A 55,011-nucleotide genomic window follows, 5' to 3' on the forward strand; every position below is an offset into this window, starting at 1 on the left:
TTTATATCTATCTATCTATCTATCTATCTATCTATCTATCTCTATCATCCATCTACCTATCACCTATATGCCATCTGTCTTTCATTTATTATGTCTTTTGTTTGACTCCATCTCTGGAATATAACTTGCATGGGTGCAAGGGTGTTTGCTTTCTTCCCAGACAGAGCTCGTGACCTGAGCAGTAGTAGGCACCCAATATATGTCTGCTGGTTGACCTCCAACTCTGAGTTATCAAGGAAAAGTCAAACTGTAGTTCATATATTTTGAAAATAGGGCCCTTGTTGCACGCTTTCACCCTCGTCACCTGCTACCTTGTAAGGTGTCAGTGGATGCATCACTTCCGGTCCTGGTTACAGGACCTGACCCGCTCGCTGGTCCTCACATCACGCAGCAAGCCGGGGTGGGCGCACAGAAACCACAGTCTTCTACTCAGCCTCCTCTCTCCTGGACTTCCCCTGAGGACCTCCCATGGAAGAGCTTCTGCAGAGAAACAGCTTTTTTTTTTTTTTTTTTTTTTAGAAACAGCTTTTCTTCTTTCTTTCTTTCTTTCTTTCTTTCTTTCTTTCTTTCTTTCTTTCTTTTTCTTTCTTTCTTTCTCTCTTTCTTTCTATTTCCTTTCTTTCTATTTCCTTTCTTTCTTTTCTTTCTTTCTGCCAGGTGCCCAATTTTCTTCTGGATTTCCCTATTTCTTCCTATTCTTTAGAAGTCCTTTAGAAGATATGTAAGTAGGCTCCCTACAGTATTACTGACATCAGGAGCAAAGACAATATAGTAAGTATGGCAATTTACTCGTCCACACTCATCCACTTAAAAAAAAAAAAAAACTATAATGGCAAAAGTTTCAGATTAGCAACCCCAAATGCCTGGCGTAACTAAAGTCCTTTTTAGGACTATCGTTGCTATAGCAACTTGAAGCCGATCTTGGTGGTCACTGTACCCAATTCTATTGAAGCTAAAAATTATCTTAGCCTTGTGCATAGGCTTGGCCAGCACAGTAAAGACTGGGTTCAGAAAATTAAAACTTTTTTAACCAGTGAAATTACTTGTACTGGAGCAAAAGAAACCTCTCAAATCTAAGTGTTTCTCTTCTTAAAAAAAAAAAAGAGGCATAATTTGTAGGACATTAAAATAACAAAAGGGCTTTGAGAAAGGATTATGGGTTTCTGATGTTTCACCGCTAGAATAGATTTACCTTCCATCCGCCTGATGCTGTAATCTTGTGTTCTGAGGTAATGTTTTAGCTCTTTCTCTTCCCATAAATAAAGATCTCAACGATAGCACTTCATTCCTTCTCCGGGGCATTCCTTTAGAGTTTTTGCTCTCAGTCTTGTAAACCATTTCACCATGATGGCGTACAAATTGGATGCAGGACTTCTGTAGGGGGCAGGGAACTCATTACCAGAGGTTTTTATGGCTACAAGCTTCAAATGGAAAAATGTTGCAAGTCTGGAGAGTTTCAGTGGAGATTCTCCACATCAGATGCTTTCCCTAGTTGAGAGGAAATACAAGTCCAAGTTCTCTTCTTGACCCAAAAGGCGCCTGGCCCTGGGACCTCCTTGCACACCCACTGGGGTAATTCTGCGTTCAGCAAGCAAGTGCCTGTTCACAGCCCTGGCCCGCCTGCTAATCATGCGCGCCTCCTTCCCCCCTGGCAACCTCGGCCTGCCCGCTGGCCTACAACTCTCCAGGGCAAAATCTCTTTAAAAATTCACAGATATATCCCTCTCCATGCAAATCAACTGCAGAAACTACCCGGGCTTTGAATATCTTTTGAAACCGAAACAACTGTATGTAAATAAAGGGCTGTTATTTACCAACAAGAGGACAAAAGCCCCGGGCACCCCCTCAGCTCCAGGCCCCTGCAGGACTTCTCTCCCCGGCAACTTCATACTTATTAGCTTGATTGCCAACTTTGGTTTATTATTCACAAACTCACCCTGAGCCCGGCCTTTGAATGCGAAGAAAAAATGGTGTTTATGTTCCAGATTTTTTGCTTTATTCTCATGACTGAAGTAAATGATGAAGTATTTTCTGCCTCAACAGAGCCAGCAGGGAAGAAACACATGTTGTAATTATCTTAAATAAGCAGGCAATGGACACTGCTTCTGGAGCTACGTGGTAGGGGCCCCCGGAAAAAGTGGGGGACGCTGGGATGTCCACCATCTACACTCAGCCTTCCCCAAGTCCGCTTGCAAAATTATACCCAATTTAGGGACAGAAATGCGCTCTCCAGCCAGCAAAACGCATACTATTAATTGGATATTACTTTTTTTTTTTTTTTGTAAGATGAAAATCGATGAACATGTTTAAATGTTTTAAAAGAAAATCATTGTTTTTGAGCAACACAATGACAGGAGTAAACCTAAACTTTACTTAAAAGAAATTCCATTTAAAAGCCATCACGTAAACTCCTACGTATCTGAAACAAACACCTTGGGATCAAGGTTTTGATCAGGACAAACCCATCAGGCAATTACCAAAGCACAAATAGTATTCCATGGAGCATCTCTGCGATGATCTTAAATTCCGGTGTGTCTGATTTGGCATCTGGTTCCCAAATACAGTCAACTTCTTCCTTTGTACAAGGAACAAATCAAGTATGTCTCTGTTTTACTCTCAAAAGCATTTGTTATTGGGGTTTAGGCTTTAAAGAAACATTCTTATTAACCAATCTTCCCTATGGTCCTCCTGGAGGTTGGGAGGCTGGTAACTGTAGGCCTGAGTGGTGCTCCCAGTGGGCACTGTGAGCCCTCCCCTCCCCGGGGCTCCCTCTGGAGAGGGGTGGCAGATTTATTTCTCTTCAGTTCTCCTCTACCGAGTGTGCTCCTTCCGTGTTCCTTCTCCCACTAATTAATGTGAGAATAGAGAATCAAAGAGGGTATCCCTCCAAAGAGTTGTTTTTGAAGAGTGACAAATTAATCCCCTCGGATATGCCTGGAGGCAGGCAAGATATCTTCTGTTTTGTTTTGCAAAATTCTGCAATTAGATGTGCAAAAGTTCCATTTTTAGTAAAGATTTTTGTTGACAAATTTCATCCACTTTAGAACACACACACACACACAAGCACACACGTACCTGTTTCCAGAGAACAATGCCTCAGGGAATATATATATTTTTTGGACAATTGAAAAACTGTGCAAAGTTCCATTTTTTTGCCAGCTCTCCCCCTAACCGCCCCTCTCACCCCCCAGCAGCACCTACCAGAGTGCTCTGGGCCCCAAGACAGAGAGTGGGCTCGAAATTCCTCAGGGTGGTCACCACTTGAAGCTCAGAACTTGGACATCCCTTCCCTCATTGGAGCCCTAAAAGAACTGTGGGAGGTATTACTCTTACCCTCATTTTACAAATGAAGAAACAGAGCAGTAAATGATTTACTCGGGTCACCCAGACATTAAGTCAGTACTGGGGCTGAGTTTCAAACCCAGATGGTTTTACTACAAATCTTCTTCCCTCCAGCTTCTCCTGACTTCCTGAAGTCTTCATGGAAAGGAGAATGGGATCTAATGTGTGTAGGACTCCCAGCTTTACTGCAACCCTAATGAAATGAAGTCTGTGTCTCTCTTGCAACTCACAGATCAATCTATGAGGTGGAAGATAATTACAGGTCATGATTTAAAGTTTAGTATTTCATTTTCGCTGAATGCCCACAGAATTAGGACATTAGTTTCTCATAAACTAATCCCCTTAAATCAACTATGCTCTTAGTCACAAAGAAACCTTGGAGGTAAGCTATAATCACATTGGCTAACCACTATCCACTGAGGTCTTTTGTTTTTTTTCCCCCCACTTAAAGCAGATGATTTACTTATTGAAATGTCACTGAAACTAGAACACCTTTCTCCCTTCTTTTTGACTATACTTTGAGCCAATCACCCTCCCTCTGCTCCTAGTACAGAAATTGGTGCTCATGGTATATAATTTGCTTTGTCTTGGTTTTTTTGGGGGGGAGGGGGATGGTCAGTTCTTTAAATCACTTGACCAGACTGAATAAAATAACACCAGGATTCTTTTTTTCTTTTTCAATCTACAAGATGGAAGGAAAACTGATATTTTCCTGCCTCACACCCCACACTGGGTGCTACTTTCTGGCACCCAATCTTCCCTGCCATGCTGGGTGGGAGGAGTTATGATTCTGATTCTTTTTCATGGATAAACCAACTGGGTCTCCCAGAGATTGAGAACCTCATCAGCAAGTGATGGAGGACTGCTGTGCCCTTGCATCCCTCCTCGCCCCAACAGCAAATTGAGAAATTCACCTGCGAGGCGCCTGAACAGAATATCCTTCTGGAAGCTTGGCTCTTCCAGTTGTGGAAGATTGGCACTATGTATAGTCACCAGTCCCTTTGTCAAGAGCGTTCTGAAGGTGGGACATCAAGAATGGAAATGCTCTACCCCTGGTCTCACTGCATTTACTTAGCAGTGGGGCCTGGATTCAAATTGAGGTTCTGTTCTTGCTAATCGTATACACTTGATACTGTATTTCTGTCAATTTCATTTAAACCAGCTTAAGTTGGGTAGCTCAAAGAATAGTGAGCTGATGGCTGAAGATGAGCTCTCTGTCCTCTGCATCTAGTACTGGACTCTGAAAAGGGAGATATCTGCAGATCTTCACCTGCTGCTAAATGCTCCATGTTAATTTTTTCTTGTTCTGTGAGTCTGATGAACGTTGGCTGAGTCCCCACTTGTCTGCAGGGCTCCCCTGACTGTTGGGCATTACGGATTTCTTCAAGTACATTGTTAGGCCCAGTTCTCTAGTCTTTAGGTTTTTAGTGTTTGTGTTTGGACAGCCTGTGAGAGGAAGCTGATGAGATGTTTAGCCAAAGACAGGACACTTTTCCAGGACTAAGATGCTAGAAACTCTGCCTAGCCTGGACCTCCAGGGACCACTGGCAATAGGACCAGAGCACTTCAGTTGCCCAATGGCTACTCTCTGCCATGCCTAGTTCAGGGAGAGGACAAATATGGGTTGATGGGATGGGGCCTGACAGTGCCAGGGACCATCCCTGGGGGTGTTTGTGCCCCATTTGGGCTCTCAGCTGGTTGTTGGTGTCAGCAGGATGGAGTTTGCAAGACCGAGAGGTGATCCAAGCTTCTGTTTGAAGCCTCCCTTTGTGGGCTTTCTCAGAGCTCACGGGGGTCCCCACAACTGGCTGGCTGCCTGGGCATACACACATTCTTTGTGGTCTGGCCCTCTTGGGCTGTGCAAATACCAAATATGATGGTTGAAAGGAGCTCTGGAACCCAGGTTTGATTCCTAGCCACTCTGTTGCTGTGTGACCTTGGACAAGTTACTTAACCTTTCTGCATCTTAGCTTTCTCATCTGTAAAATGGAGTTAATACTGCCAATCAGAAAAGGAATATGTGAGATCAAGTATCTAAAGTACTCAGTGCTTGGCACGTAGTAAGTGCTCAATAAGTGGTAGATTATTATTTTTATTAGCTGTGCATTTTGATTATACAGCTTAGAGAATATTAGGCTTAATATTATATATAAAGAGTACAGACACACACTAGAATAGGGATGAAACTTGAAAACATTATGTTAAGTGAAAGACATCAGACACAAAAGGTCACACATTGTATGATTCCATGAATATAAGATGTACAGAATAGGTGAAACTATAGAGACAGAAAGGAGATTAGAGGTTTCCAGAGGCTAGAGAAGTGAGTGGGAAGTGACTACTTAGTGGGTAGGGGCTTTCCTTTTGGATGGATGAAAATGTTCTGGAATTAGACAGTGGCAATAGTTGCGCTACATTGTGAATGTATTGAGTGCCACTCAATTCTATACTTTAAAATGGCCAACATGGTAATTGTTACGTATATTTTCCCACAGTTGAAAAAATTGTGTAGGGGCACCTGGGTGGCTCAGTCGGTTAAGTGTCTGCCTTTGGCTCAGGTCATGATCCTGGAGCCCTGGGATGAGCTCCACGCTGTGTCTCTGCCTCTCTCTCTCTCTCTCTCTCTCTCTCTCGGTCTCTATGAATAAATAAATAAAATATTTTAAAAAATGTATACAGGACCCACTTCACACATCTCTGGATTCAATTCACTATTCTTTGAGATCACATATCCACCTTGACAGTCATAGAGGGAGGGTCAATCTGTGTAATCACTCTCATATAGGAATCAAAGACCTTCAATTTTTTTTAAAAGATATTTTATTTTATTTTATTTATTTATTTAAGATTTTATTTATTCATGAGAGACACACACAGAGAGAGGCAGAGACACAGGCAGAGGGAGAAGCAGGCTCCATGCAGGAAGCCTGACATGGGACTTGATCCCAGGTCTCCAGGATCATGCCCTGGGCTGAAGGCGGCGCTAAACCGCTGAGCCACCTGGGTTGCCCTATTTTATTTATTTTTGAGAGAGAGAGAAAGAGAGTGCATGCCAGCGAGTGGGAGTGGGGGAGGGACAGAGGGAGAGTGGGGGAGGGAGACAGGGAAGGAGAGGGACAAGCAATTCCGCACTGAGCATGGAGCCTGACATGGGGGAGGTGTGGAGAGGACTCCTTCTCTCTACCCTGAGACTGTGACCTGAGCCGAAATCAAGGGTTGGACGCTCAACCAACTGAGCCACCCAGGCACCCCAAAAGCCTTCAAATTTTAAGTAATGCTTTATAATTTACTCATATGAAACTCTATTTCTCACCATACTGTGAGGTTGACAGCAAGAAATATTGTTCCCATTTTATGGATAACAAACTGGAGGATCAATGAGAGTAGGATTTGTTGTAGTTGTTACACGCATAACAGTGACATTTTCTGAGTTCTCAGAGCGAACAGGTGTCAGAGGCTGGACTCCAATCCTTTTCTTCTAGTTCTTGGATCTGGGCTTTTTAACCTCTCCACTTTGCATTATACATAGTTGTTGACAGTACATTTTATATTACACATTTATTTTTATGTTATTCATTTATAAATGGTACTGGGTTAATGTTTATTCTTGGCTGACTCACAGAGAAGGGCAGATTGCGTCTTTGTGGTGAGTTTGCATTTGGACTGGTGGCTTGCTTTTATTTAACTGAAAATTACTGCCTTCACTAGGGGCCATTAGCACATCAAAATGGTGTTTGTTGAGCCAGGAAAAGTGATACATTATGCTTGCATTATTCTTTGGTCCCCAAAGACTAATTGTTGGTTTGTGTTTTTAAACACCTTTCAAGTGCTAAGAGCCCCTAATGAGTTAAATTAACAAACCATTAGGGTTAAGAATAGTGGTGTGATGTGGGCACAGTGTTCCAATTATGGCGCTGGACACCAGGATGAGACGTGTATGCAAACACTCAATCTCCTCTATTTCTGATACTATTTGACACTTGACAAAGTGTTTCCTTTTTGTTGTCAACCCATATGTCAATCCTTGACGCAAGGAACTAAAATTGCCATTTTATATATGAGGACTTTGAGGATTTAGAGAAGTGTAGTAGTGGTACGCCAACTCAAAACTCATGAGGAGCATTTGGATGTAGATTTGGGCACCCAGGACTTCGGCATTATACTCAAGAGTTACACAGTTAGTTGGGTTTGGGGCATACACAACACTTGCTGCATTATTACGAACTGCCCAGAGCCCACCTCAATATTGGCTTGAAGGTGACATCCCATGATTCCATCTACGGATCTGACTTACTTGCAGAGGCTAATTTCTTCATGCAACTCAGTGACCCAAGGGAGACTGGGTTAAGCACTGTAGGAAGCTGTTAAAAGAGATGTTTGGGGTGCCCCTAAAACCTGATGAAGTATTCAGCTAATTTCTCTGAGTGGATGGAAACCCAACCCTATTCCACAGAGATAAAGCAGTGACCACATTAGGGGCACCTGGAGACATTCTCTGAGTGGATATATTCCCAGGGGGCCTAGAATACCACTGTTTCGGGTTGATATTGTTAATCTCAGTTATCACCATCACATTAGCTTGCTCGGTATTGGGTGCTTAGCACATCATGCATTTATGATACTGAATCATCTCAACTGTTTTGTGGGTCAGTACTATTATTTTCCTATCTTGCAAAAGAAGGTATTGAAGTTCAGAGCAGTCGAGTGGCTTTCCTGAAGGCAGAGTGGCCACTGTTCATACTGTCCCTTGCCATACAAGATAGCCCAGCTCACCTCCCCTTTTGGGCTGTTCTAGCACCCTTGCTTGTCCTCATGATTCTGTCCAACTGAGCTCCAGACGTAGTAGACTTACCGTACCCTATCAAGCCAGGGCCAAAGCTAAGCTGAGATGGTCAGTGAGAATGAGTCAGAAGGAGGTTCAGGTCATTGACATGACCTAAATCAACCCAAGGCAGCCCTTGTATTTCAGGGCATTGGGGGAGAGGGGCCAGGATTCACTCAGAGTCAAAAGCCTCCATATTAGGGTATGTGTGTTTCCATTGTACTTAGCAAAATAAACCATCTGGCCCTGGTGGCAGTTTTCTAACCAAAGTCTAGCTCCCCAGATTCAACCTTAACATCACTATTAGTGGGGGCTGGTTGGTGCTAGGGGAATTTGGCTTCTTCTCAATATGTAATAATTGCCATTATCTTTCAATTACTTAACAAATAGCGAAGCATGGGGCTATGCTATTTCAAAAGAGTCTCCTGAGAGTACGGCTGGATATCTCCAAATGTTACCCAGAATTAGCTGAGAGAGGGCAGCCCTTTTAGTACTCACCCAGGGGGAAATGCATGCATTGTGTACTAATCACTCAAGGGGAGCCATGGCTGTTTGCCCTTTCACCTTAAGCTCTGACTTCCTACTAAGATCCAGTCAGCCCAGAAGAGATTTCAGTCAGGTCCCTTCTGCTGCTCTCAACCTAGCAGATCTACCAGAGTTTTGCAAAGATGGGGAAAAAAAAGTGAGAAGAAAAAAAAAATCCATAAATGAAAGAGCAGAGCACCTGGCTGGCTCAGTCAGTAGAGCCTGTGACTCTTGATCTCAGTATTGTGAGTTTGAACCCCACATTGGGTGTAGAGATTCCTTAAAAATAAAATCTTAAAAAAATGAAGTAGTGAGGGGAAAGAATTTAAATTGTTTGGTGTTGTGCAGACCCAAACAAATAATCAAAACTGGATTGTAGGTCTCCCCCTCCTCCCTTTGGAATCATGGTGGCTACCTTCTATTTTGGGTTTGCCAATTAGCAAGTGTTGTTAAACCTTTACTAAGAAGATGCTTTGAGCAAATTAAACATTGCCTATTTTGTTGAGAAATACACTCTTTTACAGGGTAATTTTTATTATCTTAAACAAGCACTGTGTCTTATGAGGAAGTTGAACCCCAAAAAAGACCTTTTTGTGTTATATACAAAATTTGATTTAGATTTAATGGAGGACTGCAACTTTGAAAGGAGCTTTGGTTTTTCTGGTGGCATAAGAACTAAAATTAAATTTGGGTTTAACTAAAAATCCTCAATGCATAATAAGGATTAAATGTTAGGGATCTGTCTGCCCATGCAACTTTTGATTTCATTTTGATTGGCATCTCAACCACTCAGGGCAGAAGGCACCCTTTTAATTTTCAGGAGCATGGAGACCTCAGGTACTCGGCTTGCTAGCTTTGCGTGGGTCTTTATGCCGATAAGTGAATAGCTGGGCACTTCTTGCAGAATTAAGGACTAAAAAGTAAAGGGGAGAGGAGATTACCCTTCCAGAACCCTGATTCTCACTAAACCAAAGGCAAGCCCTTTGTAACTATTGATCAGGAAATAAATCCTCTTTATTATTCCACAGGGAAACCTCTTCTCCCTCTGCTTTTCTACAACTCTGCCCGCAGATACAAGGTTTATACTAACCTTGCATTTCTTCTCACAGATCTGTCGATTTGGAACTCTCTGACCTTAATTACTGAATTCCACCCCCCCCTCCTCCTCAAAACAGGAAGTGAAAATACCTCAGCTGGCAGGTTAAGCATTTCTGTCAAAGACCAAAAAAAGTTATAAACCATTTGTCCTTTTCAATTCACCCAGTAAGAAAAAGAGGGAGATATGGCAAGACTGGTCAGCCCATTGCAGCCCACATGCCTCACATTCAGTATCTTTGAACAATGTTTTTAATTCTATTCAAGAGGTAATGATGTAAGTGCTTCAGATTTTTTTTAGTTAAAAATTAGAGATCATGACTCTAGTTGGGTTCTAAACACTTTTGGAGGAACTATAATTTTTCTTATTAATGCCTCACGCAGCAACACTCAACTTTGCTCAACTCACAAGTCTTTGCTCGTGGTTGCTGGTGATCAGCCACTGCAGAGGTGGTGGAGGGAGGGAGTGATGATTAGCGCATATGTTTATGTTATTTTAGTAGAAAATCCATGTGCCATTGGTAATGAATTGAAGGTTAAGTGACAATTTTTCTTTACAACCACTCTTGTCGAATAGTCTGTGAACTGAAAACTGGATTAACCTTTAATTACCCTCAACGATCTCTCAACCCCGAGACAACATTACCACTCCTACCAGTAGTATTTGCATATACAATTTAATGAGAGAAACATCTGTTTGCATATTCGCTATCATTAATACTATGCAGATGAATAGATATTCACAATGTGATAGGCATTCGTGCTGACGTCTCATTTTCTTTCTTCATTTCTAGTCTTTCTTCCTCCACCCACAGCTTCAGCTAGACTTGGATTAATTAGAATTAAGGGCTGTCTAGAGCCAACAGCCTTGTACAGGATGCACAAATGCAATGTGATCTGAATGCCTGCAAAGCCACATTTTATTCAACTGGGGAAAACACTGCTGGGTCCCACGAAATGCACACTTTATAGGCCTGTGTGTATTTATGTGTGGGTCTATGTACTTGTAACAAAACTATGTTTTTCTGTCTTTAAATAATTAAAAAAGAACCCTTTGTATGTCTATTTTCGGAAATGCTTGCTTTCCTACACAGCTTTCCTCTCTGATGGCTGTATCAAATGCTTCCTATATGGAGTTTGACAATTTTACTGCTGACAAAGCCCTTGGAGGCCAAGCCAATCAAACCTTTATTTTCCAGCCAGGCTAAGTGATTTGCCTGTAGTCGCCTTAGTGGTTAGTGATGGAGCTGAGTCTGGGGGGCCTGAGCCTCCAAACTTCAAGCCTAGTGGTTTTTTGACAGAATTGTGCTGCCTCTCTCTCTTTTTTTTTTTTTTTTTTGCCTCTCTATATGAATGAAGTTTCAAGACACAACAGCCAGAAAACCCAGTTTATATAGTTTCATAGAAATCCTATGTGGTTACCTCTTGAAGCCATTTTAAAGATATCCATATATGTATTACATATATAAAATGCATGCTATAAATACAACCTTTCTCAACAAGCATTGTATTTTGTACACATATATGTTGATTGTTGCATATGCAAGGCTTCGATTTTTGCACTGGTCCAAAGATAACGAAAGATTGCTTAAAGATTTTCAGGGCTTTAATTTCATGGTACATTTTTCAATATGTCTTTCAATCTGGAAAAAAAAGTGCTGCTTCTTTATGCTTTTTAAAGTAAAAACCTCCCAGTTCTAACTCCATTTCACCCCTTCTGATCATAAGCCTTGAGCCAGGCACTGTCACCCTTATAACTTCCAGCTTCTCAGCATATGCCATGGAAATTATTTTACAGAGCTACTCCCCATGACTGTATTGTCTCATCAGAATGAAGAAAATTCTTGGCTTTCATTAGTGAATCTATCCTCATTAATTCAAACTAAATGATGGTGGTGGTGAAGGGGCAGCCAGATTAACTAGCGAATACTTTGAACCATAGAAATTTTTTATGGGAATGTACTATTCTTACTTCCATGGATGTTCGGTAATTAAAGCTGGGCTGTGTCTCCAAAGGTCCTTAGGGCACACGATTAAATCATTTGGTTTGTGATTTCATATCCATTATTTGGAGGCAAAGGTGTGTTATGAAACTATTGGAAGCAATTTGTTCTCTAAGCATTTCAACATTCTCCTTAAACCTTACCTCCTTATTTATATGCTCTTCAGTTACACTATCTATAAAATAGAACACATTTCTTGGAAAAAAAAAAGGTAGAGCTTGTTCAGATAGCATCTGAGTTATTATCATTTCCAAATAAATAAGATTATTTGTAAACACATTCTCCAAATAGATATGGACATAGTGTGATCATTGGATTTAAAAAGTCACTTTTGAATACCTGATGTGAAGAGAGCACTGGGAATGAGCATTGGGAATGAGATTTCCATCTGAAGTCCAGTCCTTCTGTACAATCATTTTAGATGCTCCTGTCTCCTACTGCTGTCTGGCTAGTAATATTTACACACTAGGTGATGTGCATCCCTTCCAATTATCACTATAAATACTGTATGTGAATGCCTGACACAGCATAGGTGTTCAATACCAATAAACATTTGTTGGGTGGATGGATGGATTGATGGATGGATGGATGGATGGATGGATGGATGGATGTGACAGCATGAAACATCCTGACTCTGTTAGGTATTTCTAGAATCTAAAGGAGTAAGCTATTTTCAGTGACCTGAGTATGAATCCTAGTCATGGGGCAAAGTTTTGCAAACAGAGTTTTCACGATTCATGGCTTCTGGCAGTAGCTGCTCTATCATGTATCTTGAGGGCATCCAATATGGGTTCCTAATCACTCTAGAACTGCTTGGGTAGTAAAGTGTGCATACATGTGCAGAGTGAAGAGATTTGTCAAGAATCTATGCAAAACTGCACTTAACAGATGATTCAAATCCACAAATTAGTTTCCAGCAACATGGTGGCCTATATATTTTTAAATTTATGCTGAAATTTATTTTTGTTATGATTTTATGTTAGATTTGACCTATGGGGGCTCTCATGTGTTTCTGGCTGTGTTCTAGACTCCAGGATCTACATGCTCTTGGGTGTGCTGATTTATGGGTCATAAATGTATTGACTCCAAGACCGGAGGGTGAAGATGCTAGGAGGGGCAGGGCTAGGTTTCCCCTGTGGGATGCTAAGGGCCCATTTGTCCATCCACTGGTTGTACAGGCTCCAGCTATAATTGCACTTCACCTCCTTGTGACCTAGTTAGGTCAGAACTCTTGGCAAGTGATCAGGCCTCCAGTTGCATTAGGAAGTGGATGCACATATGCCTTACTGAGTTGGACAAGAGGATCCCTGGGCGGGGGGCAGACCTTGGGTTTCCATGGGCCCATCAACTTTGGGGCATTTTATACCATCAACGATCCCTCAGGATGAGGGAAGAAAATACTAGATTAACATGTTTTGATCAAAGAGATAAAATAAGCATTACTAGTACTTATTATAATGGATTGAAATCAGTACATGTGCATAATCATAAATATACATATCTTGGGGATGATCAAATTCTTTTTTAGGGATGAAGATACATGACCAAAAAAGTCTGGAGACCTCTGGTCTATGAGAAGATGCATCACATTTGCCAGGACAACCAAGTGGGGCCCTTGCCTACTACTTTCCATCCATTTTCCCATCTACCTTTTGGGTCTCAGTGTGCTGTGTCCTTGTGTCCCTCAAGGCCTGCTCTCAATTTTGGATTCTCTTTCCTTCTGCTTAGTGAGTCTTTATTTTACTTTGTAAGCTGTTTCCTGTGTTTGTGGGACATTGGGCCCTACCATCGTCTCCTCAAATCTCTATTAACAGCTTCTCAAGTTCATCACCCTTCTTGTCCTCCCAGTAGCCCGAGGGCAGAGATTGCTTCTCAGACTTTTGTGTGTGAATACTTGCAGAATGAAGGAAGAATGAAGCAAAAGTCAACCTCCAGGACAACGCTGCACCTTGTGACTCCTCTGGGTCACCAGGAGGGGTCGCTGTTGGCGCTTCCTGTGATGGGGAGAGCCGCGCATCCAGATCTTTTCTCCCACATGGTCTCTCCGAATTAGGCAGAGTGTAACCTCAGAGCCTCCTTCCACCGACCCCTTTTCTCACCCACTCACATGGGAAGGGGAGAGAGACTGAGCCAGAAGGCGAGCCAGAGCCTCTGACTGTGGTAGGATGTGTTCGTGCCTGGGATATCCTGGAAGATGAAGACTGGGAGCCCTGGGCTCATTCACGAGTCCATCCTTGTAGAGTGGATTCACAATGCTCCCGGAGGAATTGTTTGATGCTGACTTGCTTCTTCTTCCAGACCAGAGAGGCTGTTCTGGAACAAGCAGTGGAATATAAAAGGGACTATTGAAAACGTCAATGACTGAGAAACAGCAACCAACACCCATGAGCAGATTTTGTGAGGCATAAAATCACATCACTGCTTCTGAATGCGGCCGGGGCCAAGGGATTCATTTGGCTTCCCTTGGAAAACGGTATAGAAAAATGCACCGAAGGAGGCAAGAGCATTGTATTAACCATAATGTCAGAGAATGCGTTGCCATTTGCCTTGACAACTTCAGTTTGTAAAAGACAAGTAATTACGAAGGAGTTGGTGAAAATAAAAAAAAAAGAAAAAAGGTGGGGGTATAGAATGTCTCAGTCTCATCCTTTAAAATGGCTATTATTTTTTTTTTTACTTTAATTCAAGGATATTTTTATACCTTAGTAATAAATTAACATTTCAAAAGTACTTTTACCTGCTGAGATGGTTCATTCCGCTAATGTGGGTAGCTCTGTGGACTCGAATAATTAGTGTAAATTGCCTTTGAATAACACAGAGCTGGGAACAACTCTAACTTGCTAGGGCTTAATGCCCCTTGCCTACAGGATGAAGAGTCCTTAATGGGGCCTGGAAAAACAACTAATACCTACAAATCAAAGGAGAAAAGCCGTTTTTGATGCATTTGTCTGAGAGTGTGAGTTTTAAACTAAATTGTTAACACTTCCTCCCTGCTGAGGGTCATGGATTAGCTAGGCTGGGAGATTCTTTGAGAATCTTTCACACTGACCAGGGGAGGTAGGGGGTTCCAAATACAAGTGTTTTCTTAACCCTAATCCCTACCTCCCTGACCAGGACAGCTCTGCATTTCCCTCTAATTAGGTGAAGAATTAGGAGGTGGATAAATGTGTTCAGGGATGAGGATAAAGTGATTAGTTCACTCCAGACCATGATCGCGATTTCTAGGCGCTACTTAGTTCCTTTCAAGATAATAACTTTTCTCTTTTTCACAAAAACGTATTCAAGCAAACCTCCAACATGTATTTATAAGCAATGATAATTACCTCTGGGCAAGCTTGGGGCAGCATATTGACAAACTATTTTTACTCTCTGCATTTGCTTAATTTTCATAACATTATTATCCTGTCGGGGACCGTCCAGAGCAGCTCCGAACCGGACCCAAGGAGTTTTATTATTTGTGCAGTCTGAACAAGATCTAATAACTTAACCCCTCCAAAATGTATTCACATTTAAATGATCCTTTCCGTGAAAGGGGGAAAGGGACACGTTGCTTAGGAGCTGTCTTCAGTAAGACTATTTTGACACTTTTTCTGCATATGATTAGATACTACCCTGTATGCTGCTGCTGCTTCTTCTTCTTCTTCTTCTTCTTCTTCTTCTTCTTCTTCTTCTTCTTCTTCTTTGGAAGATCTTGCAGATATTCCTCACTGAAGTGTAATTTTAAACTTCAGACTGAATAAAGCACTTACTGCATAGCTCTGAACTTTGGTGGTATTAGCAAGCTTCATTGCTGACGAATATCCTAGGGCTACCTAGACCTCAAAATCAGTTAAAACAACACGGTAAAGCCAGATGGGGCCCCGCAAAGGAACGTGTCATCGTTTACACTCGGGCAATCGGTTCCAGAACTGTATACCCCACGTTGTCCTCTGCCTTTGCCAGGTGAGCTCACTTGGAGGCTGAACATCTTGCCCTCCGGTCTTACCCAGAAGGGGTCAGACCCACTGAGGATGGAACCTCAGGATAAAGAGAAGTGATGGCAACACCTAAGAAAATGTAATGTTCTTCTCCGTCCTTTCCAGGGGCGTTGGAGGGCCTGAGGCATTATTCCCCTGGGTCCTGTTGGAAGGGCTGGTGCCAGGCATCGATCCAATGGTGACCTTCCGAGACAACTTCTCCGTCTTTCATCCCTCTTGGACGTTCATCGCTGAGGACTACCAACGTACCAAGCAAACCAGAAGGGAAAGGTGCAACTGCAGATGCCGGCCTCCTGTCTCCAGGTTTGATTTCTACGTGAGTCTCCGCTGGGTGGGAGTAGACACGGCCACGGCCTCTGGAAGGCCCATCACATTATTATTATTTTAAGCCACGCTTCTTTGAAACTCCAGTAAGCTTTGCTTTCTCAGCCCTACAAATATCGTGGCCGGTTTAAGGTATGATGTCTGCATCATGCCCAATTACGCCATACAAGACAGATCACACTACATTAGCCAGGATTATGTTGCCTCTTGATCTTATCAGCTTTGTTTCCTAAACTACAAAAAGATCAGACACAGTGCTGGTTAGCAGTTTGGCTTAGACAATCTCCGCAGCCATCCATCACTGTCACTGGTTAGCAGGAGGCATTAGGCACAAAGCTCGGGGACAGGATGCAGCTGACGTGCTCTTCCCAAGCCAACTCTCTAATTTCACATTTAAACCAGCTCTTCGCACGCTTGCCCTTTCTTCCTACCGAAGCTTTCTTGTTCCTTCATAAGAGGAAATCTATACCCTTGGCCTTCCGAAATCTAATGCAGAACGTTGCGCAGCTCCATTGTGCGTTTGCTTGTTTTTAAATTCTTAACAACCGTAGACGAGACACAGAGCAAATGCATAAGGTTAAAATAGTCCTGAGCTAAAAAGAGGGTAGTAAGTCAGGAGCCTGAGAGAGAAGAGGCTAATTCATAGATTCAATCTGACCAACCCCATCTTCTGGATAAACCCTGGGCTCGCAATGAGAACTCTCTGCAGAAACTCTCTGCAGCCAGGCTCCCAACTGGGGTTTAGCATCTTTTTTTTTTTTTTTTCAAAAAGCATCTTCTTTTTCTTCGAACTTGGGATTATTCCCAACTTGTCCCTTTCTGCTTTAAAGTCTGGCTCGCTTATTTATTTATTTATTTATTTATTTATTTATTTATTTATTTATTTATTTTATATTTATTTATTTATTCATTCATTCATTCATTCATTTATATTTATTTATTTATTTTTAAAGTCTGACTCTCTTAAATACCCGCCCCCTCAAAGTTAGCTAGGACGTCTGGATTCGGATCCACTCTGAATCAGAGCAGAGAACTCCCATCCACTCCCCCCAGTTAAGCATGCATCATGGACAGCCTCATCCGGAGATATGAAACAGCATGAGATTTGAAAACAGAATCCATTACCCTATTCGCAGTCAAAACCTGATAGGATCAAGTACTCACAGGTCTCGCAGTAGAAATATCTACGTGTCAAGTAGTAAACTTGATAATAGTTAAGAAATACATTTAATGCAGCAGGAGAGAATGCCAAACCTGAAGATTAACATTTCTGTTCCATAATTACGGGTTCAAGGAGTTCAGCCTCTTATCACTTTAGAGGGAGTATAGAAAGTAGGAGTGATCCTCTTTAATTTGTAATTATTTAACTGAAATGTGAGGTCCGGCGGCCCTATTCTTACCCTTCTGGGCCGGCAGACATTGGTATGCAGAATCCATGCGAAAGGCACAGTACACTATCAGAGGGAGACATGTTTGATTATTCTTTAAAACCAACTAAGAGAAGTTAATCTCATTGAACTTCTTTTTATTCAACAAAAGAGTTGGATGTTTCCAAGTCTAATGTGACTATAATGTTCATTAAATGGACGTCTTTACACCTTTAAATGGATTAACGGTACATCTTCACAGTCTAATTATTATACATGTCATTCAAAAAAATCACAGATCTAATTCAGGAGATGATAAAGGCCTTTCTTTTACAACTATGGAAAAGACAGTGCAGTAAATGGATGTGATTTTTATCTGTGCCACTTTTTTTTTTTAAAGGGCACATGTTGCTCCTGGGAGGTGGGAGGGAAGCACGGCCCTGAATGTGCTGGTTTTTCTGCCCTGGTAATTTTCTTGTAGAGATTTAGGGGCTGCCCGGGCCGCCGCCTGCCCCTTCCGGACTTGCTGTGCCAGGTACCTTAGCGACTCCTCCCAGCCGGGCCTGCTCAGCTAATGACTTCCGTCTGTCCGAGACAGTTCTTACTCAGATAAGCCATGAATTATGGGCGGCCCCCTTTTAGTCTTAGGCCTTTGGGGCTTCTTGCAGCTCCTTTACCCAGACCTTTCTTGAAAGCAAGGGAAATGCTCTCACCATGCTCCTAGAAACAGCAGCCCAGTCAACAGGCACACTTTTGCTATTATATCTTTGGGCCTGTGCTTGTCTCCTTTTTTATGGGGGGTGGGAGTGGGGAAGACGTTAAACCTGCTGTACTCTGGCAGTTAGTTGGTGTCCTAAGGAGGTCACAGGCCTTGCTTGGCTCAGGTGAGTACAGAATGTTCCAGAAGTTATCAGAAATGGGCAAGGACTTTTCTTTCCTTGGGGGGCGGGGGGGGGGGGCGGGGATCTACCGGGGAGGGTCCTGGAAATCCACAGGCTTTTTTTGGCTTAAAGCTGAAGAATGACAGATTTGTCTTCCTTTATCCATTTCCTCAATATTTATTGGGAGATGATTATCCATCAGCCATGGAGCGTGGCGTCTCACATGCAACAACAGACTTGAGCAGATCCAAGTCTTATTCTCAGGGTGCATTTAGCCTAAGAGACATTAACACATAATTTTGTAAATCGAGGAAGTCTCCAAGTTTTCCATAAGAGAGGGTTTAGAGTTGGCAATGGGGCTAGAAGGTGATCCTGGAGCTCTTGCTTGGAGCTTCTGCTTGCTTGGCAAACCCTAGCACTATTTGTATTTACATTGTATCTAACATGGAGTTGTTTGGGAAAAGTGGGCAGAGCTGTGGGGGAAGAAATGAGGCACCTAGCTTTCCCCTGGGGTCAGCTTCCTTAGAGCCTGTCAACTACCTCCCTGCTCCCAGTCCTGGCTCCTTCAAGGTAGCCTGGGAGGGGGAAGGGGGCCCAGGTAGGATCACAGGTGGGAATGTGAAGTGTGTCTTGGGAGCATCCTCATGGCAGAGTGGAAGAAACTACACTGTGTCAGGTACTGTCGGGTGGGGAGGCCTGCGCTGCCACTTCCAGAGACAGGAATGACAGCAAGTTACCCTCTTGAAGCCTGAATTTCCTTATAAACTTATAAACAGGGATAACTGTATCCATCTTACAATGTTCTTGTGGGCAATTAGAACAATAAATGTATGAAGGGTCTAGTACAGTGCCTGGCACACAGTAGGTGTTCAGTAAACAGTGGTTCCCGTGTCCTTCCCTCTCAGCTGCCTTTGCATCCTCCTCCCCCTGCTCCCTTGCCCCATGTCCAATTATTAATCCTAATTAATCAATTAATCTTAGTTGGGTCTTACTTCCTAAACAAAGTGTAGCAGCTCAAAGCCTATCCATATATAGAGGTCTTTGCCTTTTGAAAAGAAAATTCTAGGGACGCCTGGGTGGCTCAGCAGTTGACCGTCTGCCTTCAGCTCAGGGTGTGATCCTGGGGTCTTGGGATTGAGTCCTACATCGGGTTCCCTGCATGGATCCTGCTTCTCCCTCTGCTTCTCTCTCTCTCTCTCTCTCTCTCTCTCTCTCTGTGTCTTGTGAATAAATAAATAAAATATTAAAAGAAAAAAAAGAAAATTCTAAAGCATTCAAAATCCCCAGGAGCAGTGGAGCAATATCCAATGGGGTTGGTGTCTGGGTACATGGACACTCTGTTGGCTTGGGTAGAACCACATGACCATAGATTCTCACCCCGAGAGGCCCCATTTCAGGCTCTGTGGTCTCATGGCCTGTACCTAAGAATTCCATCTTGGGGCTGTCCCCTGTGTGACTTGCTCTAGATTGTGAGTGAGGCTGGTGTGGCTCAGGCTTAGCATGTACTGTCCCCAGGCCTGAGCTCAGACATGGCACTCCTGCCCCCATCTCTGCTTGCCCTTTGTTCTCCTTTGTGTCTGGCATTCCATAGGATTTGACAGCAATGGGCGAGGATACTCTTAGAGATGCCTGTGCTGAGACAGAAAACTCTTTCACAAATCATTTCAGATCCATGCTGTACCAACATCAATTATTAGAATTAATTGCTCCCTAAAACATAAGAAATTGCACTGCGAAGAGCCAACAGCAGTGGGGAAACTGTGAGCCTCCTCTTCTCATCTTCTGAAGACGCACGAGCAGGTACCTTGACAGAACAAACATCAGCCCTTCGTTGTGTGTAGGTACCGTGTCCTTGTTTCCAGGCTAATAAATACTGAATGAGTAAATAATTTTGTTTTCTCTTTGCGTTATAAAGATTCAGTTGTATTTGGCCAAGTAACTTCAGGGAATATCATTAAATACTTTTCAAATACTGCTTTCTCTAAGACGTATTTTGTTCTTGGAAAATGTCTACATATCAATCTAGAATGCAGAGATGGAAGGAAGTGATGTGTGAACCCGACTCTCTGCAAGAGGCTCCACGAAACTGAGTCTGTCCACTCCCAGGAGAGTAATCAGCAGTGGGTGGCACCTAAGCACCCAAGCTCGCTCGTTCATTCACTCGCTCATTTGTCTTCCCATTAATTCCAAATGGGCTGGGGATTCGATGGCATACAATGAAATATCAAATTACAAGAGTTAAAATCTTACCCAAACAAATACATTTTATAAATGATAAAAAGCCAGAAAATAATTTATTTATAAAAACCTGACTTCAGGATATTTAAAAATAGAATTCTAATATTTTATTGTATATGTATAGAGTGTATATATGAATATCATATTTATAGCCTGAATATGTAATTACATATATATAAATAATACACATATTATGTATGAGATGATAGTAACTCCAAAGGTCTATACTCATTAGCCAGCAAACATATATTATTACTTCAAGATTTTTCTCTACCAGACCATTTGGTGATGATTCTATTTTTGTTCTAGATTTATTCAATCTGTGAGATAAGAAAAGTTAAAAACCTCATTGTATTTTATGTTAATTTTGTCCTAGGCTTATCAGGTAATAGAAAACATGCTTTGATTTGTACTTTTTCAGAGACCTGACACCAGCTTCAATGCTTGGGAGGGAAAGGATCTTTGTTCAGGAAGTTACTTACTGGACAATTAACATGTGGAAACTATACCAAACAGTATGTGAAAATGCTAAGTTCATGTTGAATTTCCAAAGGGTGGAGGCTCATTCTTACAAGACTGTGACAACTCTTGGTGATGGAATAAATGGGATCATTATATTTCAGTCTCCAGGTAATTATCAAAAATGAAGCTTGGTGAATTCTTTCCTAATGGGGCCACCTGTCACCCTTCAGTCTTTGTATATAATGGCATTTTGTTTCTGAAGACCTGGGCCCCAGTTTAGCTCTTCCAAATGTTAGGGACCATGTCCTGACTCTCCCCTTGTCTTACTATGATGAATAGATACATTTTCAGCTGGTTATCCACCCTCCACCCAACATGTGATTCCGAGTGTCCAGAGTGCTTATGGCAGGTATGTAAGGCTATAGCAAAGCCAGGTGTTCCACCATCATTGTTTGCTCATTGGCAGACTGATTGCTGAGACATCCGTGTGGGGGTAGGGGTGGGGGGGTATTGGATGGTGATTTACTCACCACAGCCACACACACACCCCTTCCCTAACCCCTCCCCGTCACCTGCTGCCAGCTGCTCTGGGCTTGTGGTGGCTGCAGCAGGCTGTTGCAGAAACTCAGGGCAGGTGGGAGGCTGTGGTCAGGGCACTGGGCCTTCTGGCGCCTTGCTTAGGGCCTCAGCCAGAATGCCCACTCCTCATCTTTTGTACTGACAGCCTGGCTACTTGTGCTCAAGGCTTTTCCTCTGAGGCTGGACAGAGAATGCAACTTGGCTTTGAGGTCACTTGCATGACCCACGGGCTCTTAGGCGTACAGCTGTCTGTGGATCTCTGGTCGACGATTCAAGACTTATCTCTACCAGGGCATTCTGTGACAGCCCTATTGTCACCATGGATCTGTTTGATCTGTCAGGAAGAGCTAAACCACCTCCTCATATGTTGTGTTAATCTTGTCCGAGGCTTATCAGGAAATCGAAAACATGCTTTGATTTGCAGTGATGCAGAGACCTTTGCATAGCACATTACCTCCTGGACAATTTCCATGTGGAAACTATACCAAACAGTATGTGAAAATGGTAAGTTCACATTGAATTTCCAAAGGGCAGAGGCTCACCCTTCTCTTTCTCACAGGAGCTGGCATTGTTTGTAACATCATAACAGCTTCAAATGGCCCATTCTTCTAGAACACGGTGGCCTCCATGTGGTGTGGCCCGTGCACTGTCATTCCTGGGGATCCCCCTTCCATAGGCAGAGGTGTGTGGGCAGAGGACCAGGCAGGTCCACGTATGTGTGGATTTGGGTTTTTTTGTATAAATACAGTATAGTCCTGTCCATGTATTTTCTGTTCCTTAGGACTTCATAATGTTTTCTTTCCCTTGGTTTACTTTATTGTAAGACTACAGTATAAAATACAGACACAAAATACATGTTACTATTTATGTTATTTGTAAAGCCTTCAGTCAACAGTTGGCCATGGTAGTTACGTCTTTGGGGAAGCTAAAGCTATATACGTGGATTTTCGACTGTGTGGATGGCAGGGTCAGTGCCCCCAAACACCACATTATCTAAGAGTCAACTGTACTTTCATTAGGTCACGCCTTGTGTTTAGTTGTCTCAAACAAGGGGAAATAACCTCGAGAGTCTTTTACATTGGAGAGATGATGCTTTCTCATTTGAATGAGAAGTACCTCTCTGAGCTTGGGAGTGAGGGTACAAAATACCATTCGAGTCCGGGGGTTGGCAATTGGAAGGCCTGGACCATCCAAACGCTTTCCTTACCTCGAGAATTACAGCCCTATAGGTCTGTATGGGTCAGGAACCGCAACACTATGGGGAAATATAATTTCACGCTAATTAGGATTTTTCACAACCCACTTCCTGATGCAAACTGTAATCAGTAATCCAAAGTGTTCACTCCTACCACAGGGAGATCGTCAGTACTTTCCTCTATCACCCAAAGACTTCCCTGCCGCAAGCTGAATGCAGAGCCAGTGAGCGCCAAATTGACATTTTCATCTAGTTAAGTCTCAAATTCTCTTGCAAGTGATGGTTCTTCAGAAACATCTTCAAGTTTCCCTTCCTCTCCCCCAGCTGGACGAGGCACAGCCACGCCAGCCCCCTTGTGGCGAAACTGCCACGTCCTCCTTCAGCAGGTGGTGTGACTTTGACCACAGCCCCCAAGTTGACACCTGTTGAAATAATATTGGAACCACATTTGTAACTAATCGCAACCAAGATGTCAACTCAATTAATCTGACAATAGGACAGCCCAGGAGACTCTGTTCAGGCCCAGGCTCATGCTTCCAGTCAAGTCCAGGCTTGTTGTCTATTATCTAACAAGCCCAGGACAAAATTAACACTAAATACAAGGTAATTTAATTAACTCCTCCTATCCCAGCAGGCAGGTCCCAGCACCCCGGGTGCCCCAGGCTTTCCAGCAAGCAGAAGAGTGTTGTACCCCCAGCGAGTAAACACTTAGGTCGTGCTTTCATTATTTTAAGTGGGTGATTTGCAACTAAGGATCTCCCTGAAATTCCTTAGAGCACTAAAGCAAAAGCACCGTCTTTTCTCATCCTTCAGGACATGGCAATAAATTGTATGAAAATCATTCACAGGAAAACTTACCTTGTAAAAGTCAGGATTCTTCAAGGAATACGTGTGCTTCCTGGAGAGAGGAGACAAAGAGTCAGAGACAGAGCTGAAGATGCTGGTTTAAAAGGAACAACAAGAAGACAGTCTGAAAGGTTCAAAAAAAAAAAAAATAAGGAAGCCATAATAAATATAAGAAAAAACACAGTTTGCAAAATTGTTTTATTATCGAGGTCTTCCTTAGGCAACACAAAGGCTTCTTTTAGTTCCTAATTTCAACAAAGCTGACCCTTGCCTTCCTCATCCCCAGTGAACTGCACAACCATCTGTTCAATCATTCTTCCCATTTTCCTGCTCTCCAGTATTAAGCCAACACAAAGGATGTGAAGCAACAGGTTATGAGCATTATGAACGCAAATGATGGCTCTTCAGTCTGTAAAGGTGAATGAGCCAAGTTGAAAAGGCTGATGGGAGCAATGAGGCATCTGATGGCTGTCAACGTTAGCAAGCTGAGCCCATGACTTGTAGGCAGATCGCCACTGGAGGTCGTCGGGGAGAACGTGGGCTTTTCACGGATGGCCGTGGAGTGGAGGACAGTTCGCTGGAAATCAGGCCTGAGTTCTCACCTGGGCCTCCTGGTGACTGGTGACAGCCCATGAGGAAGGCTGGCTGGGGCAGTGTTGTGTGGCTTTTCTCCACGTGAAGCCAATTAGATTAGGCACCAAAGCAATGAGGAGTTTGATGCGCATATTCAAATGTAGATGAGAAAAGGTATCTGGGTCAGGAATACCAGGTCAATAAAAGCCTGCAGATCTCATTAAAAGGTACATCAGCAGGAGGAACCGAAATCATTAAATATGTTAATTTGCAGCGAGGAAATGAAAACTTTGGGAGAAGCCAGTAGCTGACGGGAGCCCCAGCCACCCTGGGTTTTCATCATGGCTCCATGCGTCCGTCCTCTGCTTAGGCAACCGGGGGTCAGTTTCCTGGTCTCCTCTGTCAGGGAGTTGGAGGGCATGATCTAAATAAAGTTCACCTTGATGCCATTTACTTGGTAACTCAGGATCCTGGACACATTAAGCAGATGCTTCCCAGCCAGGGCTGCACATTAAAATTACCTAGGGACCTTTAAAATATCTCAATGCCCAGGCCTGTCCCAGACCAATTCAATCAACATCTCTGGGGTAATCCAGGAATCAGTATTTGTTAAAGATCTCCAGGGGATTCCACTGTGGGGTTAAGACCCAACCACCAAAATCACATTCCTTCTAATAAATAGGAACTAGAGACCCCTAAGCAACTCCCACCTCCCCAACTCCACCATCTTTGAGAAGGGATCAAACCAGTCCCTCAACTTCATGTCTCACTTTCCATTTCCTGGCAAATGGCTCAGGAAAAATTGGAATCTGGTGACAGATCATGGGTAGAGCTAACAATAAGTTCTAGGGTCCCTAAAGCTGCCCCTTGGCTTTCTGATGGACAGAGCTGGAGAAAGCAGCATGGGCCACCCCAGCAGGTGAATAAGGTGTGGGCTGACGGAACATATAGAGCTACCAGACTTTACTTCTCAGACTGGGGGGTCCCCAGCATGGGCTGTTCTTACTAGCCTCATGTCTTTTGCAAAACCACTCTCATGGTATGTACATTGCCCTTGACTTCTGTCCAGGAGGAAGAGAAGATGGTGGCCCATGAAAAAAACACTCGCTATGGAAAGTGGGTTAAAGTGAGCTACTCTTTTAGGCAAAGTGTACCATATTGAATAGTGTTCATATTCTTCCAGGAACCTAAGACTCTGACCTTATTTGGAAGTAGTGTTAATACAAAGGTCGTTAGTTAAGATGAGGTCATATAGGAGTAGGGTGGACCCAGTGTAACAAGTGTCCTTATAAGAAGGGGTGCTGAGAGACGCATGGGGATAAAGCACATGTATTAGCCCTCCAGGCCTGCCATAGCAAAATGTCGTGGCCTGCAGGCTGAAACAACAAAAATTTGTTTTCTCACATTTCTGGAAGCTGAAAGTTCAAGGTCAAGATGTTGGCAGATTTAGCTTCTTAGGCCTCTTGTCTTGGCTGCCTTCTTGCCATGCTCTCATATGGTTGTCTTTGCCTGGTGTCTTGGGGTCCTAATCTCCTTTCTCCAGGCATATTGGATCATGGCCCCATTTTTACCTGATTGCCTTTTGACAGGCTCCTATCTCCAAGTATAATCACATTTTGAGGTCCTAGGGGATAGGGCTTCAACATGTGAGTTTTGGTGGGGACATAACACAGCCCATAACTCCATGTGACAACAGAGGCAGAGATTAGAGTGATGTGTCTCGAAAGCAAGGAACTCTAAGGATTGCCACAAACCACCAGAAGCTGGGAATGGGCAAGGGAGGATCCTCACGTAGAGCATTCAAAGGGAGCAGGGACCTGCTGACATGTTGATTTTGGACTTTCAGTCTCTGGAACTGGGAGAGAATAAATTTCTGTTGTTTCAATACCCCCTGCCCCAGTTTGTGATGATTTGTTACAGCAGCCCCCCAAAACATAGACTGCTTGTCTTATGCTTTTTTCTCTGAGTTTCTGTAACATGATTTGAATGTCTAGGCACAGTGACAAGTCGTGCCCTCTAGGTAAGCTTGTGCTATCACTGTAGGTCACAGCTCAGGGCACCAGGAGAGCCCTGGGGGTGGACTCCTCACCTGTTGCTGGGCCACTGTCACTGCCACACTCTCCACACTTCCCAGAGCGGAGCCTGGGGAAGGCTAGGCACAGGTGGGAGAGGTGCAGGGTGGACCTGGGGGGAGGGTGAGGAGCGATGCCTCTTATCAGTTCTCACTGTTTCCTGAGGGGTTGTCCCCTGAACACAGTCCTGGCTGCAAATCACCCAAGCTCTGCCTGGGATCCGCCTTCACCCTGGGCCTAGGGCCACTGTAATGAAGATCTGTTGCGTCTTTGTTGTCCTCCCAGCATCTAGCCCAACCCAAGCTCCTGTGTGAGAAGTGACCACTGTCCCCAAGGCCCTGTGTAGACAGAAAGCACTCAGGCCAGGCTGCAGCAGGACTGCAAAGTGACAGGTCAGCACGTGCACCCACATTATCCAGCAGGGTAGTTTACAGGAGATCGGTGTGCTTCCCCCACCCCTGCCCCAACCTCCTATAGCAGAATCCAACTGACCAGCTTCGGATGACATAGCCATGCGAGTCACTGAGGAGGGTACGTGGGCTCACAGAGACCACACAGGGAAAAGTGTCTTAAGAAGGAACTTGGGGGCAGCCCGTGTGGCTCAGCGGTTTAGCGCGGCCTTCTGCCCAGGGTGTGATCCTGGAGACCGGGGATCAAGTCCCACACTGGGCTCCCTGCATGGAGCCTGCTTCTCTCTCTACCTGTGTCTCTGCCTCTCTCTCTCTCTCTCTGTGTCTCTCATGAATAAATAAATAAAATCTTAAAAAAAAAAAAAGAAAGAAAGAACTTGAGCTGCTAACCACTGAGTGTGGTGACAATCCCCAGATGCTTCGGTCTCTCCAGTGGGTCTTTCAAAGAGCTGAAGGCTGTGCCCACGGGCCTCTGGTTTTCTAAAATACCAGGGCTGGTGTGCCGTGGACCAGCTGCCCATCATCTGCTGAATGAACAAGTGAATGAAGGTGCTTAGACGGGGAGCGAAGGTGCAGAAAGGCAGCTCCCGTGAGGCATTTTGCACAGAGGACGTCAGCAGCCCTGGACTCTGCTCCGGCTGCCTCCAGCCACTGTGGGGCTTTGGAGCTGTCGCCTCCCCTCTGAGTCTCATGAAAGGAGGGAATTAGGATGCAGGCCCTGCCCTAGTCTAGGGCTTGGTCACTTTTCTTTACCCAGTGAAGGTAGCAGGGGTATGCTTTTCTTCTCTTGCTTGCTGTAGGCTTCTGACCTTGCAGATGAGCCCACATGTGTACATTAGGCCCTTGAAGCCTCTTTGCAAGGAAGTGCAGCCCTGTGGGGGAGACCAGGCCATCCCAGCATTCACTCCTCCAGGTATCTGCGAATAAAGAGAAAATAGACGGTTGTACAGAACCCAGGGCCTGGGGCCTGGGCTTAAGAATGATTTGTAGGGATGCCTGGGTGACTCAGTGGTTGAGCATCTGCCTTCATCTCAGGTCGTGATCCCAGGGTCCTGGGATGGAGCCCTGCATCAGGCTCCCCACAGGGAACCTGCTTCTCCCTCTGCCTGTGTCTCTGCCTCCCTCCCTGTGTCTCTCATGAATTAAAAAAAAAAAAAAAAAAGAGAGAGAGAATGATTTGGAAACGTAGGAGGAAGGGAGAGAGGGCCCGGAGGAGCGGAGGGGTCCCAGAGTGGAGAGCTATCCCAATTAGATCCACCGCAGGCCGCCTTTATCCCTGGCAGGAAGCACCCCAGCAACGGATGAGTGACAAGAAGCCGCTGAGAGGTGCTCACTTTTTCAAAGGCAAAATGCAATTTGTAAACAATCAACATCTTAACAAGCTATAAACAAGCAGTCCCGACTTCCAGCAGATTGACTGATGCTTGAGGGACTAAAATTCACAATGTTTTTCCAAACCAACTTCTTTCATTTGTGGCCTGGTATTCATTAGGACAACAGGTCCCCACGGGGACCACTTCCCCTCGACTTCTGACCTAATGATGTGGGGCTGGGGTCCAGGCATCTTGCCGACGTGGGTGTGGGCCCAGCGTCGTTCAATCTGGTCTCCTTCCCTTCCTCACCACGCCGGCCCTGAAACGCGTAGGATAGGAGATGTTTGTTTTGTTTTAAAATTCTAGTGTTTCAAAAATCACCCATCGTTTATCACTCATCTTAGATGAGCAATTGTAGGTCGATGCGGGCTGGATGCGTTCCTCCCACCCCCTCCCGCCCTCCCCTCGCCCGCCCTCCCCTCAGCTCCCCCCACCCCCCTCCGGGGAAATCAAGAAAAACAAGATCCTACTTGTCCAGGCCCTCCGAGACTCCTCAGAATTGCTGGAATCGTCACAATAAGTGGTAGTAATAGAACCATATACAGGACTGTAAATACAAACGGCTCGGTGGAGTGGCAAAAAATAATGAAGTAATTAGGTGAGCTATTATCAGCACCTGTGACTGATTGGTACACGCGCATTTCTGGCTTTATTATATTATTATTTGTCAGGGACAATAAGCAGATTTGGAGGTTGCGTCACTTCTGGCCCCGCACCCGGCTGGCCTCTCCCAAGGGCCCCCCGCTCACCGCTCACCCCAAGGTGCGAAGCCAGGGTTGGGGAGACGTGGGTGCAGCTCGTGCAAACCCACGGTGGGGAAACGAGAGTCCTGCTTCCCAGCCCATTAGGGGTAATGCCACCTTAATGAGCCATTGATGTGACGCCTACCAGGTGCTATTTATATTTAGCGCACCATTTCTGGGCTAAGCGTGGGTCCTGGGCAGACAGACAGACCCCAACCCGCTTGTGAGACAGCCGGGGGATGGAGACTTTCCAGACAGCTCGCTGCTGCCTCGAAATGGAAGTGGCCGTTCAAATGCTCCACCTGTCATCTTGGACCATCCTGGTTGGGACTTCTGCACAGAAGTGCCCACTTGCCAGTAATAATAATAATTCGGTGATGATAGAGTTGACACAGTCTTAATGCGCACCAGGCCCTTTCTAAGCATTGACCACATGTTCATTTACTTAGTCCCCATAGCAACCCAGAGAGATACTGTTATCTATCTCCCTTCTTTTACAGATGGGGAAACTGAGGCACAAGGACGTTGGAGAGACTCACCCAAGGTCACAGAACCAAGACTCCAAGCCGGGGAGTTTGGTGGCAAAGTACACACTCTTCCTTTTTTTTTTTTTTAAAGATTTTATTTATTTATTTATTTGAGAGCGAGAACATGAGCAGGGGCAGAGGCAGAGGGAGAGGAGGAAGCAGGTTCCCCGCTGAGCAGGGAGCCCATCGCGGGGCTCGATCCCAGCACCCTGGGATCATGACCTGAGCTGAAGGCAGATGCTTAACTGACTGAGCCACCCAGGTGCCCCAAAGTACACACTCCCAATCCTCTGTCCACTGCTCTTGCTCAGAGGATCCCTTACAGGGCTATGGACCAAGGGATGCCCACCAGCATGTCTGGCGGAGAGAGGGGAAAAAGTGGGAGAAGGGTCCTGCCAAATGCCAAGGCAAGAAAGCAGCTTCTCACAGACTTGCCAACAGACTTGGGTCACCGGCTTCCGTTAGCAGGGGACGGTAGACTTCCAGGTACAACGGTCGTGTGCGGCAAGGCACGGAGCACACTTCCCATCATGAGCTAGAGAAACGTGTGACGGTTGCAGGATACAGCCCTTCTCTGGGAGCCACAGATGCACTCAGGCTTCTCCCGGGCTTCCTGCCACCCAGAACCTCTTGGAGTCCACAAATTTGACTAGCTTGTTATCTTAAGGATTTAGTTTTTAAGTCAGTTGAGTTTGTTGGATTAAGCCAGGTGATTCTGTTTGGCAAGTTTTGCTCCAGTGGGGGGTGGAGTCGTTTGCCCCCACCCGGTGCCACCCAACTGCCATTCAGAAGGAAGTTGAGCGGAGGATCTTGCTGGGTGACCTCAGGCGGGTTACCCAACCTCCTTGGACCTCAGTTTTCTGATCTGTAAAATGAGAATAATGATCCCACCTTCCCCATAGTCTGACTGTGGGGATTAAATGAGTTGACAGATGTTAATCACTGATGACTATTATCCCATGAAAAGGCAGACTGACCGTGGAGCTAAGGAATCTGAAGCTTTGGCCTCCTTGTCTTGCACGTTTTCTCCCACACGGCACTATATTTTGTATTCATCATTATGTCTATTTTTCTTAAAGAGGGTCCCAGACTAGATCCACTCTGTGGTTATCTAAGAAAGGAAGCGTTTGGTTTGGAAAGCAGCTACAGTCCTGCCTAGCCCCAAAATGTGAAGTGTCTAGGTCTTGCCCATGAAAATATGCGTGAAGGGCCCTCCTTTGTGGACAGGGACATAAATTTCTTTCTACGAAGACAGGAGGCTGTAGAGGATGGTAGATGCTAGGCTCGTTATAAAGGGACCAACTCGACTCCCTTTGCCAGGGACTGTACCAGTTTTCATGCCTAAATTTAGCACCAAGTCCCAGAAGCCCCCTTGGGGCTGGGCACATCGGGACGGTTGGTCAGGTTGCTTGTTGAGCACAGAAGCATATCGCTGACATTCGCCACAGAGCTTCCGGGCAGCTGCATGTCTGGCGCCAGGCAGGTTCCCGGTAATTATTTGCTGAGGACAAGGTGTGGCAACCACCCATCGGGCCCGACGGGCTGGAGGAGGAAGAGCGCGTGGTGACCTAGGATGGGCAGGTGGATTTCATGGAAATACAGCGTGAAAACCAAGCCTGTGGTGGTGAAGTTGGGTCAGGAAAGTACCACTCTCGGGGGAGAGGCTTCTGGAATGTGGCATGTGCCCAGACCTCGATGGTTTCTGTTTACTTCTGTGTACCTGCTGACAAACAGCAGTTCTCCTGTTTAAAATCTCCACCTTGTTGGTGTTCTGGGCTCTGAATCAATGCCCGCGTCCAGGCCGAACCCTGACTACGAGCTGCATGTGGCCGGGGGTAAACGGTGCCCCTGGCTTTGGGCACACGGGCTGCTCAGGCCCCGGTTGCACACGCTGTGCAGAGTCTTCCAATTACCCGAGGACTTCGAGATCAAAGAGCCCAACTGCGCTTCACAATGGAAGAGGAGGTCTTAATTTTACTTTGTGCTACACCCTCCAGCCAGACCGTGCAAAATGATGCATCGCACTGAGCCCTGCACCTTCCTGAAATCGTCTCCGTCTATCCCAGCAACAGCTCCATAAAGTGGATGGGAGAGTTTTTTGTTTGTTTGTTTGTTTGTTTGTTTGTTTGTTTGTTTTGAGAGTCAGGTATTTTAAAGAACAGTATGATTCTCACTGGACTGCTCAGGACATCATGGCAATGCCAGATGCTTTACCCGCCGGCTCCTACCTCGCCACGGGTAGAGAATTTTCAAATTCTTATTTATTTTTATTCTCAGGTATACTTAGAGGTGTACTGTTGGCGGGTGAGGAAAATTGTGTGCATCAGCCCTTGGCTGAGCTGTGGCACAAACACAGGAGACTCGATGGAAAACAGGGAAGCCGGCAACACACCAAAGGCTGGAATTTTGCAAATTTTATTTTTCTGCTCCCTCGTGATACAGTTAGGATTTATAGGGAGGCACAGCACAGCCAAAAATCCGTCTGATTTGCTTTTAAGTGATAATGTTGGTTAATGGGTAGATATTCCAGAAAATGCAATGACTTTGAACATTTAAGATTAAGGAAAACAGGTTTCGGGGGGAAAATTCTTTGTAGATATCTAAATATGTAGGCAACGAGAGAGACCTAAGCCCAAAGATATGATTTGTGTTTACATATCAGTATTTTTTCTAGTACATCTAGCTTCCAGACAATGGATTTTTTTTTTTAAATTAAGGATAGTGCACTGAATTGATGAAAAATTGCAGAATTTTTTGATTGGTGACTTCATCTGTATAATAATCAGGTCCTTCATGTTGCTACTTGTTCACAGCCTTTTCTAAAAATAGATGATAGATACCTTAAATTGATCACTGTTTCCCTTAGAATAAATAGCCCTTTAACAAAGAAGGGGAAAAATAAACGTTTGAGATGTAGCTTAAGCTTTATCACAATGTAGGGATCAGGATGATGGTTCAAAAGGCAAATGCAAAAATACCTTCTAGGCTGAGCACCGTATTCCAAAAGCATGTATTTATAATGGAAATGGATTTTAACGCGAAGGGGAAATGAGCTTGTAGGATTTTCAATTTTGGAACTAATATGCTAAAATCATTTCTTATTTGATGGTCTTAAAAAGCAGTTCACATTACTTTGAAAGCCGCATTTTCCAAGCAGTGTAAACGCACTACTGTAGAAAACTAGAACGAAGCAAAATTCCTTGGTCTGGGAGATTCCTAAACAATCCATCTTAATTTGAGTTGTTTACTCTCAAATAGCAAATGTTCTTCCAGACATTCCATTGTATCTATACACTGCTTATTTAATGATTTTTTTTGGGGGGGTGGAATTTACACCTCAATGACTTACTGCCTCATTCTGACTTGTCTCGGGGACCTTTAAAGTGGATACCCTGGAAGAAGGACTCAAAGTGTTCACTCCGTTTTGGACTGCTTGACGCTGCAAACCTGGAGACACTTCCTTTCCATCACTAATTTTGGATTTCTTGATTCTTTCACTACAGTAGCCCTAAATTAGAAAGTTGACTATCAGATTGTTGGTAATTGTGAAATGCGACATTGCAACCTGGGGCAAAGCCTCACCATTATGCACACGTGTAAGAATTAGGCTGTCTTATGAATGAGCACCAAAGGCTGGATGCCGTCAGACACCTGCCACAGAATCTCCCCCCTGTGCAAATCCGAAGCGCTAAGCAAGTCGTGGAGGTCACGGTCGGATCCTGGATCTCTGTACACAGGGAAAGTTCCTGTGGGGAAAATGTAGCCGGGAATCTCCTGCTCCTTACCTTGCTTTAGAAACCACATGTGTCGCAGGCAAAGTTTTCTCCAGTTGCTTTCCAGTTTGGCTTATCAGGATCCAGAAAGAAGCAGTTTCCCCGACCAGGTACTTCTTAGCTGTTCCTCAGGACACAGAGGTTTGGGGACATAATGTGGCATGCCCTCTTCGGTGTTCCCTCTCAGTTGAAAGCCTTGAGGATGGACAGATGTACACTGGCGGCGCGACAGGCGGTGCAATTTAGAGCCGACAGGCTTGCTCCCAAGTCCTGTGCCAATGGAACGAGCACAGTTTCATGTGTCGCCACTAGATGGCGGATGACACCCGTTTGTATCAGCCACACTCGGGCTGCCCATCTGTCAATAACTTAGCAAACCTGTCCGAAAACCATTCCTCCAAGACAACTTCACTAGGAGATTATTACGACCACTTCGCCCTTTACAGAGAAATTTAAATGGTTCTGATTTATGCTTTGCAAGTAGAAGAAATCCTCACTGGAAGAGAACATACTGGGAAGTGTTCTGTTGCATTTGCTATGCATCAACCTTAATAAAGGCTGGCACTTCCCGCTGAATTAAGACACAAATGTGAAATGTCAGCGTGTAGCCTACCTGTTTATCTACCAATGCTTCCACGTGCATTTATTAAATGTCTGTTGTATGCAAGATGTTACTTGTGCTTCTAAAAAAAAAATACCGAGAGAACGTTTTATTACCAGAAATCGATTATAAGTATCAGGAAACCATCCGAGGCACTTTGTAAATTCTCTTTCCCCTTACAGCAAAAACACAATCCCCCTTGCCCTAATAAGCCGTAAACTCCTGTAAAGAAAATAAAGTAATAAAATAGACAAGCTGTGCAGCGGGGTCCGTTTTCTCTTTTGCTTCCGTAGTCACCAAGTATAGGAACAAGATACTTCACGGCAGTTTTTTTTTCCTTTCTTTTTTTTTAGTCTGTTTGCTGATGGGCTTTAATAATAACACTGGCTTTATCGCAAAGTGTTTGGGAGGACGTGAGAAGACCCCTTTAAAAGTTAGCTCCACACCTGTGGAGGTAATCCAGGAATCTCTAAGATCCCTTCCACTTTTAAGAAGCAATGATTTAAAAAAAAAAAAATGAGCATCTGAATTCTTTCAAACCCCCTCAAACTAGGTGTGATATTGCTTCTTAGCCAGCCTGTAACCAAAAGAAAAGAACGGTCTCATTTTAGAGTTACAGGCTGTTTGTTTGAACTGAAGAATTAGTTGCATTTCAAAATAAAGACATGCCTAATGAAATGATTAAAACATACAGAGCATTAAATTATAAGCAGATGGGAGTAGGGCGGGGGGAGGTGAGTTTACTAGAGAGCTGAGACCAGTAAAGCTGACAGCTTTGGGTTTTTCTCCACAATACAGAAGAGGATTGTTTAAGCAACAGAAGATAAGAACACAACGCCTGAAAGACAAATCTCTCTCTCTCTCTCTCTTTTTTTTTTTTTTTTTTTTTGTGATAGACAACAACACACAAGAAGAGCCAGAAAGTAAAGTGCATGTGTGTTATAAGTGTTCAAAGAGATGGCCACTGTTAGAGGAAGGTGGGTATTCACAGTGAGGCCTGGAAGAGAAACTGGGAAATCCTCAAGTGTATCAAAGTAGCGAGAGGTCCTAGGAAAACGCAGAGGATCAGACAGGCCCAGAATAAGTCACGGCTCAGGGTTTGGATTCTTCACGAGAGAGTCAGACATCAGCCCGGCTGTGGTCTGGTCCCAGTTATTCCTGAAACGCCTTCTCTCTTCCCTCCTCCCTGAAATTTATCATTTTAAATGCTGCTCTGTGTAGTTAAAAGATACTGGTTTGATGAGATGGAGTTTAGAACAGCTAAAAAAAGAAGTTCAGCGAATCGGAGCTGTTCATAGACTGTGCAAATTGTGTCTGTTAAGTGGCACTTTATGGTTCAGCCGAATCCATGAGAGTTTTATCTTGAATTTCTATCAGGCTGCATTCAGCAGGAACTGGTTCCCTGGAAACGGGCATTAAAAAAAAAAAAAAAAAAAAAAAAAGGAAAATCTGTGTTGTGTCTCTATCTTTCCTGGCTATACAATGGCAGTTTCGACCCATTTGAGCTGCCTTCCCAAACAGTGGCACTGATTGTCTTCGACTGTGGGTTAATGGATGTAGGTCTAGAGATAAAGGAAATAAACCCTCTAAGATTTTGTCGAATTTTTAAAAGGCATCTCACCTTCCTAAGTTGTGTCTCTTCTTTGTCCTGGATGTCTGCGGGGGAGAGGACAGCACTGCTGTGGCCACCGTGGCTTGCACCCGGGGCCGCGGCCCAGCTCAGAGTGAGGGCACAGGGCACTTTCAGAACTGAAATCCGTTCTTGCTTGAATCGCAGAAAGAACACCCTTGAAGAGGAGTGTGGGGCACGCACACACTCTCTCTCTCTCTCTCTCTCTCTCTCTGTCTCCAGGGAGGAATTTGCTGTGCTCACTCTGCTCCAGGTAGGACCCCGGGCCTCCCATCGACACCAGCTGCCCGTGTGGGTCCACCGCCCTTGTGTGCTCAGCAAACCGACCGATTATAGGGGAATCTTGTTTCTCCAGCACCATCTGCTGACACTGAGCACTGCTAGAGCCTAAAGTTGGAGGTGCAAGCTATCGATTTCACTCTGCCTCATGCCTTATTAAAACTCTCTGCGCCACCTCTGCCGGGAGACAATGGCTATGTGTTCAGGAATTGAGGGAGTAGGTCTGCTCCCCAAAGAGTTTGTCCCATTTACTGGGAAGGTTGGGGTTCAGTGGGGTGCCTAGCCCCACCAACCCCATTGACCTGGTTAGGGAGAAGCGACGCCCTTCCCCCTACCCCCTGCCACCACCCCCAGCCACAGTAAGTTCTTACCCTTTTCTCTGGGGATGGCGCTAGAGAAAAGTTTTAAAAGTTCTGTTGAATGTGTCCTATAGTAAGCCTCATCCAGTCCTTGGCAAGGAATGGACCGTAAATGTAGAAAGTTAAAATTTCTCTATAAAAATAGTTAAGAAGTATCTACTGAAATTCTACCTATAGAGATGCACTCTGTGGAACTTGGACATTGTTCCCATTCCTCTATGAGAAAATAACATTCTTGAGGAGATTAACACCTTTTACCTTTATTAGCTCCTGGTCAGTGGAGGGTTAGGCCCCCCACCCCAAAGCTGGGACGGGGGGCGGGGGGCGGGTGGTGAGGATCTGGTCGCCAGCTTAAGTGAGGAAATGAGATGGAACCGACCAATGTGGGGACAAGTATGGGGAGAGCTGTACTCCTGGTGGGGACAGATGCGACATGAGCTGCTTCGTCCCTCTGTGTGCACGGGGCTCTCCAAGGTCCTCCAGGAGCAAAGGATGACAGCACCTCTGCAGCCGGATTGGGAGGACCCCAAGCCCTGATCCGAGGCTCTGGCTCCGTCCATGTGAGCACTTCGGGTTTTGCCCTCGAACAACTCAGTTGAGCGGTCGTCCTCATCCTTGTCCTCCTCCCCCCATCACCATCTTCACCATCACAGCAGTAGTGGAGGCTAACATCTGGAGGCTTACCACAATCGAGGTGCCGTTCCAAGCCCTTGGTGAGCATCATGCCATTTCGGGCTCCCCATCTCCTGGGAAGTAAGAGCCGTGTTCACCCCAAGTCCGGGGAAGAATAGAGCTGGCCCACAATACGACCCGGGGAAGGGCAGTCATAGCCGGCAAATCCGTATGAAGCACTTGCTTGGGAGCCACCCTTCGGAAGAGGGCGGAGGTCCTGAAGGCTGACTCATCACTCATTCACCTTGCACCTGTGCAACGTCCTTGCGGCAAGGTCGGCGGCTGCTCTGCAGGGCTCGTGCACCTGCGTGGCACATTGGGCACAGAAAGGCCGGCTGAGGGGCTCCTGGGTGGCTCAGGTGTTAAGCATCTGCCTTAGCTCAGGTCATGATCCCAGGGTCCTGAGACTGAGCCCCATGTCAGTCTCCCTGCTCAGTGGGGAGGGAGCCTGGTTCTTCCTCTCCCGCTCCCCTTGCTTGTGCTCTCTCTCCTCTCTCTCTGTTGAATGAATAAATAAAATTTCTTTAAAAAAAAAAAAAAGAAAGGCCGGCTGACTCAATTTGCAGGGAATTTGGAGACCTGGGTTGGCCACTCCTTGCCCTGGAGACCTTGCCTTACGACAAGGGGAGGAGTCACAAAGTGATGGACAAGAAGGGAGAGGAGCACAAAATAGGAGCCACAGACATATACCTCCCAGCTTCCAGCAGTGGTTCTGGGCCCTGGGGCACCTGAGGAGGTGGTTAAAGATGCAGATACTTGGGCCCCATCCCCAGAGATGCTGATGTGCTGCGTCTGGAGTGGGCCAGAGAATTTGCATTCTTACTGAATTTGCATTTTTACTGAGTTTCCTGGTGCCTCTGATGCTGAGGCCCACGGACCTCACTGAGAAACAGAGACCTAGAAGAGACAGGTCAGGTCAGAGTGGACTAGGGTTGTGTTGGGAGGGGGAGGGGGTCCTCCCAAAGGAAGGGGAGGCTTTGAGTGGGCCCTGATCTTTATTGCCACTAAGATCATCTATCTCAACTCTTCACCTGATTAAAAACGGGATTGCAACCAATTGAAATGAAGGCCCCATGTTTTCCAAACACATAAAACACAATTCTTTAGGACTGGGTGCCTGGCAAGGGGCAGCAGAGACAAGATGAAGTCACGCCTCCTGCCCTGGGAGCTGATGGTGGGAGAGATGAAACAGGGCTCGGATTAGTTCTGGGGTCCCTGGGGTGCTGTGCAGGGCTCTGACCAGCCTGGAGGAGGCTGGGGGGCCCCTCACTCAGCCTGTCCTCCAGCTGCCTGGTTGGAAACAGCTGAACTTCAAAAGAAGCATGGGGTTTACCCAAGGGCAGCTGTGGATGTGTGGGTGGGTGGGGCACCCAGGGTTGCTGAGCAGAGGGCTGGAGAACAGGAAGGGAGAGAGGGAGAAAGGAGAGAGAGCCAGGCGGAAACGAGCAGCCTCGGGTTTGGGCCTTACTTAGGAAGGAAGCGGGCACACTTGGAAATGCCTTCCACATTTGTGTTTTAATCAATGCTGGATTGTAAAATCATCTTGATAATCCCTTGAATATCAATGCAGGGAAATTGTTTCATGATAATTCCACCTGAAATCCTTTCAGACTTCCAAGGCTTCCACCGAAAACGTCCCGAGGGCCCAAGGCCAGGAACCTGGGGCATCCCCACCACTCCTGGGCCAAGGCTTTTGTGAGTTCTTTTTACTTATTTATTTATATTTTATTTTTTTATAAATTTATTTTTTATTGGTGTTCAATTTGCCAACATATAGAATAACACCCTGTGCTCATCCCATCAAGTGCCCCCCTCAGTGCCCATCACCCAGTCACCCCCACCCCCTGCCCACCTCCCCTTCCACCACCCCTAGTTCGTTTCCCAGAGTTAGGAGTCTTTTTAAGAACGATGCAGCAGCAACCTTAGAGAGAGCTTGGCTTCAGGAGCGCAGAAAACCCCAAACAAACAAAAGAGAGCCGCTCTCCGGATTTGGAAGACAGAAGGGTTCAGAGCCTGACCCGGTGTTCCGTCTTAGGAAGACAACAGGAGGCAGGGCCCCTAGCACTCTCACAATAGGTGAGATGATGTTATCTGGGAATCGCTTCCCCTGGCTTGAGTTACAGGAGGGAAAACATGGGCTCAGAGCTTGAAGAAGTGAAGAAAAAGAAAAAAAAGAGAAAAAACCCCAAAAACAAACAACCACCCCCTCCAAACCCCAAAATGAAACCGCAGAGATTGTACAGAACAAGAGAGCAAGCAAAACAGGGGATGAACTGCCAAAGAAAGTGGAATTTCCATCCCTGGAGCTATTCTGGGCCAGAGGAGGGACCTCTTTATTACAGGTTGTTTAGAGTAATGAACGTGATCCCACCGCGGTGCATGGGAACCGGCTCCATGACCCCGGCGACGTTCCTCCTCCTAGTCAGCAGCTCCATAATTATTGACCCAGGTGGCCAAGGTTCGTCTCGGAGGACAGAGAGTCCGTTTTCAACGGACTTGCGAGGGCTCGGTTGCCAGCAGTGCTTTGTCATTGACTGGATCACGTTCAAGTCGTTTTGTTCTGCAGCAACTCCGATGGGGAGGCCGCTGGGCGGTGGGGTGAGCATTTGCCAGGGCCTGGGGGGCTCCAACCGTTCTGGCCAACTTGCGCTCCCAGTGGCCTCGTGCACGTTTAGGGAAGGTTCCAGAAGTCTCCTGGAGAACCCTGGGGCTCCCGGGAGAAAGGGAGGCTGCAAATACCCTCCCTTCCATGGGGCCTCCTAAGGCCGGTTGAGGGAGTTTCTCCCCGAGGACTGTTGAGCAGAATCTACCTCCATCCTGTTTTCAATCACTTAGATGGGAGTTTGAAATGATGCTGGCTCTCTGGTCTACGTTTTTGCTGTGTTTTCTCACGGGGATGTCTCACTATAAAAAAAAAAAAAGAAAAGAAAAAAGAAAAAAAAGATAAAGAAAGAAAAGAAAAAAGAAATTGAAGGAGGTTCCCAGTTGGTTTTTAAGACTCCATGTCTCCCTTTGTCTCCCAGTCACAGGGAGACCTTTTATATATATATATGTATATATATATATATAAATATATATAAATATATTTTGGAGTTCAATTTGCCAACATAGAGAATAACACCCAGTGCTCATCCCATCAAGTGCCTCCCTCAGTGCCTGTCACCCAGTCACCCCCACCCCCCGCCCACCTCCCTTTCCACCATCCCTTGTTCGCTTCCCAGAGTTAGGAGTCTCTCAAGTTCTAGGGAGACCATTCTAAAAGGAGGTTCAGGAAATCAGTTTCAACGTTTCACCATACACATTACGTTATGCATTGTGCAATATGCATTGTACAATAAATATGTTGTGATGATAATTTAATAAAAGAAAAGCATTGGCCCTGATTTTCTTAAGGCTTCACTAGCTTGAACGGATAAGTGACCCCACGTTACTGAGTCAACCACACATCCCTGGCTCTTTCCCCAGGTACATAATCCATGATACGGAGGGCCCCAAGAAGCAGAGCTCCCTCTGGTCATCCCCAAAAGGTTCCTGAATGACCTCTCACAAATAGTCACAGATAGTCCTGTCTGCCTCTTCCCCAGGAAACCACACAATTGATGGACATCTCTGCTGCCAGGACCCACAGGGAGTGAGAGAATGGATTCTCTGGCCAGAGTGCCTGTTCCATATGGTTCCAAAGTGGCAAGGCCAGGGGCCCCAGCAGTGCTGTGTTCCTCTTAATGCTCTGCATGTTGAAGACACAAGTTCAAATCCTGCCAAAACATGAGAAGGCCTCTCTCCCTTTGACCTGGCTCCCAACCCCATCTCTACATTTCTGTAAGTGAGACTCAGACACCAGCTACTCAGCTTGGACAAGGCATTGATGCCCAGGAGCCATAAAGCCTGCTTGTTGTCCTCTCCACCCAAGAAGCAAGAATAAAACATCCTACTGTGTTGGGTTCCCAGGGGCTCCATACACAATCAGATATAGCTAGTGGGGTCCGAATTCAGCTGTGGTTCTTGCTGGCATTTCCCAACTCCAAGATCATCACACTTTTTCTTAAGTTATGCCCTTTGCTTCAGTAATTCCTTCTGAGTCACTTTTTTTTTTTTTCAAAGGAAGTGATTAAATACAGAAAAGCTATTATTTTGCACAGGATGTGTTTTGAAGCATCATTTACAGGAGTGAGGAAGCAGAAATTGCCAAATGTTCTATCATTAAAGAATGGTCAGTAAATTATGGACAGTCCCCCTGAAAGGAATAGTGCATAGCCAATAGAAATTATGCTTACGGAGGCTTCGTAGCAACAAGGATAATGTTTGTAAGATTAAGGTGAAAAAAAAAAAACAATCAGAACGCAACGTTTTGTATTTAAATTATTTAAATGGTATACGATAAAATAGTAAGTGTGCACAAAAAGTCAGAAAGGATACAGAAATAAGCCTTTACCCCCAATTTGCTTTTGGTAGTAGAATGCTGGGTGGTTTAAAAAGTGTTTTGTTCTACTGTTCCAAGTGTATCAAATTTCACCAAATGAGGGTAGCTCTCAAATTAATGAGAAAATACTCAATAAGGAAAAGAAGGACACCAGGGTGGCTCAGTCGGTTAAGTGTCTGACTCTTGGTTTCGGCTCAGGTCATGACCTCAGGGTTGTGAGCTTGAACTCCCACATCAGGTTTGCATTGGGTGTGGAGCCTGCTTGAGATTCTCCTTCTCCCCCTCCCTTGGCCCCTTCCCCCCTGCACACTCTCTTTCTCTCAAATAAAGAAATACATCTTTTTAAAAAAGACGAAGAAACAGAAAAGAAGCCCCCCACCCCATCCCCATCTCCATCCAGGTGAAAACAAGGTGGGGATCAGCTGGGGACACACGAGGTTCCCCCCCCACTGGGCACCGGGCCTTCCGCTCCCTCCTAAGTCAGCATGGCAGGGTCTAAACGCCACACCAGCAGATTTGTGTTCAGAAATGGGGTCCCCCTGTCAACTCCACGAGTATTTATTGAGCACCTATCAGACGTCCAGCATTATCTCACTGAAAAAAGACAGAAAATGGACATAAATGAAGGCCCGTTTAGGAAGCCTTTAGCATCCAGAACTAATTACTGTCTCTGGGCTATGTCTCTACTCTGTGCTCACCCCGGGACCCTGGGGCTGGGTCGTGCCAAGCCTGGTACTGACCGATTTGTCAGTGCTCCTTCTGAGGCTCAGCCAGCAGGGCAGGCTCCAGGGGGACAGAGGAAGAGGGGTGTGCTTCTTCCTCAGTGCTCCTTCCTCTGGCTCCCCATTTCTGTCAGCTTCCCCAAACCTCACTGCCTCCCCTCGGCAGCTGCAGGTGCTTTCTGAGGCAGTGGCTCAATCAAGTTTACAATTTTCACAACACTTGCAGAACTAGCCTCATGGTGCCCCCTTAGGCGCACATATTTTGCCTGGTGCTTCCTTCTCAGAGGTCTGGGCCCCACCCCACCTGTCCCTTTTGGAAACTTCCAAATGTCTATCATCTAACCCCTTCCCTATGCTCCACTCACCCCCGGGGGTGGTTATCACCTTCTGCAGTAGCTACCTCTGTGATCTTTGTCTTAAAAGATTTTATTATTGAAGAGAGAGAGACAGAGAGACAGAGACAGAGACAGAACCAGCAGGGGTAGGAGAGAGAGTGAGGGAGAGAATCTTAAACAGGCTCCAAGCTGTGATCATGACCAGAGCTGAAATCAAAAGTCAAGACACTTAACCGGCTGAGCCCCCCAGGTGCCCCTACCTCTGTGATGTCATAAAGTTGTCCTTAATTTTAAGCCTTTCAGATACTTAATTGATGACTTTATTATTTTATTAACAATTCTTTTACAATAAGTCAGCTGTTCAAAGAGCTTCTGTGTCCTGCCGGTACCTGAAGGGGAAAGTCACTTGGATGGGATTGTAAATTCCCAACAGCAAATACCCCTAAACCCTCAGAACCACACTCTCTCCTGCTTCACAGAAAAAATGGACACGTTCAGCTGAGAATTTCCCCTCTCCTCACTCTCCACACATGCAAATATACTCACACCTGCTCTCTGTGCTCACCTCTCCTGTTTAAGGCCATATCCTATGTGCCTGCTCCCCACCCCTTCCCCCTCCCGGCCTCTCAGGAACCCCGCCCCCATTAATCAACAGTCCACCTCCTCCAACACAGTCGACATTTCTCAAATGGGTCCTTCCTATTGACTCCTAAATCTGCTCAACCCTCACAGAACATAAAGAACCTTCCCTTGATCTTCAATCCCCCTGTCCAGAGACCATACTCATGACCTCAATCACCAACTTCTTGAACTTAATTCATTTCTATTTCCTCCATTTATACTTGTTCCTTATTTCCTCCAATCTGGCTTCTGGTCCCACTAGTCTCCTTTGCTAACGTCACCCATGATCGTTAGGGTCGTAATCCAATGGACATCTTCTCTTCAGCCCTCATTATATAGGACCCCTGGGTTGCACTTACACTGTCACACACCTTCTCTCTTTGGAAGTAGATGCTGAGGCAGATCCTGCCCATTGCTCCTTTGTCCTCTGGGAGGGCACAGTTCTCTAGTTTTCTTCCTGCCTCTCCAACTATGCTTCTCACTGCAGAGCCCCCTCCTCTCCCAGAATATGAAATGCTGACATCGCGTAGGCCTCAGCCTTGGGTCTTCTCCCTTCTCACCGCTGCTTGGATCATCTCATCAATCACCACCACAGGCCGAGTGTTTGCATGCTTCCATCTTTGGCTCAGGAGTTCCCTCTGAATTCTGAGCCCGTATATACCCGCCGCTCCTTGATCTCTGCACTTGATGTCTCCCACGGGCTTCTAACTCAACAGGAATAAAAAAAAAAAAAAAAACAAAAAAAAAAACAACCCTCATGCTCTTTCCCCTAAAGCAGATAATCTTCCAGGGTCCCCTATCTTAGCCCCAAATACAATCTTCCATCTGTGGTACAACCCCAAACCCAAGAGTCACCTTCTATGCTCCTCTTTGTTTCTACTTCTGATATGCCCAAACGTGTCCATTTTACTGTACACATATTTCTTGAAAACATCCCCATTTTTGCCATACCACCGTATACTTTATCTGCTGCAGTGGCCTCCAAACTGATCTCCCCTTTCCACTTTTCCTTCTCCGAGGGCGTTCTCTGTACTATAGCCAGGGCAGTCATCTTACAACAATTTGAGCATGTCACCCCTCTACTTAGAACATGTCAGTGGCTTCTTCTTGCTCTTAGAAAAGCCTGAAGTCCTTTCTGAGGGACCCAAGGCATTGGTCACCCACCAGTCTGGCCCAACACCCTTCTCTTACCCATTCTCTGCTCTCTGGCTACCTGAGCTTCTCGTGCTCCCTCTTGTTCCAGGACCTTTGCATATGCTAGTCTTGTTGTCTGCAGCATGTATTTATTCTCCATACCTCAGTGTGATGGCCATTTCTGAGGGAGGCCTTCTCTGAATTCCCTTTCACTGCCCCAGTCTTGGTAAAGGCCCTTTTGCATAGCACAACGTACCTCTCCTTGGAAGCCCTTATACAGTTGTGATTTTACATTTACTCATGTGATTGGCTGGCTGATGTTGGTCATTCCACTGGTTGCAGCTTCTGGCAGATTGGACTTGAACTCTCAGGGTCTGGTCCAGGATCTGGCTTCTTTTCACAATAGATGAGTGTTTGTTGAATGAATCCATGAGTTTGGACTGGAGGCTGCTGATCTCAGGACACTGCTCTCTCAATGCCTTTATGCCATGGGATATTTCCATGTTTTTGAATGGAAAGCATTGCACGAATGTTAAGGCATGCACTTTCAAACTAAAAGACTAAAAAGGTTAAACCACTACAGGCCAAAAAGGGAAATCCATGGTAGGAGTTAATATTTTCCTAATCTAAAACCAAAAGAAATTTCTCTTAGTTCATTTGGTCATCAGAAATGTATTTTCAGACAGGGAGAAGGCAGATATGTGCTTTATATATTATCTAAAGCAGAAAAGTTAGATGTGTTGTGGTAATGGAAGTGAAAACCTTCTAGTGAGAAACACAACTTTAGTAAAATTGCCTCCCTGAGTCTAGGAGAGACAACTGACCAATAATTTATTGAGCATCTACTGTTTTATTTTTATTTATTTATTTTAAAGATTTTATTTATTTATTCATGAGAGACAGAGAGAGAGAGGCAGACACAGGCAGAGGGAGAAGCAGGCTCCTCGCAGGGAGACGCATGTGGGACTCGATCCTGGACCCCGGGATCACTCCTTGAGCTGAAGGCAGACACTCAACCGTTTGGCCACCCAGGCACCCCAAGCATCTACTATATTAGGGTTGAATAAACTAAGCCTTGCGGGATTTAACTTGCCTAAAATGATACAGCTAGTATGAGGCAGGGACTAGTTTCAAACCTCTTTCTGCCTGATGCTAGAAATTTAGCATATTAATCACCATGAGGAAATTCCAGTTAATGTTTACTATCTGAATTAATCAGTGTTCCAGTCATCTATGGTTGTATAATAAATCACCCCCAAATTAGAGATTTTAAACAGCAACCATTTTATTTTTTTTAAATTTTTTTTAATTTTTATTTTTTCAGCAACCATTTTATTATGGTCATGATTTGGTGGGTTAGGCCCCAGTGGAGATGGCTCATCTCTGCTCAGAATGCCTCCAGTGGTTCAAGATAACCGTATGCCTCACTGGGATCATATGCCGGGAACCCTGGTTCTGGCTCTTGGCTGGGTTCCTTGGTTCTTCTCTGTGTCAAAGCTTTTGGCCCGGAGTGTCCTCTTTTCACTTACATGTCTGGCTCTGGGCTGGGGTTGCTGGAAGACCTGAGGCTAGCTATGCACCTTGCTTTCTATATGCGACCTTTCCGCACAGCTTGCCTGGGCATCCTCATGGCATGGTGGTCTCAGGGGAGGTTGATCATATATGGCAGCCAGCTCCCTTCAGAGTGAGCACTGCAAGAGACAGGAAGTAGAAGCTGACCGTTACATAAGGCCTGGGAACTTGCACAATATCACTTCTTTGTTGTCAAAGCAGTCACAGAGACCAGCTAGATTCAAGGGGGGGGACACAGACCCCACTTCCCAATGGGAGGAGTATTAAAAAATGTGGCCACTTCCGTTCTTTAGAATCAGATAAATCAGCATTACTCTCTAATTGTTTTGGAATTTTATATATGTTTATATTGTATTATATATATTATATTATATATTATATCCATATTTACCCTACATATATACCCCAAACATGTATATATATTTACCCTAGACTCCACTTCTACTCATGTCTCTCATGAACAAATAAATTAAAAAATCTTAAAAAAAAAAACTTAGAAATGTCCACTGTGATCACAGCAGGCCATCAGGGTAGAAGGTAGTGTCAACTGAATGATAAAGGTAGCATTATTCTGTCATTTATGAACCTTGATAGCTAAGCCATGACTCCCAGCTGAACAAGCACTGACATGGGCTATTTATTACTCAGGGTTTCTCTCTCCTCTGTTTTCATGATTTCTTCTCTCACGCTTACATTTAAAAAAAAAATACTGAATTTTTAAGATTGTTTTCACTTTACTCCTCAAAATATCATTGTTCTGTCTTATAGTTTTATAAGCCCTTTTCTGGATTTTTACAAAATTAACCTTTTTATTTTGAGGTAATTATAGATTCAAACAGAGGTGCAAAAAATAACACAGATTTCTTATACCCTTTACTTTGTTTCTCCCGAAGACAACATTTTGTAAAACTATAGTACAGTATCACAAACACGAAATTGCCATTGATAAAGTCAAGATATAGGACATTTCTATCACCACAAGGATCCCTCACACTGGCCTTTTATAACCATATCCACTTCCCTGTCATTCTCCTTAACCCATGGCAACCTCTGATCTGTTCTCCATTTTTGTAATTTTGCCACCCAAGAATGTAACATAAATGGAAAGCTGTATGTATGTAATCTTTGGGGACTGGATTTTTTTATTCAGCCCGATTCTCTAAAGATTCATTCAGATAGCTATATAAATTTATTTTTTATTGGTGTTCAATTTGCCAGCATATAGAATAACACCCAGTGCTCATCCCGTCAAGTGCCTACCTCATCAGATAGCTATATATTTTAGGGGTTCCTTCCCCTTTATTTCTGAATAATACCCTGTAGTATGGATGGATCAGAGTTCCATCATTCACTTTTTGAGGAACATCTGGTTTGTTTCTGGTTTGGGCTATTGCAAATTAAGCTGCTATAAACATGAACTTAGTTTTCATTTCTCTAAGATAAACACCCAGGAGCACAATTGCTGAGTACTACAGTAATTGCATGTTTAACTTTTTAAGAAACTGATAGTTTCTCAGAGTGGCTATACCATTTTACATTTTCAATAGTAATACACAGACAACCTAGCTTTTTCTACATCATCTCCAGCATTTGGTGTTGTTACTCTTTTGATTTTAATTCCTATTTGGATAGGTATTTGCGGTTTTAGTTTGAATTTCCCTAATGGTTAATGATGTTGAACATCTTTTCATGTACTTTTTTGGCATCTGTATATGCTTTTCAGTGAAGTGTTTATATCTTTTACCCATTTTTAAATTAGATTGATTGCTCTCCCACTGTTGAGTTTTGAGAGTGTGTTGTATATTCTGGATACTAGTACTTTGTCAGGTATGTGGTTTGCAAATATTTTCTCCCACTCTGCAGCTTGTCTGTTGATCCTCTTAATGGGGTCACTTACATAGCAAAATTTTAAACTTTTATGATATGCAATTTATCAAAATTTCTCTTATGGTATGTGATTTTTGTTATCAACTCTAACTCTTTTGACTAGCCCTAGTTTCTGAAGATTTTCTCTATTTTATTCTTGGAAGTTTTAGTTATGCGTTTTACTTTTAAGTTAGTGATCTATTTTGAGTTAATTCTTAACGTATGAGACTTAGGTCAAGATTGATTTTCCCCACTCTGGATGACCAATTGCTCCAGCATCATTTGTTGAAAAGGCTATCTTTTACCCATTGAATTGTTTTCGCAAGGCATCTGTTGTGTATATTTGTGTGGGTTTATTTTTGGGCTTTCTATTCTGTTCTCCTGATCTGTGGGTCTAGTTCTCTGCCACTGCCACACAGACTTGATGGCTGTAGATTACTATACAACAAACCTTGAAAACAGGTACTTTGATCCTTCCTATTATTTTTTCTTTTTCAATTTTTTTGAACTACCGAAGTCCCTTTGTCCCTAAATTTTAGAATTATCTTGCATATATCTACAAAGAATTGCTGAAATTTGGATGTGAATTATGCTAAACCTGCCCATAAATTTGCATGGAATTGGCATTCTTGCTATTGTGTGTCTTCCGATCTAGGAATAAAGTATGTCTCTTTGTTTATTTAGACCTTACTTGGTTTCTTGCATCAGTATTGTATAGTTTTCAGCTTACAAGTCCTGTACATATTTTGTCAGATTTACACTTACTTTAAAAATACACTTATCTTTTGAAGCAGTAATAAATAAATAAATGGTATTGTATTTTTAACTTGGTGGTGTATTCACTGCTAGTGTGTAGAAATACGGTTGATTTTTCCATATTTATCTTGTATCCTATAACTTTACTGAACTCATTTATTTAGTCCTGAGAGGTTTTTGTTTTGTTTTTTATTTTTTGTGGTTTTGTTTTGTTTTGGCTTTGCTTGTTTTAGAGTTCCTGGAATTTTTTTTACAGAGATCATCATATCATCCATAAATAGAGGTAGTTTTATTTCTTTCCTTCCAATCTGTAGGCCTTTCATTTTTTCCTCTTGTCTTATTGCACCAGTTAGAAATTCCAATACTGTGTTGTGTAAGAGTAGTGAGAGTGGAGTCCTTACCTTGTTCCTGATCTTAGGGGGAAAACATTCAGTCTTTTACCATTACACCTAATGTTAGCTGTAGGTTTTTGGTAGATGCTGTTTATCAAATTGGGAAAATTTCTTTTATTCTTATTTTTATGAGAGGTTTTCTTTTAATCATAAGTGGGTGTTGAATTTTGTCAAATGCTTTTTCCACATCGATTGACGTGGCCAAGTGAGTTTTCTTCTTTAGCCTGTCATTATGGTGGATTACATTGATTGATTTTCAAATACTGAACCAGGCTTGCATCCCTAAAATAAGCTCCATTTGGTAATGGTGAATTCTACATGCCAATATTTTGTTAAGGACTTTTGTATCTCTACTTTTAAGGAATATTGGTCTATAGTTTTCTCTTTTTGGTACTGTCTTTATTTGGTTTCGGTTTCAAGGTAATATAAAATTATAAAATAAATTGGGAAATGTTCCCTTTTCTTCTATTATTTAGAACAGATTGTATAGAATTCATGGTAATTTGGAATTTTTGGTAGAATTCCCCAGTAAAACCATCTGGGCCTGGGGATTTCTTTTGGGGACATTTTAAAATTATGAACTCAATATTCTTAATACTTATAGGGATATTTAAATTATCTATTTTGGGCCACCTGAGTGGCACAGTCAGTTAAGCATCCAACTTTTGATTTTGGCTCAGCTTGTGATCTCAGGGTCGTGAGATCAAGCCCTGTATTAGGCTCCATGCTGGGTGTGGAACTTGCTTAATATTCTCTCTCTCCCTCTCTTTCTGCCTCTCCTTCCTGCTCTCTCTCTCTCCTTCTCTAAAAAAATAAAAACTAAATTATCTATTTCATATTGGTTAGTTGTAGTAGAATTCTTTTTTTTTTAAAGATTTTATTAACTTATTCATGAGAGACACAGAAAGAGAGGCAGAGACATAGGCAGAGGGAGAAGCAGACTCCCTGTGAGAAGCCTGATGCAGGATTTGATCCCAGGACCCCAGGATCACAACCTGAGCCAAAGGCAGACGCTCAATCACTGAGCCACCCAGGGCCCAGTATTCTTTTTTCCCCCAAGTAATTGGTACATTTCATCTAAATTGTTAAATTTATGTCTATAGAGTTTTTCAATGTATTGCCTTATTATTTTTTTGATTTTTTAGAATCTATAGACATACTCCATGTTTCCTTCCTAATATTGGTCATTTGTGTCTCTTCTCTCTTTTTCAGTCTTGCTTGCTAGAGGTATGTCAATTTTATTTATTTTTAAACAACCAGGTCTTAGTTTCATTAGTTTTCTCCATTATTTTTCTGTTTTCAGTTTCATTTACTTATGCTTTTGTCTTTATTCTTTGCTTTCTTTCAGTTTATTTTTTCTCGGTCCTTGAGGTGGGAGCTTAGATTATTGATTTGAAACTTTTCTGTTTCCTAACATTTAGTACTATAAAATTCCATCTCAAGATGACTTCATCTTGATATGCCATATTTTAATTTTTTATCTAGTTTTTATTTCATTTTTTTGTCCTATGAGTTAAATAGAAGTTTTTTGTTGTTTGGTTTCTCAGTATTTCGAGATTTTTCTCTGATCTATCATGGATTTCTAGTTTGGTTCATTATGGTCACAGAACACACCATTTGTTTGACTCAAATTCTTTTATTTATTTTTTTTTAAGATTTTAAAAAATTTGTTTATTCATGAGAGACACATAGAGAGAGAAAGAGAGAGAGAGAGAGAGAGAGGCAGAGACACAGGCAGAGGGAGAAACAGGCTCCATGCAGGTAGCCCGACGTGGGACTCGATTCTGGGTCTCTGGGGTCACGCCCTGGGCCAAAGGTGGTGCTAAACTGCTGAACCACCCAGGCTGCCCGTCTCAAATTCTTTTAAATTTGTTGAGGTTTGTTTGGGACCCAGGATATGGCCTATCATGGTGTATGTTCCATGGGCACTTGAAAAGAATGTGTATTCTGCTATTGTTGGGTGGAATGTTTTCTAAATATTGATTAGATCCTAATGATTGATAAGGTTATTGAGTTCTTGGATAGGCATGCTGATTTTTTGCCATTTTTTTATTAATCACTTTTTTCTAATTTTTAAAATCCTATATATATATGTGCACACAAATACACACACATATATTTTAGAGTTGGGGGAGGGGTAGAGGGAGAGAGAGAAAGAATCCCAACCAATCTCCATGCCCATTATGGAACCCAATGTGGGGCTCAGTCTTACAACCCTGAGATCATGATCTGAGGTGAAATCAAGAGTCAGATGCTTAGCCAACTGAGCCACACAGGCACCCCTGTTTTATCAGTAATTGACAAAGATGCTTATATCCACGTATAATTATGGATTTATCTGTCTCATTTTTCTGTTATATCAGTTTTCCTTGATATATTTTATTGCTCTGTCTTGTGAGGCATACATGTTTAGCATTGCTATATCTTTTTTGCGGATTAACCTTTTCAGCATTACTTAATGTTTGTCTTTGTCATTGGTAACATTTTTACTCTGAAGTCTCGCTTTTTTTGTGATTAATATTTGCATGATATATCTTTTTCCGTCTCTTTATTTTCACCTTGTCTTTCTTTTTTAATTTGAAGTGAGTTTCTTTAAGAAAAAAATGAAGTGAGTTTCTTGTAGACAGACTATACTTAGATCATGTTTTTAAATCCACTTTGCCATTCTCTATGTTTTAATTGATGTATTTAAATCATTTACACTTAGATTATTATCGACATCTTTGTTAGGTTTTAAGTTTGTCACTTTCTTTTTTTGCTTGTGATCTGTTTTTTATTTCTCTGCTTTATTTTTCTTGACTTCCTGTGACTCACTTAAGCATTTTTTAGAATTCAATTTTGATTTATTTATGGTGTTTTGAATGTATCTCTTTTAGAGATTTTAAATTGTTGTTCCAGGTGTTACATTATATATACATAACATATCAGTCTACTGGTATCATCATTTTACCACTTCGAGTGAAGTTTTCTTTCTTGCTAGACTATCCTTTCATTGACCTTTGGCTAGAGAGAGCAGGCTTTTTGTTGCACTCTTTGGTCTGTGTTTGTTGGCATTTCCAGGTTACCAGCTTCTCCAGCACCTCGTCTGGGATATATGAAGCAAAAAGAAAACTCAGGGGACTCATCACTATGCTGTTCTTCACATCCTGTGATCCCCAATGCATCTGCCTTCTTCTGCCAGTCATTCAGAGTTGCCTTATGCTTGTTTTACGTATAATATCCAAGATTTTTTGCTGTATTTAGAGGGAAGGATAGGGAAAAATACCTCTACTTCATTTTCCCAGAAGCTGAAGTTCTCACTAATCTTTATTTATTTATTTTAAAGATTTTTATTTATTTATTCATGAGAGACACATAGAGAGAGGCAGAGACACAGGCAGAGGGAGAAGCAGGCTCCAGGCAGGGAGCCTGACGTGGGACTCGATCCTGGGACTCCAGGATCTCACCCTGGGATGTAGGCAGTGCTACACTGCTGAGTCACCCAGGCTGCCCCACTAATATTTATTTTTAAAGAAAATACATATTTCGTATAAAAACAATAATTTCAAAAGTGTAGATTGAAGAGTAGATAAACAAAGCAAACTTAGGTGTAAAACCTAGAGATAAGTATTCAACAAGTTCTTTTAAAGAAATCTTCAATCATTAAGACTATCTAAAATCCTCACTGAATAAAAATGATGCTCCCTTATATTTAGTTCTTTATACACTTTTCGTACTTTCTTATCTTTTATCTTATTTGATCCTGCTGGGAACCCTATAAAGGGGGATAAGACAAATACTATTATCTCAGTTTTATAGAAAAGGAAATGGTACTATAAAAATCAGAAAAAAAAACAGCTGTATACCCACCAAAGCTGTATACAAAACAATTGGCATATTTGTTTCCCTCTATGAAATAAATAATTCTCTTCTATAGAAAATTATGTGAACTAATCTTTTCGGAAGGCTTTCTTCCCTATCATCTAAAAGGAGAATATTTTACCTGCTATAATGTTTCCTGGTTCCAACTGCGAGAAGACTTATTTGGAATCAATGAGAGAATGGGAATTTACTACTTCTCCACCCCCATCAAAAATCCCGCACCATAACTCCTCCAACTCATGAATCATCTTTTGAAAGTCTTGAGTTATATTCTGAATCCTCATCTGGACCCAAGCTGGAGAAATGGCATCTTCTTTGAATTTCAGATTCCTTCTGTGCAATGGAGGACAAATCCTGCAGTGTTTCTTCTACCTGCCTTTGTATGTGCCACACTCTGAAACACTGAACCATTTTGAGGAACATATAATGATGAAAAGAGATGGTACTCACTCTGACCCTGAATTACAAAGTACACTGTTGCTGAATTTTTCTTGGGCACCCAGGAATCTTACATGATGGAAACATGTTTTAGACTGAATCTCTACCATCTGCCTTCATAGTTCTTTCCACAAGAGGCAGGAAGCATAGAGGAAGTGGTCATGGAGTGTTCTCTTGGGGATACAGCCTAAGGAATTTCTCTGTTTAATCTGATTGCTGTGCGTAGATTTAAGAGATTCAAATATAGAATCATTTGAAGAGGAGAGTGAAATAGAACAATACAACAAAATGTAAGATAGCTTTTATAAAATCCTAATAAGAGAGAAAGTGTTTGAGAGTAAGGAATTGAGAGCTGGCCAAAGGATGCCCTGAGTTTACTGAGATACTCAATAATGGTTCACTAATAGATCCATGGAGTTTTGATGAGGAGAAACCACTTACCCATATAGGTCAGGGTCTGGCTCTTCCTGTTTACTGTTAGGAATTATTTTATGCCTATTACCTCTCTCTGGGGCAATCTCTGGGAGCAAGAAGACTCACTCTTTGTCCTCAGGGAGCTTCCTATCTGGCTGAGGAGACCAGCCCTAGAAGTAAGAAGATGAGGAGGTGCTAAGCGAATGGTACAGGCTTGTAACTGCTTCTTATTTTTGGACAGGGTTGGTCCTGGAAAGTAAGGTTAAGATTTAGAAGGGGAAGGGATTTCAGCCAAAAAGAGAAAAAAGGAAAGGCCCAAGGGTGGGTCTCTGCCTCTTCTTGAGGGCAATGAGTAGACATGCCTTCAGGACCTCTGCCAAAGTGTGTTTATAAAGGGACATGGTGGGAAAAGGGGCCCAAGAGGTAGGACAGGTGAGACCAGGACTTTCTTTGGCCATGAAGGAGAGCTCATAAAGGTCAGTGGGGGAAAGAGTGACACGTGGAAGGAAACACATTAGGAAGATGGAGCCAGTGGTGGAGCACAAGATGGATTGCAAAGGAGAAACCTGGGTAAAGTGGTGACAGGTCATTTATTTAGAAAGAAATGTTCTTTTTTTGTTTAAACAACAAACCTCCACAAGGGAATAATTAATTTGCATCCCCTTGATCTGTTTACAATTGATATGGTCAAGGAAATGTCCAAAATCCAAACCGAGCCAAGTTCAAGTTTTGTCAACCCTGGGGATTCCCTTAATACAATCATAAAGCCATTATTTAACATCCTCTGAACATCCTCTGAGTCCCTGTGCTAAATTATGCTCTTGCATCCAATTTATGGTGCAGAACTGAAACTATCATTTTTTTTTACTACAAAAAAATATAAATATCTCATAATTCAAGTGCTACATTTACTTAAAACTATAACATTTTGCTGCATGTGTATGTTCGGTGCATTAGCTACCTGCCCTTAAGGGAGAAAAGGAAACAATTCAAATGGTTAAAAACAAACCAAAAAGCCCAACTGCAGTCTACACAAGATGACAAAGAGGTTGGTGGGTTTTGTCTCAGGATTCAGAACTAGGAACGCCTTTTGAAACCAGATGTTGCAAATCTTTCACTTCAGAGGTCAAGCTATGAAGACCAGAGGGGTTTTGGGGCCTGCCACCTGCCTGGTTGGTGGCCAGGCAGGACTGTGCTGGATCCACCCCACAATTCTACCTTCTGATGCTCCCTGGAGTGAGGGCTCTCATCTCTGGCTGTCCTGGTCTTTGCTGGGTCCATCAGACCACAGGTTTAAGCATCAGTGTTTTGGTCTGGGGTCCAATGGATAGTATCTAAGATCAACTCCAGAGTGAGATCCATGAGGAGTCTATTCCCAAAACTCTAGCTCAAGTGTATTTGATCTTTCTGGCTCTCAGTTGTTTCTTCTGTATAGTGGAGGAAAATCCAATTCACTTACTTTACAGAGCATGGTTAGGATCAAAGGAGATTGTGTATGTGAACTTGCTTGAAGAATAGTTAACTCATGATATGAATATTCCCTTATTAGCTAGTTTATCCTCCAATCAATTATAGATAGGTTTGATATAAAAAATTCAAAGAATTTTTATCCAATTTCTTTGGGAGAAAAAAGCCCTCCAAATTGTGGATTGGTTTGATACAAGCTGTTGGGTAGTAACACTTTTCAGGCACTTGGTTAAGTGTTAGTATTCATGTGGAAAACTTTGATCAGACTTACACTGGCTCACAGGGTATTAGAAGACCATGACAATTATTCTAAATGTCTTCCATCTCAAATACATTAAGTCTTTG

At 43.6% G+C, this 55,011-nt stretch overlaps 2 long non-coding RNA genes across 2 annotated transcripts; one reads left to right on the forward strand and one right to left on the reverse strand.

Moving 5' to 3' along the window:
• Positions 1-15,868: 15,868 nt before the first annotated feature.
• On the forward strand, positions 15,869-23,809 carry LOC140620796 (uncharacterized). Its single transcript, XR_012020498.1, has 5 exons — positions 15,869-16,067; positions 20,005-20,136; positions 20,996-21,204; positions 22,040-22,119; positions 23,624-23,809. It is a non-coding gene; the product is annotated as an uncharacterized lncRNA (long non-coding RNA).
• On the reverse strand, positions 22,478-33,789 carry LOC140620797 (uncharacterized). Its single transcript, XR_012020500.1, has 3 exons — positions 33,140-33,789; positions 23,669-27,628; positions 22,478-23,232 (listed from the first exon to the last, which is right to left on the reverse strand). It is a non-coding gene; the product is annotated as an uncharacterized lncRNA (long non-coding RNA).
• Positions 33,790-55,011: the final 21,222 nt, after the last annotated feature.

The sequence above is a fragment of the Canis lupus genome, chromosome 29 (assembly GCF_048164855.1).
Source record: "Canis lupus baileyi chromosome 29, mCanLup2.hap1, whole genome shotgun sequence".
Taxonomy (NCBI): Eukaryota; Metazoa; Chordata; class Mammalia; order Carnivora; family Canidae; genus Canis; species Canis lupus.